Raw genomic sequence first — 72,089 nt, 5'->3', positions numbered from 1 at the left:
CTGGGTTGCTGGTACAGTAAAGCATTGTGCTAATGGTGTTGTACACTCTTTACTCTGTCAGCTTCATGTGAGCAAGGAATTGCGTTGCACCCTGGTGCATCTGAAAACTAACTGACCTCAATAATCTGTTGTCAGTGTTTATGGTCTGTCTCTGCCCCTGGGCCAGTTACCAGTTGCTACACGCACTTCATGCTTCATCTAATGGACATTTCGCAGCACAAATTATATTCTCTAGTATCGGCTCGGGCTGACTTTAATCCACTTTCATGCTGTGTTCCCTACGCAACTCCCTTGTCCATTTGTCCCTCCCATCCCTCCCCACTGATCTCCCTCCTGGCACTTATCCGTGTAAGCGGAACAAGTGCTACACGTGCCCTTACACTTCCTCCCTTACCACCATTCAGGGCCCCAAACAGTCCTTCCAGGTGAGGCAACACTTCACCTGTGAGTCGACTGGGGTGATATACTGCATCCAGTGCTCCCGATGTGGCCTTTTATATATTGGCGAGACCTGACGCAGACTGGGAGACCGCTTTGCTGAACATCTACGCTCTGTCCGCCAGAGAAAGCAGGATCTCCCAGTGGCCACACATTTTAATTCCACATCCCATTCCCATTCTGATATGTCTATCCATGGCCTCCTCTACTGTAAAGATGAAGCCACACTCAGGTTGGAGGAACAACACCTTATATTCCGTCTGGGTAGCCTCCAACCTGATGGCATGAACATTGACTTCTCTAACTTCCGCTAAGGTCCCACCTCCCCCTCGTACCCCATCTGTTACTTATTTTATGCACACATTCTTTCTCTCACTCTCCTTTTTCTCCCTCTGTCCCTCTGAATGTACCTCTTGCCCATCCTCTGGGTCCTCCCCCCCCTTGTCTTTCTTCCCGGACCTCCTGTCCCATGATCCTCTCGTATCCCTTTTGCCAATCACCTGTCCAGCTCTTGGCTCCATCCCTCCCCATCCTGTCTTCTCCTATCATTTTGGATCTCCCCCTCCCCCTTTCAAATCCCTCACTCACTCTTCCTTCAGTTAGTCCTGACGAAGGGTCTCGGCCTGAAACGTCGACTGCACCTCTTCCTACAGATGCTGCCTGGCCTGCTGCGTTCACCAGCAACTTTGATGTGTGTTGCTTGAATTTCTAGCATCTGCTGAATTCCTGTTGTTTTCATGCTGTGTTCGTTTGGGGTTTTGATTGAACCTGTCAGTCACAGAAAGCTTGAAAACTGGCTCAGAGCTGCCCCCTCCTGGCAGAATGAGGTCAAATTCGGCAAACACGAGGAAGTGTAAGAGCATGCGTAGCACTTGTTCTGCTTACAAGGATAAGTGCCAGGAGGGAGATCGGTGGGGAGGGATGGGGGGGAATGAATGGACAAGGGAGTCGTGTAGGGAGTGATCCCTATGGAAAGCAGAGGGGGGGAGGGAAAGATGTGCTTAGTGGAGGGATCCCGTTGGAGGTGGCGGAAGTTACGGAGAATAATATGTTGGACCCGGAGGGTGGTGGGGTGGTAGGTGAGGACCAGGGGAACCCTATTCCTAATGGGGTGACGGAAGGATGGAGTGAGAGCAGATGTGTGTGAAATGAGAGAGATGCGTTTGAGAGCAGAGTTGATGGTGGAGGAAGGGAAGCCCCTTTCTTTAAAAAAGGAGGACATCTCCCTCATCCTGGAATGAAAAGCCTCATCCTGAGAGCAGATGCGGCGGAGACGGAGGAATTGCGAGAAGGGGATGGCATTTTGGTGCTGGTTTAACACTGCAGAATCAGAATGGGGTTCGATATCACTGACCAAGATAACATGAAGTTTGTTATTTTGCGGGAGCAGTGCAGTGCAAAGATATAAAAATTACTAAAAATTACAAACATAAGTAAGAAGTGCAATAAAACAGAAATGTCAAAGTAGTTTATTTAGTGGGCTCATGCCCCATTCAAAAATTTGGTGGCGGGTAGGGAAGAAGTTGTTCCTCAAACATTGAGTGTGGGTCATCAAGGTCCTGTATCTCCTCACTGATGGTACTAAATAGAAGAGGGCACGTCCTGGATCCTGGAGTGAGGGTCCTTAAAGATGGATATCACCTTCCTGAGGAACTGGCATTTGAAGATGCCCTCGGCGGTGGGGGAGGGGGGTGGTTGTACCTATAATGGAACTGTGTCTACAACTCTCTGCAGCTTCTTGTGACCCTGTGTATTAAGACTTCCAGGCAGCGGTGAACCATTCAGAACGCTCTTCAATGTACTTCTGTAAAAATATGTAAGTCTTGGGTGACAAGCCAAGTCTGTCCCTGGTTTGCTGTCACGTGGCTCTGCTGATCGGATCATCACTTGAGCACTAGTGGCAGGACCTGAATTTGGGAATAGACTTATCTACCAGTTTTAGTGTAAGTCAGAAGTTAGGATCCATTGGATCACTAAGAAATTCCAATCCTCTCAGTCCAAGCACAAAACTTGTCTGCAGTTGATAACACTGGACAACAAAGATTTTGCTTCCTGAATACTTTTGGGTGTATCTTACAGATTTTGGGCTGTTGATCGTGAAAATCACCATGATGTCTCCCCTCCCATGCACCTTTTTTTTAAATTACCTGTATTTGTTATTTCAATTCATAATTCAAGTCAATTAAAATGTTAGACACGAGAGGCCCTGCAGATGCTGGAAATCTAGAGTGATACACACAATGTGCTGGAGGAGCTCAGAAGCTCAGGGAGCATCTATGAATGGGGATAAATAATCAACATTTCAGACCAAGGCCCCTCCCCTCATTATGAGCTTTCTTTTTTTTTTGTAATTTATTTTTTATTGAATTTCATCATCAAACAAACATTTCCATAAGGTGTATTTCAGATACTGTACATATATATCATATAATCATATTTGTCACAAATCTCCACATAATATTTATCTGAGGTATACGCTTATAGAAAGGAGAGGAAAGAAAGAACAATTGAAAGAAGAAAACTATGTGCGGAGTAGGGAGTGATCTTTTAAAACAGCATATTCATTGACTGTGAGAATAAAATCAGGCCTATAAGATGTTATGTAGTTAAACCATTTTTTCCAGTATGAATAAAATTGTTCCAACTTATAATTAACAGATGTTGTTATCTTCTCCATTTTGTAAATGTCCATTGTAATCTCCATCCATACATTTAAAGTTGGGTCTCCTGAGAGAACCATTTCCTGGTAAGGGTCTCATTATGAGCTTTCATCAACTAAAATGTTGCCCACAGCGTAAGCTGATGTTTTCTACCTTGTCCAGGCATACCTGGGCTTGCTTAGGCAGGGCAGATGCTACACAGCAGGACAGGATTTAGAAAGGCTCTAAATTTCAAATTTTGAGACAGATGTTTCCCAGAATAACTGATGGCAAGATTACGGAAGGCATTTTTGTTGGTCCACTAATCAAACAGGTCATCAAAGACAGGCAATTTGAAGATCTTCTAGTGGGACCGGAGAAAATCCCATGGAAGGCATTTAAGGATGTTGTTGTAAACTTTCTTGGTAACTACAGAGTACCAAACTACATGCAGCCGGTTTGACAACATGCTTCAAGCATACAAGGTCATGGAGTACAACATGTCACTAAAGATTCATTTTCTGTATTCTTCCCTGCAAATCTTAGCACTGCCAGTGACAAACATGGTGAAAGGTTCCACCAGGACATTACAGTCTTGGAGAAACGGTATCAGGGCAACTAGAATCCATCAATGCTGGCTGATTATTGTTGGACACTTAAGTGAGAAGCCTCAGACACTGAGTTCAAATGAAAATGATCAACAAAACATTTTTAGCTTTGTTTGAAATATTACAAAGCATCAGTACTGCTAAGCAATTAAATCCATAACATTCAATAAAAGTTAATTTCTTGTGCTCCAAATTCCTACATGATAGAAATAGTCTGAAATTATACTTATGTTTAGCTTCAAGCAGCTTATCATAAAAAAATCTGGGGAAGCAACATTTTTGAAAAGTGTAATAGGTACGGTTTATTTTAACCTTTGTGTGACCAGAGTAGAGAGTTAAAACCTGTACATTGCTATAGCTTCCCTTCCAACATCTCTTTCTCACACCTACAAAAGAATTCCAAAATATGATTTACTTTAATAAAATCATGTCAATGAGACTAAATTGTATTTTTACTTTCCAAAATGATTAGCTATTTGCTCTTGGCTGTAGTACCTTGCCAATAATACCTGGCCTGTAGTTCCCTCTGCCTACTGCCTTCCCCTTCACTGAGTAGAGACATGCTGTGTTTTCCAGTCCACAGATACCTCCTGGAGTTTGCTGAGTTATGAACAATTTCAACCAGTGAGTCCACTACATCTTCCTTCAAAGCCTAGGATGCAATCAACCGATCCCAGAGATTGATCTGTTTCTAACCCCACGTGTTTCTTTAATAAATATCCCTTCTGACTGAGACTTACATATTCTTCCTTGTTAGTTGAAATTAGCCAATCTCTTACATTAGAGATTTTAACAGCATCTTCCACAGTGAAGACTGATCCAAAAAAATTACCAAATCAACCACTTTCTTTGTTCCTGTTTTTAACTGACCAAAGCTCAAAGTAAGTGTATTATTAAAGTACATACATGTCACCATGTACAACCCTGAGATTCATTTTCTTCCGGGCATACTCAATATATCTATAGAATAATAACCACAATAGAATCAATGAAAGACCACACCAATGTGGGCATTCCAACAGTGTGCAAAAGACAGCAAACTGTGCAAATACAAAAATAAATAAATAGAGAGATAAATCGAGAACATGAGATAAAGAGTCTTTGAAAGTGAGTTCATAGGTTGTGGGAACATTTCAGTGATGGGGCAAATGAAGTTGAGCAAAGTTATCCCGTTGGTTCAGGAGCCTGATAGCTGAGGGGTGATAACTGTTCCTGAACCTGGTGGTGAGGGTCCTGAGGTTCCTGCACCTTCTTCCTGATGGCAGCAGCAAGAAGAGAGCCTGATGTGGGTGGTGGGGATACCTGATGATGGATGCTGCATCACTTTCTGGACATGCCATACCTGTCTTAGCCGTCTTCCTCTTGTTTACATAGCCAGAGAAACTTTTTGCTTTGTTATTTCATACATGATTTCTCTCAAAATCACTTTTCTCCTTTCCTTTGAGATTTTGATATTTCACTGTTGGATCCATCCTATTCCTCTGGTCTACCCCAGTCCTTGCCATGTTCTTTGGATCCATCCCAGTCCTCATGTCTACTACCAGTCCTTGTCATGTTGTTTGGATCCATTCCAATCCTCATGTCTACCCCAGTCCTTGCCACATTTGGATCCTTCTTGGTCCTCTGGTCTACCACCAGTCCTTGCCATGTTGTTTGGATCCTTTCTGGTCCTTCTGGTTGACCGCTAGCTCCTGCCACATTGCTTACTAAAAGACGTTAATTTGTCATCTTTGACCTGCTTTATTAAACTCAGCTGCTGAGCACCTTCACTCTGTCGCCCACAGAAGGCAGCATTTCCCAGTGGCCGTACATTTCAAAGATGGGCAAGTGACGTTGTCCCCTTTGGGTCTCGGGCCTGATGGGTGAAGGGTAATAACTGTTACTCTGCCTGGTGGTGTGAGTCTTAAGGCTCTTGTACCTTCTTCCTGAGAGCAAGAATAGAGCAAGTGGGGGTGGTGGGGGGGTGGTGATAGAAATAGGGAACAATCTAGTTGTCATCTACCAAATTTTATACATTCTCAGAATCAGATTCACGTTTATAATCACTGGCTTAGATTCTATGAAGTTTGTTGCTCTGTGACAGCAGTATAGAACAAGACATAAAATTACTACAAATTAAAGGTTCATTTATTATCAATCTATACTACTCTGCAATTCTTCTCTGGGTAACCATGAAACCAAGAAAAGAAAGACAGCATAATCTTCAACCCCAAAAATCCCCCCTCCCCGCACAAAAAAAGAACAAAAAACAGAACAGCCACATTGACCCCTAAATCCCCCTCTCTACACAAAAAAAAACACGGGAGAGATCGGGGAAGAACAGAATATAAAAAATTATAAGACTGAAGAAAAGTCCATTTTCAAAACACAGAAAAGCTGAGTAACATTCTCTTTATTTTTTATATTTTATTTATTTATTTAAATCTTACATCCATCCCACTACATGACGGAGTAAAAATGTTTGCGTTAGGACTCTGTCGCAACGTGCAGACATGTGAATTTATAAGTCTAATGGCTTCTAGAAAAGAGCTGTCCCACAGCTTGTTGGTCCTGGCTTTAATGCTGTGGTACCGTTTGCCAGGCAGAAGCAGCTGAACCAGTCTATATTTGGGGTGGCTGGTGTCCCCAATGATCTTCCAGGCCTTCCTTCTGCACCTGCTGCTGTAAATGTCCTCAATGGAGGGAAGTTCACAAGCACAGACGCGCTGGGCAGTCCGTACCACTCTCTGCGGTCCCCAGCCATCAAGGTTGGTGCAATTCCCGTACCAGGCGGTGATACAACCAATGGTGCCCCTGTAGAAGGTCTTGAGCATTTGGGGGCTCATGCCAAACTTATTCAGTCGTCTGAGGTGGAAGAGACGCTGTTGTGTCTTTTTTTTGCCACAAGGCCGTTGTGTACAGTCCAGGTGAGATCATCGGTGGTGTGTACACCGAGGAACTTGAACTTTCACAGCACAGTGGCAGGCCCCCCGCCCCCGCTCCCGCTCCCGTAGCAGGGCGATCAAAAGGCGGGCAGCAGGTGCTCACTTTCAGCACTCGCCTCGATGTCGCAACCCCCTCGTTGCTTTAATCAGCGCACAATGCAAGCTTTAATCCACGAAGTGGGGTCAAATATCAGCTTGCGCATGCCCGCCACGAGGTTCGCGCACGCTGCCTCTAAATCATGGAATCCTCTTGGCCACTGCAGAGCACCGGAACACACAAACGATCGCCAAACAGCAAATCAAAGTCGCAGAATAAAAATAACAAAATAATAAAAAATGCAACAGAGGAACGCTGAGGTAAGTCGCTCAGAATTACGCATGTAGGAATGTGCTAGAGTCTTTACTGACATACCAAATCTCCTCAAGTTCCTAATTAAGTATAACCGCTGGAGTGCCTCCTTTACAACTGTTCAGGTTCAAGTTTAATTGTCATCCAACCATACATGACTACAGCCAAGTTTTTTTTTAAGCATGTCATACCAGACATTCAGCCATTCTTGTCTGGCACGTGGTGTCAGGATTAACTGGGTCACATTATGAACGTTCCTGACTCGATCCTTGTATTTTTTTACGAGGCCAAGTGGCTAGCTCGACACTCAACCCAGCACGGATGGAAAGCGTGCTCGGGGTGGCCCGACCTGGATTCGAACTCAAGAACCTTCGCTCCGGAGTCCGGCGCTGATCTCACTGCGCCACCAGCCGGCCGTACAGCCAAGTGTGACAGTGTTACTCCAGGGCCAAGGTACAAAACACGGTACAACATTCACACACAGCACAAGGCACATATAGCACATATAAGGTAGCAGTAAAATACAGTCTCACACTCACTAAGGCTCTGAGTGCATGGACAATACAGCTTGCATTCTGCCAAGCGAACACCGGGGGGCAGCACCGACTCCGGGATGGACACCGTGCCAAAACCACCTCCAGCACTCCGGAGGTGCGCCGGACTTCGCTGCCTCCCCCGGACAGCTGCAAACAGGTGACTTGAGGCCTTGTCCTCGCCATGACCGAGGCCACGCAGCACTCAAGCCGTTCGCCAATAAACCAATGAACTGGACTGGCACCATTCCACACCACCAATGTCCAACGGGCTCTTGCGAGCACAAGAAAAGCTGCTAAGATGATTACCCGCTGTTAGACTGCGCCCTTCCTTCACGCACCGACGCCTCTCTGTCGTAGGCATCATCGCAGCCTGCACCGTCTAGCTTCTTCAAGTTTCTCCACCAACTCGCTGATGGGGCAGACCTGCAGTACTTTAAGTTCCTAGTGTCCAGCAGGGTCTTGCGATTCTTAAACAAAATACATTTAAAAAGGACGATAACACCTTTGGTTGACCCCGCAGAAGTCGCCGCGTCCAAGCGCGCCACCATCTTACCACGAGCAAGGTGCATGTGTTGGGACCAGCTTATGTTCATGATGTAGAGAAGCGGGTTGCCAGGTTTGCCTGTGATGTGGAATTCGACAGAGAACATATTGTAGAGGGGATATCGAGTCTCTGCAGAAGGACAAGTTGGGTGACCAGATGAAAGTTTAGCAGATGGAGATGAATGTGTAGAAAGAATTGGCTTCCTGAACTTGCTGGTGACTTTCACTTATCAGAACCCTAAAAGAGGGAAATTTGTAAATTCAAACTTGTTAGTTAATTTGACAACTTAACTAATTGACTGCAGCCATTAAAAAGATATTGATCCCCTAGGATGGGGATATATTCTGGCCCCTGAGGCAGGGACAGTTAAATCCTGTTGGGCCCTGGTGAGCTTTCTAACTAAAACAGGTTTGGGAGACAGGACCTGACCAGTGTCCAGGCTTCCTTCATTCTCCATGATGGTAGACGGCGGTAATGCACCTTCCTGACGGGTGCAAGCCACCAGCAGCACAAAAGAAGAAGGACAGGGATCTGCTTTCCCTGTATGGGGGTTCGCTGTGTAGGGTCCCCCGCGTTTAAGTATTTGGAGCTATGGCTGACGTGGAGAACACATATGAAGGTGGGGGGGGGGCGTGAGGGGTAAGCTTTTTACTCAGAGAATGGTGGATACCTGGAATGCGCAGCCTGGTATGGTGTTAGAGGCAGATACATAAGAGATGTTTGGGTAGGATATAAGGAAGATGGAGGGATATGGACATGGTGAAGGTAGGAGAGATTAGTGTTTGGGTGTTTTTGATTTGCTTTTTAGCTGGTTCAGCACAATGTTGTGGGCCGAATGGCCTGTTTCTCTGCTGTATATAAAGTTATTGAAGGATAAATGTAGGCAGGTCACTAACTTTGAGTTGTGCGGCTGGGTAGGACTGGGGCACTTCTAGGGGTGTTCTATTCACAATTTATCGCACTTTAATACTCTCTTGTCTGGATTACAGTTGTATGATTTATGGGGAGGCACCACTTTCAGTTTTATATGGGTTTAGATGTCCCACAGGCCAGGGAACTTAGAATCTGTGGTGGAGCATTCTGGACCACACCAAGGGGCATTGGGGGTTAAACTCGGCAAGTTGTTTCTTGACCTGTGAGTGAAAAATTGAGTTTTGCCCACTGGACTTCCTGGGCAGGGTGGGAGAGCGTCCCACTTGACGTGTTCAGTTTTAATACATTGTCGGGAAGATACCAGCAGTGTTGGTAAGTGTTCTGGGCGGATAATTAGAGAATATGTGTGGGAGTATGGCACTTGGGGATTTGCAGATTAGCCCTACTGTGGCCTGGCCAGGAGTTCTGCAGTGGAAATTTCCAGATGTAGGAATAGATTTGAGATTACTGGAGGATAGACAGGGTGTTGTGGGTGGTGAGAGGGTGTCTGGTCAATTACAGCAGCAGTTATTTTTCCCTTTTGCCATCTTTACAGACCCAGTTAGTAACCAGGTGGGCTCAGGGATGTTTATCCCCTGGTTTATTATTGAGGCGGGGAAAAGGCTGACAGATGGGTTGTCTGTCTGTACAGCGGAATTTACGGCTCCTATCATTAGTTTGCAATGGGTGGAACAAGTTAAGCCAAACAGAGTCGTGATCTGCTCGACTCTGCCTCAGTACTGCAGAGTTTGGAATCAAAGTGTTCAAGGAGACCTGATCTATTAATAGACATGTATCATGATCTAGTTGTGCTGGCGAGTGTGGGAATAGTCGTTCAGTTTTCTTGAGTACCAGCACATGTGGGTGTATTGGGCAAGGAAAGGGCAGATGTTATAACAAAGCAGGCACTGACTAAGTCAGAGGTGGATATTATAGTTAATATGTGAAAGTGTGAAGCCAAATCCTGTAGTAAGTTGGCTGGGATTGGGAAATGGCAGAAACTGTGGGATAGGAGTGGGACAGGGAGGTGTTATTACCGTTTGTTTCCATCAGTCCAGGAGAGGCACTTTTTCAGAGGGAATAGGAGGGAAGATGTGTGGTTGGCGAGACTGGCGGGTTTGCAGTCCACTCTGGGCACCTGTTGCCATTAATGGGAACGGCTAGTGTGATTTCTGTAAGGTCCCAGAGACGGTGGAACATGCAAGTATGCTGTGCCTTAGACATTCGTTGGAATGTGGGAAGCTTCCAGGCACTTATTTGGTAGATCTGGGGTGTCTAGTTTGCCGCTTATTCCGGCACCTGAGGCCGGGGCAGTTAAATCCTGCAGGACACTGATGAACTTTTTAATCAGTACAGGTTTGGGAGGCGGGATCTGATCCCCGTCACGGCTTCCTTCATACTCCGTGACACTAGGTGCTGGTCATGCACCTTCCTGATAGGCGCAAGTCAGCGTTAGAGCAGAAGAAGAGTGGATGGGAATCCAAAACTAGAGGGGATATGTAAAAGTTCAGAGGGAAGAAATTGAAGAGACCCGAGGGGTAACTTCTTCAGAGAGGAGTGAGCTGCCAGAGGAAGTGGCTGAGCAGCTTTTAGGGGCCATTTGGATAGGTATGTGGTGAGGAGGGTTACGGCTGAACACAGGCAACTGGGATTGGCCGGAGGAATGTTGTGATCTCCACCACAGACAGGTGAGAGTGCTGAACTATCAGAGATTGGAGACTATGAAGATCCCCAGGGGGTAGGTGTGTAGCAGACATGTGACATGGGTGGGAGATGCTGTGGAAGGGAAGGGCAGGCCTGGTGGGGACAGGTTTGCAGAGGACGTGATTGGGTCGCGTGCGTGGAGAAGGGAAGACAAGTGTGGGATGGGGAAAGGAGGAGTGAAGCAGGTAAAAGCAACAGGGTTGGACGGACATGTAAGGTGAGGGATGGAGCAGAGGATTTAGTGGTGATAGAGGAAGTGGGAGATGACAAAGGAGGAGAGGGGTTGAGTGGTGGAGGGTGTGGAATGAAGTAGAGGAGGGCTGGAGGGGAGGTGTGGGGCCAAGGGGAGAGGGTTGCAGGAGGCGGCGTCGGGGAGGTGTTGTGGGGTGAAAGAGAAGAGAGTGTGGATTGCAGGGGAGTGGTGAAGGAGGAAGGGGATGGGGTGATGTGGAGAGGAGGCTGTGGGAGGGATAAGAGGGGAGGAGAGTGGAGAAGTGGAGGGATGGAACGGGTAGGAGAGTGGGAGAGGTACAGGAGGCGTGGAGTGTGGAAAGGTAGAGAGGAGGGTGTGGGGGAGGTGTAAAATGGGAAGGATGGTGTAGGAGGGGAGGGGAGTGATGGAGAGGAGGTGTGAGACGGCAGGAGGGTGGTGGGTGTAGGAGGAGGGGAGGAAGGTGTAAGAAGGGTAGAGCGGAGGGTGCAGGACGGACGGAGGTGGGGGATTTGAGAAGGACAGGAGGGAACAGCGGTAACTTCCGCCAGTCTATCCCCCGCGGCCCCGGGTTTCCATGGCAGCCGCAGTGTTTCTGTTTTGAAAGTGCGTCACAGCCACGAGCCGCCGCAGGACTGTTACCCTGCGTCATCGTGCGTCTGACGTCACTGGGCTGCGCGACTGTCTCAAATTTTTGAATGGGAGCGAGAGAGGGCGGAGTTCCGAGGGAAACAGGTGCGTGTTGGGTGCGGACGGGGACAGGTGAGTGTGAGTCTGTGGGGTCTGGTGAACAGATGTTGTAGGGCAGGTGAGAGTGTGTCTGCAGGGGGGAGGTCAAGCAGATTATATAGTTCAGGTGAGTGAGTGTAGGGGGAGGTCGAGCAGATGTAGGACAGCTGAGTGTGTGGCTGTGGGGTGTAGTGAGTGATGAAAAAGGGACAGGTGAGTGCGCGAAGGGGGTGGGTAGGTGTTAGAGGACAGGTGAGTGTGGGTTTGGACAGGTGAGTCCGGGCAGGTGTGACGGCAGTGCAGACAAAGGACCCATGCGAGGAGAGCAGAGTTCGGACAGGAGGGGCTGGTGGCCCTGACCTGTCTCCTTACACTTCAGGTACCACATCTGGGCACCACAGCTCACAGTTCAAAGTAAATTTACTATCAAAGTACATCTATGTCACCAGATACAACGCTGAGATTAATTTTTCTGTGGGCATACTCAGCAAATCTATAGAATAGTAACTATAACAGGATCAGTGAAAGATCAACCAGAGTGCAGAAGACAACACACCATGCAAATATAAATATAAATAGCAATGTATAATAAGAACGAGGTTCGTTCAAAGTAAATTTATTATCAAAGTGTGTGTATATATATATATATATATATATACAACCCTGAGATCCATTTCCTTGTGGGCATAGTCAATAAATCCATCATAGAATAATAATCCTAATAGAAACAATGAAAAATTGCACCTGTCACAATGAATCAATGGAACAGCACCGAGCTCACACACAGATGTGATGGGCAGATCTCTGCCAGTGAGGTGTCGCCAGACAGGAAGTAGGTAGGGATTGGGGTGACAGTGGGTAGGAATTGGGGTGACCAGGGTAAATGTTATTGCACTGTTAGGACGGTAGTTAATCACAGGTAGCTTCAGTCTTTGCACTTGTTTGGGGACATTGCCCAATGGGAGTAAGGGAACACTGTTGCTGGAACTCCCACGGTTATACAGCTCTGGAGATGCTCTGAGGAGGATCTGCGGAAGGAACCATGTGGGGAGTGGTGGGAGTTTGTCATGGCTCACAGAAAGGGTACTGAATGGTAGATCGACAGACCAAGTCCCCTGTCTCAGCAACTGGGCATGCAGTGAATTTTTTTTTTTTTAAAAACTGCAGATGCTGGAAACCTGAGGAAAAAACAGAGAATATTGGGAACACTTTGCAGGTCAAGCAGCATCTGTGGAGGGAGAGACAGTCAGCAAAATCAGTTCTCTTTGTCAGAACATTGAAGGAATTTCGGGCCAGTGGTTGAGCCACTGCCTCTGAGCACCAATGACTGGGTTCGATTCTCGTCTCTGGTGATGTCAAAGTTCAAAGTACCTTTATTATCACAGTATGTATGGAGTGTATGCGATTCATCTTCCAACCGACAGCCACAAAACAAGGAAAACCCTGGAACCTTTCCAAAGCAAAACATCAAACTCCTCCCCAACCCTATGCATAAAAAAAAACAAATCGAGCAAGCAGCAAGAAAGAGTGAAAAACACAGAATATAAAACACACAATTGAAACAGTCCAGGCATATTCAGTTCAGCTCAAGTTCAGTTCAATCCAGTGCTACATCACTCATGTCTCGGTGGAGTTTGCACCTTCTCCCTCCTTTGCTATCCTCCCTCATCCCACAGACATACGGGTTGGTAGGCTATTTGCCCCGCTGTAAACTGCCCACAGTTTAGCCGAAATCCAGGATGGTTGGGAATGTGGGTGAATAAATAAGGAGATGAGTGTAAATGGGTGGAACTCGATGGGCCGAAGGGCCTGTTTGTGTGCTTGTGTTTCTTTGATTTTTGATTCTATGTTTTTCTGATTTACTTACGATCAAGCGGTGTTTTAATTGTCCTCACTATTTATACCAAACAATATTGACATGCAAAATGAAACACCTAACCGAATAAAGGATGGCCTAGAGCCTTAAATCTGTCCTTCCTTCCCACAGATTGTCTTCTGTGAGCTCAGGTTCGGTAATCTCACTGATCCAGGTGGATGTTAAATGGTGAGTTCATAAGAAAGAGTGCCAGTTCTGTTCAAGTTGAAGTTTAATTGTCATTCAACCGTACATATGAATACAGCCAAACAAAACAGCATTCCTCCAGGGCCTGAAGAAGAATCTCACCCCGAAATGTCAACTGTTCACTCTTAGCCATAGATGCTGCCTGACCTGCTGAGTTCCTCCAGCATTTTGTGTGTGGTGCCAAGGTGCAAGACACAGTACCAACAGTCACAGACAGCGCAAGGCACACATAGCATAAATACTATTGCACACAAGAAAATAAGTCCCTGTTCCTCCCCAAGGTTCATGTATATATCCTGGTTAGCAACCTGCACGCAGGGGTAGCAGTCTTTCTAGGATGGAAGTGAGATCTCTTCGTGATTAGTGTCAACAGCAAGGCAGATGTAAACTCTGATAGCTACAGCACTCTCTTTCACTTCCAACCGTACCACCTCCTCTCCGAGAAGGGCATGACTGCAGGCAGCTTAGTTATGGGCTGATTCTAAATATAGACTTGATCTAGATTCCTGTCAACCACAGGGAGTTCAAGCTTGATTTAAATATCTTGTTGTTCTGCTGGAGCTTCTATCTCACATTACATGTCAATAGTTTGGGTGATGATATTGGTGCCTTTGTGGCCAAGTTTGCAGATGGTACAAAGATAGGTGGAGGGGCAGGTAGTATTGAGTTGAGAAAGCAGGGAGTTTGCAAAAGGACTCAGGCAGATCAGGAGAATGGGCAAAGAAGTGGCAGATGGAATACAGTGTCAGGAAGTGTATGGTGATGCACTTTGTTCAAAGGAATAAAGAGAAGATTATTTCGTAAATGGGGAGCAAATCTAGAAGTCTGGGCAAGTGATCATAAAATGATCAATTTGAGAAGGAGAAGCTAAAGTCAGATGTATCAGTATTACAGTGGAGTAAAAGAAATCACAGAGGCACGAGAGAGGAGGTGGTCAGAGTTGATTGGAAAAGAACACTGGCAAGGATGACGGCAGAGCAGCAATGGCTGGAATTTCTGGAAGCAATTCCGTAGGAACGGGATATATACATCCCAAAGTGGAGGAAGTATTCTAAAGGAAAGATGACACAACCATGGCTAACAAGAGAAGGCAAAGCCAACATAAAAGCCAAAGAGGGGGCATATAATAGAGCAAAATTTTGTGGGTAGAGGATTAGGAAGCTTTTAAAAACCAACAGAAGGCAACTAAAACAGTTATTAAGAAGGTAAAAATGGAATACAAAAGTAAGCTAGCCAATGATATTAAAGGGGATACCAAAAGTTTCTTCTGATACATAAAGTGTAAAAGAGAGGGGAGAGTGGATATTGGACCGCTAGAAAATGATGCTGGAAAGGTAGTAATGGGGGTCAATGAAATATCAGACCAACTGAATAAATATTTTGCATTAATCTTCATGGTGGAAGTTCCAGGTGTCAGGAGGCATGAAGTGTGTGAAGTTACCATAACTAGACAGAAGGTTCTTCGGAAACTGAAAGGTCTGAAGGTAGATGGTCACCTGGACCAGATGGTGTACACCCAGAGTTCTGAATGAGGTGGCTGAAGAGATCATCGAGGCATTAGTAATGATCTTTCAGGAATCACTAGATTGTGGAATGCTGCCAGAAGACTGGAAAATTGCAAATGTCACTCCACTCTTCAAGAAAGGAGAGAGACAGAAGGAAGAAATTATGGGCCAGTTTGTCTGACCTCAGTTGGTGGGAAGATGTTGGAGTCAATTATTAAGGATGGGGTCTCAGGGTACTTGGAAGGTTGTAGTCAGCATGGTTTCCTCAAGGGAAAATCTTCCCTGACAAATCTGTTGGAATTCTTTGAAGAAATAACAAGCAGGATAGATGAAGGAAAATTGATTGATGTTGTGTACACGGAATTTCAAAAGGCCTTTGATAAGGCGCAACACAAGCTATGAGCCGATGGTATTACAGAGAAGATTCTAGCATAGACAAAGCTGTGGCTGATTGGCAGGAGGCAAAGAGTGGGAATAAAGGGAGCCTTTTCTGACTGGCTGCCAGTGACTAGGGTGTTCCACAGGGGTCTGTGATAGGACCTATTCTTTTTGTGCTACATGTTAATGATTTGGATGATGGAATTGATGGCTTTGTTGCAAAATTTGCAGATGATATGAAGATAGGTGGAGGGACAGATAGTTTGGAGGAAGTAGAGAGGCTACAGAAGGACTTAGACAGATGGGCAAAGAAGTGGCTGGTGGAATAGAGTGTCGGCAAGTGTATGGTCATGCACTTCGGTGGAAGAAAAAGGGTTAACAATTTTGTAAATAGAGAGAAAATACAATGTAAGGGGGTTTCGATTTTTATGTTACTGCGGAGGCTGATTAAAATGGCGTCTTTGTTACGTTAATCTGGGGAATGCGGCTTTGTTGTGTTAAACGCTGAGAAAGTTTGCGCTAACAGCTTGTTGTGGTTTAGAGGGTGATAAAAAATACGTTATTAACCAATTGGGATAGTTGTTATGATTTTGGTGTATTTGAAGATACTGTTTGCGAGGGGGTTTTGGGGGCAGAAGGCGGGAGAGCGAGACAGAGGATGGACGAGGTGGTGTGAGCCCGCTAACGGGGTCGGACCCCGAGCGGGATGTTCGGCGAGGAGACGGAGACGGAGATGGACTCGTATGGAGCATCTGGTCGGCCACCGTTGTTGGTCCCAGGCGGCCGATCGAGGTGGTCCGAGGGGTCACAGGGTGAAGAAGAAGGTCCTTGAGCTCCAACTGTTTTGTGCACAAAGAGCTTGAACTTTGATAAGTGTGGCGCCTTTTATTTTCCTTTTATATTTTATTCTCTTTTAATTATATAGTTCCAGTAATATCTTTAAACTGTAAATCATTTAATCGTATCTGGTGTATTGTCTGTTATGTGGGCGGGGTGGGGTACATCACACAGCATCCACACAAACTAATTACCCAGTTTGGCGGGGCCGAGGCTGTTTCCCTGGACGACAGCGAGCCGAGCGACCCTGAGGGTGGCCGGGGGGGCTACAACAAAAATCTGAGATACAAAGGGATTTGGGAATCCTTGTGCAGGATTCCCTAAAGGTTAAATTGCAATTTGAGTCTGTGGTGAGGAAGGCAAATGCAATGTTGGCATTCATTTCAAGAGGACTAGAATGTAAAAACAAGGGTGTAATGTTGAAACATTATAAAGCACTGGTGAGACTCACTTGGAGTATTGTGAGCAGGTTTGAGCCCCTTATCTTAGAAAGGATGTGCTGAATCTGGAGAGGGTTCAAACGAGGTTCATGAAAATGATTCCAGGATTAAATGGCTTGTTATATGAAGAGTGTTTGATGGCTCTGGGCCTGTATTCACTGGAAGTCAGAAGAATAGGGGAGACCTCATTGAAACCTATCAAATGGTGACAGGCCTTGATAGAGTGGATGTGGAGAGGATGTTTCCTACACTGGGGGAGTCTAGGACCAGAGGGCACAGATAGAGTGGACGTGGAGAGGATGTTTCCTATACTGGGGGAGTCTAGGACCAGAGGACACAGATAGAGTGGACGTGGAGAGGATATTTCCTATAGTGGGGGAGTCTAGGACCAGAGGACACAGATAGAGTGGACGTGGAGAGGATGTTTCCTACACTAGGGGAGTCTAGGACCAGAGGACACAGATAGAGTGGATGTGGAGAGGATGTTTCCTACAGTGGGGGAGTCTAGGACCAGAGGACACAGATAGAGTGGATGTGGAGAGGATGTTTGCTATAGTGGGGGAGTCTAGGACTGAGCTTCAAAGTAGAAGCACGTCCATTTAAAACAGAGATGAGGAGGAATTTCTTCAGCCAGAAGGTGCTGAGTCTGTGGAATTCACTGCCACAGACGGATGTGGAGATCAATTCATTGAGTATATTTAGAACAGAGGTTGATAAGGCCGTCAAAAGTTATGGGGAGAAGGCAGGAGAATGGGGTTGAGAGGGATAGTAAATCAGACATGATGGAATGGTGGAACAGTCACGATGGGCCAAGTGGCCCCATTCTGCTTGTAAACTTATGGTCTTGTCTACAACAGTAAAGGGAAGATCTGTTGTCCAACATACCACGACATCTGTACAGATGGCATGCAACACAAAGTTTTCACTATTCATCAGCATCATAGCGTATGGGTGGATAAAAGGGCCTATAGCATTCTCATCTTCACTGGTCAAGGTATTGAGTTCAAAGGTCAGGAAGTGATCTTACAACTTTACAACACTTTTAGCTAGGCTGCACCTGGAGTATTGCATTCAATTCTGGTCGCCCCATTATAGGAAGGGCGTCGAGGCTTTGGAGAGTGTGCAGAAGAGGTTTACCAGGATGCTGTCTGGTTCAGAGGACACGTGCTATAATGAGAGGGTGGACAAACCTGGGTTGTTTTCTCTGGAGCAGCGGAGGCTGAGTGGAGATCTGATAGAGGTTTAGAAGTTCAAAGTAAGTTTATTATCAGAGTATGTATATGTTACCATCTAATACCCTGAGGTGGCAGGTGATAATTTCAAAGGAGATGTGAGGGGCAAGTTTGCTTTAGAGTGGTGGGTGCCTGGAATGCACTCACTGTGGTGGTGGTGGTTGTGGCAAAACCATTTGGGACTTTTAAGAAACAGTTGTTTTTCATCTGGTTGTATGCATGTAGTCAGACGGCAACAGACTTGAACTTGCTAAATCTGATTGTGATAAAGCAATTTGGAACACCACCATTGATTATGTATGTTCTGCCTTTATTGGTCTCCCCAAATCCTATCACCTCAAACTTATCAGGATCAAATTCCATCTGCCATTGCCCTAACTGATCAGTGTTACCCGGTGGGCCGAGATTTTCACTACCAACAGCAGTCTTAATTTTTGATTTGGGACGCTGCCTGTGGAGAGCTGGTCCAGCCATAATGCTGCACACTTGTCTAAGTTGGGACCTTTTGCCCAATTTGAGATTTAACTTGGAATGCAAAAAAAAACTACGCCCCATAGTGTCATTTGGGCTTTTGCTAATCGCATGATCGGCGAGCTGTGAAGTCAGGGTTGCTATGGCAATCATTGGCTGTTAAAATTGCACAGAAGTACTTCAGAATCAGGTTTAATGTCACTGTCATGTGTCGTGAAATTTGTTGTTTTGGAGCAGCAGTGTATTGCAATGCATCATAGATAAAATAGTGAGGTTGTGTTCATGGGTTCACTGTCCATTTGCAATAAGGAAAAATTCCCATTTTATTTAATACAGAGGTTCTCTGTTAACCTCAGTAACAATGTTGGGTTACAGATGTAGATGGAGTCAGAATCAGAATCATGTTTAATATCACCAGCATATGTCATGAAATGTGTTGTTTTGTGGCATAAGTACAATGCAATAATGCAATGCATAATAATAAAAAACTTCAAGTTATTTTATATGTAAAATCATTAAATTAAATAAGTAGTCCAAAAGTAGAAATCGAACAGTAGTGAGGTGGTGTTCATGGGTTCAATGTCCATTCAGAAATCTGATGGCAGAGGGGACAGGCTGTTCCTGAATCACTGACTGTGTGCCTGAGCACTAGTGGGAAGTCTCTGCAATCTGGGTGCCTGCTGTTCAGAGGAAGCAGGAACCTACTGATAATCCTCAAGCTGGCATGCTCACTGATCTCCCCACCCTGTCAGAGAGTATTGCATTGCTATTTTGCTTTAAACGTTAACTATTGAAATGATTCTAAACATCACGATGGGAAACATTTCATCGCTTTGATTTCAGCCATTAATGGACAAAAGACAATCTCAGGGTCTGTGTTGGGAGAACATGGTGATAAAACTTAACTCTTTAGGCACTAAGTGGGATTGGAAATTATTCTGTTTCTTGATACTGAGGTACCATTAAGTCAAGTCAAGTCGAACTTATTGTCATTTAACTCTATGCATGTATACTGTCAAACGAGACAATGTTTCTGCAACCAGGGCCTAAAATACAGTAGTACACATAACACACAATAACTTGGAAAGGTAAATCTATAAATGAATTACACATAGATAAACAAAGTAAAGTGCATAAATTAAATATTGTATGGTACAGTACAAATTGTCTGGTGACTCTTCAAATATGATGTAGCAGGGAGCTCGGAAGCCTTATGGCCTGAGAGAAGTAGCTGTTTCCCATCCTGACTGTTTTTGTCGTTATGCATTGGGATCTCCTGCCTGATGGTAGAATGTCAAAGACGATGCTGGATGGATGGGTGGGATCCTTAAATAATGCTAAGGGCCCCACATAATTCAAAAGGGCAAAGAATGCAGGACTGAAGGTGCTGTATTTAAATGTTCTCAGCATTCGGAATAAGGTGGACAAACTCATGGCACAATTAGAGATTGGTTGGTATGACGTTGTGGGCATCACTGAGTCGTGGCTGAAAGAAGGCCGTAGTTGGCAGCTTAATATCAAAGGGCATACTTTGTATCAAAAGGACAGGGAAGAAGGTATAGGCGGTGGTGTGGCTCTGTTAGTAAGAGATGGAATTACATCCTTAGAAAGATGTGACATAGGGTCAGAGAATATTGAATCGTTGTGGGTGGAGTTAAGAAACTAACAGTAAAAAAACATGGGAATCATATATGTAGGCCTCCAAATAGTAGCTAAGATATGGGGTTGAGATTATAAAAGGAGCTGGAAAGGGCATGTGATAAGGGTATTGACATAATTGTAATGGGGTACTTCAACTTCCAAGGGTATTGGGAAAATCAGGTTGGTGTCGGATCGCAAGAGAGGGAATTTGTTGAATGTCTGCAAGATGACTTTTTAGAACTGCTTGTGCTTGAGCCTACTCAGGGAAAGGGAATCTTGGATTGGGTGTTGTGTAATAACCGTGATCTTATTAGGGAGCTCAATGTAAAGAAACCTTTAGGAGACAGTGATCGTAATATGGTTGAGTTCAAACTGCAGTTTGAGAGGGAGAAGCATAAGTCAGTTATATCACTATCGCAGTGGAATAAAGGGAATTACAGAGGCATGAGAGAGGAGCTTGCCCTGATGGATTGGAGGAGGATACTGGCAGAGTTGATAGCAGAGCAGAGATGTCTGAAGTTTTTGGGAATAGTTCACAAGGTGCAGGATAGGTGTGTCCCATAGAAGAAGGAGTTCTCAAATGGCAGGGGTAGGCAGCCGTGGCTGACAAGGGAAGTTAAGGACTGCATAAAAGCCAAGGAAAGGGAATATAAGGTAGCAAAAGTGAGTGGGATGTTGGATGATTGGGAAACTTTGAAAATCCAACAAAAGGCAACTTAAAAAAGCTATAAGAAGGGAAAAGATGAAATATGAGGGCAAATTAGTCAACTATATAAAGCAGGATACTAAAAGTTTTTTCAGTTATATAAAGAGTAAAAGGGAGGTGAGAGTTGATATTGGACCACCGGAAAATTATGCTGGTGAGTAGTAATGGGGGACAAAGAAATGGCAGATGAACTTAATGGGTACTTTTGCATCAGTCTTCACTGTGGAAGACACTAGCAGTGTGCCAGAGGTTCAGAAGTGTCAGGGAGCAGGAGTGAGTGCCATTGCTTTACAAAGGAAAAAGTGCTAGGCAAACTCAAAGGTGGATATGTCACCTGGACCAGATGGACTACATCCCAGAGTCCTGAGAGAGGTTGCTGAAGAGAAAACAGATGCATTAGTCAATCTTTCAAGAATCACTTGATTCTGACATGGTCTCAGAGGACTGGAAAAATGCAGATGTCTCTCCACTCTTTAAGAAGGGAGGAAGGCAAAAGAGAGGAAATTATAGGCTATTTAGCCTAACTTCAGTGGTTGGGAAAGTGTTGGAGTCTATTATCAAGGATGAGGCTTTGAGACTAATGATAAAATAAGTCAAAATCAGCATGGCTTCTGTAAAGGAAAGAGAATATAAGGTACACTTTGGAAGGACAAACTCCAAGGCAGAGTACAAAGTAAATGGCAAGATACTTGGTAGTGTGGAGGAGCAGAGGGATCTGGGGGTACATGTCCACAGATCCCTGAAAGTTGCCTCACAAGTCGATAGGGTAATCAAGAAAGCTTATTGAGTGTTAGCTTTCATAAGTCGAGGGATAGAGTTTTAAGAGTCGTGAGTTAATGATGCAGCTCTATAAAACTCTGGTTAGGCCACACTTGGAGTACTGTGTCCAGTTCTGATCACCACACTATAGGAAGGTTGTGGAAGCATTGGAAAGGGTACAGAGGAGATTTACCAGGATGCTACCTGGTTTAGAGAGTATGGATTATGATCAGAGATTAAGGGAGCTAGGGCTTTACTCTTTGGAGAGAGGAGGATGAGAGGACACATGATAGAGGTGTACAACATAATAAGAGGAATAGATAGAGTGGATAGCCAGCGCCTCTTCCCCAGGGCACCACTGCTCAATACAAGAGGACATGGCTTTAAGGTAAGGGGTGGGAAGTTCAAGGGGGATATGAGAGGAAGGTTTTTTACTCAGAGAGTGGTTGGTGCGTGGAATGCACTGCCTGAGTCAGTGGTGGAAGCAGATACACTAGTGAAATTTAAGAGACTACTAGACAGGTATATGGAGGAATTTAAGGTGGGGGTTTATATGGGAGGCAGGGTTTGAGGGTCGGCACAACACTGTGGGCCAAAGGGCCTGTACTGTGCTGTGCAATGCTATGTTCTATGTAAAGGGAAATCTTGCTTGACAAATCTGTTAGAGTTCTTCGAGGGCTTAACAAGTAGGGTGGACAAAGGAGAGGCAGTGGATGTCATTTATTTAGATTTTCAGAAGGCATCTGATCACAAGGCAAGACAAAGGAGCAGGAGTAGGCCATTCGGCCCATCGAGTCTTCTCCTATCCTCTGATAAGGTGTCACACATGAGGCTGCTTAACAAGATAAAATCCTGTGGCGTTACAGGAAAGATACTGACATGGAAGGGGAATGGCTGACAGGCAGGAGGCAGCGAGTGGGAATAAAAGAGGCTTTTTCTGGTTGGCCGCCAGTGACCAGTGGTGTTCCTCAGGGGTCAGTACGGGGACCACTGCTTTTCACATTGTTTGTCATTGATTTAGATAATGGAATTCATGGCTTTGTGGCAAAGTTTGTGGATGATACAAAGAAAGGTGGAGGGGTAGGTAGTGCTGAGGAAGCAATGCGATTGCAGCAGGACTTAGACAAATTAGAAGAATGGGCAAAAATGTGGCAGATGGAATACACTGTTGAGAAATGTGTGATAATGCATTTTGGTAAAAGGAACAATAGTGCAGAATATTATCTAAATGGGAAGAAGTTTCAAACATCAGAAGTGCTGAGGGAGTTTGGAGTCCTTGTGCAAGATTACCGGAAGGTTAATTTACAGGTTGAGTCTGTGGTAAAGAAGGCAAATGCAATGTTGGCATTTATATCAAGGGGAATAGAATATAAAAGCAATGAGATAATGCTGAAGCTGTATAAGACACTAATCAGGCCGCACAAAGGATTGTCAACAGTTTTGGGCCCCATATCTCAAAAAGGATGTATTATTATTGAAGAGTCCAGAGGAGGTTCACAAGGATGATTCCGGGAGTGAAGGGGTTAACATATGAGGAGCGTTTGGCAGTCTTGGGCCTGTACTCACTGGAATTTGGAAGAATCTCATTGAAGCCTACGGAATGTTGAAAGGACTAAATAGGGTGGATGTGGAGAGGATGTTTCCTACGGTGGGGGTATCCAGAATTAGAGGGCACAGCCTCAAAATTGAGGAGCGACCTTTTAGAACAGAGGTGAGGAGGAAATGTTTTAGCCAGTGAGTAGTGAATCTGTGGAATGCTCTGCCACAGGCTGTGGTGAAGGCCAAGTCCATGGATATGTTTAAGGCGGAAGTGGATCATTTCCTGATCGTCAGAGCATCAAAGGATATGGCGAGAAGGCAGGTATATGGGGTTGAGTGGGATCCAGGTTCAACTGTGATGGGATGGCAGAACAGACTCAATGGGCTGAATGGCCTAATTCTTCTCCTAAGTCTTATGGTACACAGCACTGCTGATAAATGTCCCTGATGGATGGTAGGGAGACCCCTATGATCCTCTAGGGTGTATGAAATAGTCCTGTTTGTAAGGTGTGGGGTGCCCGAGAGGGGGAGAGGATGAGCACCCCAGTCGGATGGACATAATGGCATCAGACCCAGGTAATGAACAAACGACGATGAGGAAGCAGTGTGCATGTGGCAAAAACTGCAAGAACGTTCGTGGCTTGAAGATCCACCAAGCGAGGATGAAGTGTTTGGTGGGAGCAGGAGCAGCACAACGCACAGGTGTCCAACCTGGTGAGACAAAGGAGGGGCCAGGCCCAGAGTCACCCCATGGTGCCCGGAACCTCCAAGTGTTGCAAACTAATCCCTCTAACATCAAGTCTAACAGAAGGCGGATCAAATAGCCTGCAGCTATCATGACTTCACTGTGGAAGCAGTTTGATGAAGATGTTAACCAAATTCTGGAGGCAACGGCGAAGGGAGGAGTTGATAGGAAGCTGCAAGCCATGACAACAATTATGGAGAGTGAGGTGTCTCCCAGTGGAGGTTGGTTGTAGGGGATTCGTAGCCCGTTCCTTAGCTAGAGCCTTCAGCATTTTGGGCATCGAGGGAGAGAGGAAGAGGAGAGCCATCCGCAGTACCACCGATGCGGCAGAGAGGACCTCAAGATGGCTGTGGCTCAAAAGAGGGGAGCCATGGAGTCATAAGTAGCTAGCCATCTGGACACAAGCTGGGGTCTGATCAGCCCCGGCTGGGTCACCTGGAGGAGGTTGTATGATGTTGAAAGACCCGAAACACCCGATGATTCCAGGAACATCACTGAAGATGTGTCCAGAGGCATCAGTAGATGTATGTACACAGTGTGTGTGGAGTCAGACAGAATTCTCCCACTGCAGAATATGACACGACCCCTTCTTAGTACAGTTCATTACCTCCTTAAAAATTCAATCAGATAGATTCTGATTTATTTATCACACATGCATTGAAACATACAGTGAAATGTGTCAGTCGTGTTAACAGCCAACACACCCAAGGAAGCGTTGGGGGCAGCCTGCGAGTGTTGCCACATATTCCAGTGCCATAGTGTTCAACACAACAACACACAAGGTTGGTTAGACAGGGCCAACCCCCTAGCAAAGCCAGGGACTTAATAAGCCCCTGTCTTTACAAGTGTAGACTAATTGTGTTTGTTTATTTCCTCAAAGCTAGAGTGTCTGTAGTCACTGAGTGAGGCTCACTGATGGGGAGAGTGCGTGTGAGTGTGTGTGTGTGTCTGTGTGTAGACACTGGGGAATTGGTCACTGGTCAGGGAGTGTGTGTGTGTGAGAGTGTGTGTGTGTGTGTGTGTGTGTGTGTGAGAGAGTGTGTGTGTGTGTGCGCGCGCGCGCAGACACTGGGAAATCGGTCACTGGTCAGGGTTTGTGGGTGTGTGGTCACTGGAGAATTGGTGACCGATCTGGAAAATCTGCGGTGACTGGGGAATTGTCTATTGTTACAGTCTGTGGATTATTCTAATTCAGACTGACTCCCAAGAGGGTTTTAAGAATTAATGTTTCATTATTTTCCACCACCAATATTTGTCATGTGTTTGGTGAACAAAGTTCAACCCTGCCTTCTAATCGTTGAATTTGTTTTGACTGTGGAAACAGATTCTTTCTATGCCAGCCCTGCAGCTGGTAACAATAAATTCTGTCCATGAAGTAATTTCAGATACACAGCTCTGGAAATGGCACAGTGCCTTCCAGTGTCTACGCAGTTTTAATTGATTTTGGGGATTTAGTTTTCTTCAGCAGCCTCTGTCTTGACAAGTGAGGTATTTTCAAACACTGGGATGAGAGGATAATTAGTGTAGAGCATTTCCTTTGGAGAGAGAGTCAAGTACCAGAGGGCACAGCCTCTAAATAGAAAGATTTCCCTTTAGACGGAGATGAGGAGGAACTTCTTGAGCTAGAAAGTGGTGAATCTGTGGATTTCGTTGCCACAGACAGCTGTTGAGGCCAGGTCACTGGGTGCATTTAAGTTGAATGTTGATTAGCCATAGAACATACAGAAAATCTACAGCACATTACAGGCCCTTCGGCCCACAGTTTTGTGCCGACCATGTAACCTACTCTAGAAACTGCCTGGAATTTCCCTAGCGCAGAGCCCTCTATTTTTCTAAGCTCCATGTCCCTACCTAAGAAGGTCTTAAAGGACCCTATTGTATCCAAATTTGTATAATATCCCTATTGTAGCTGAGCGTGAGAGCTTATGGAAAGAAGGCAGTGGAATGGGATTGAGAGGGAAATGGATTGGCCATGATGAAATGGTGGGGCAGACTGGTGGGGATGAGTCGAATGGCTTGATTCTGCTCCTATCGTACAGTCTTATGGTCTTACTTTGCCGGCAAAGACATGTGACCAACTGACCTCCGAACCGGTCTGCCTCTGGACTGTGGGGGGAAACCCATGGTCACAGGAAGGAACGTACAAGCCTGCCTACAGAGGATGCCAGACTGAACCCTACACTCGCGTACCTCGAGCTGTAGTAGTGTCACGCTAACCGCTACACTACCATGGCACCCCACTTCCCTTTTAAATCCTCCCGGGAGGGGGGAGAAGATGGCGGTGCGACGGCAGCACGCGCGGCCACTTCGGTGATGAATATCTGTTATCTGTCAAGTAGGGGACCGTGCACAATCCTGATTTGATGGAGACAGACGTGAGTGCATAGCGGAACATCTGGAAAACTTCTGAAATGACTGCTTTGCTATCACTGCTATTGTGTGGTAACCGGAATCTCCGGAGCTGAAGGCCCTGAAATCCTCGGCTTTGCGTGTTTCAGCGGCCGGGGAGAGGTCGAAGGCGCTCGGGAGGCTGTATCGGAGATGCTGGTCAGAAACTCACGAGTTTTCGGACGGATGGACTCAGTGTCAGCTGTGGTCGGCTGCTTCCAAGGCATCGGCAAGTTGACAGCGCCTGGAGGTTTATGGCAGGGAGTTTCTCCCTTTTGCCGCCTGCTATTGGGGACTCGGGAGTCAATCGACTCGGGGACTTTGAGACTTTTTTTACTGTGCCCATGGTCTGTTCTTTATCAAATTATGGTATTGCTTTGCACTGCTGTAACTATATGTTATAATTATGTGGTTCTGTCAGTGTTAGTCTTTGGTCTGTCCTGTTTCTGTCCTGTTTTCTGTGATATCACTCTGGAGAAACATTGTATCATTTCTTAATGCATGTATGCATTTCTAAATGACAATAAAAGAGGACTGAGTGTTCTCATAATCTAAGAAAAAATGTCCTCCTCTCACCCTAAAGCCATGTCCCCTAGCTTTGGACTCGACTTCCTGGGGTAGTTGCTCATATTATACACCTGTTCTAATTTGAAACACCAATAAAAACCAGCCTTCATTCAGAATCACTGACTTGTATGATGTGAAATTTATCGTTTTCTGGTAGCAGGAGAGAGCAATCACGTAATTACTGTAAATTATAAAATAAATAAATGAAAGGAATGATGAGTTGGTGTTCATGGACTGTTCGGCAAGGGAGGAAGCTGTTCCTGTTCCTCCTGTGTTCCGCCTCCACTCATGAATGAAGACCCAGCCTGGCCAACCTTCCCCCATAACTTTCTGTACTCTTTCCAATGTAATCACATCTTTCAAGTTTAATTGTCGTTCAACCATACCAGAATCAGAATCAGATTTAATATCACTGGCATGTCGTGAAATTTGTTAAATTTACAGCAGCAATACAATGCAATACATGAGAAATAAATATAGAGAAAAAAACTGTTACTTTATGTATATATGTGTGTGTGTGTGTGTGTGTGTGTGTGTGTCTATTACATTGGAGTTAAAATAGGTAATGCAAGATAACAAAAATAAACACATTAGTGAGGTAATGTTCATGGGTTCAATGTCCATTCAGGAATCTGATGGCAGAGGGGAAGAAGCTGTTCCTGAATCACTGACTGTTTGTCTTCAGGCTCCTGTTCCTCCTTCCGATGGTAACAGTGAGAAGAGGGCCTGTCCTGGGTGGTGGGGATGCCGCCATCCTAAGGCACTGCTCCTTGAAGATGTCTTGGATAACACAGAGGCTAGTAGCCATGATAGAGCTGACTAATTCTACATAAATACCCAGGAATAGAGCCAGATGAAAAAGCAGGGTGCAGAACACAGTACAACAGTTACACACAGCACAAGGCCCATAAAACACATATAAAATGGAGTAAACATACAGTCACACAAAAATGTATATAATCTAGCCCAGGTCTTGTAGATTGATAATGTTGTCAGCAAGAACAAGCTCGCAGTCATCCACCGAGCAAACACTGGAGGGCAGCACCAATGGGAGGGGCCAGACCCCTTCCCAGCATACACATCATGCCAACGGATGACTCTGCGGCATGAAGGGCCCACACCCAACGCCACACAGCGCCTCCGCCATCAGTCATGCCAACAAACCAGTGGACAGGACTTGCAGTGTTCTACATATCCAACAGGTCTATCAGAGGGATAGGAAGGTAGGCAGAGGGGATGGTGTGGCTCTACTGGTACAGTATCAAATCAGTAGAAAGATGTGACATAGGATCGGCAGATGTTGAATCCTTGTGGGTTGAGTTAAGAAACTGCAAGGGTAAAATGACCCTGATGGCAGTTATATACAGGCCTCCCAACAGTGGCTGGGAGTTGGACCACAGATTACAACAGGAAATAGAAAAGGCGAGTCAAAAGGGCAATGTTATGGTGGCCATGGGAGATTTTAACATGCAGGTCGATTGGGAAAATCAGATTGGTAATGGATCTCAAAAGAGTGAGTTTGTTGAATGTCCAAGAGATAGCTTTTTAGAGTGGTTTGTAGTTGAGCCTACTAGGGGATCAGCTATACTGGATTGGGGTGTTATGTAATGAACCGGAAGCGATTAGGGAGCTTAAGGTAAAAGAACACTTAGGAGGCAGTGATCACAATATGATTGTATTCAACTTTAAATTTGATAGGGAAAAAGTAAAGTCTGATATAACAGTATTTCAGTGGAGTAAGGGAAATTGCAGTGGTATGAGAGAGGAGTTATCCTAAGAACTACTCAAATGGTAAAATAGTACAACCATGGCTGACAAGGGAAGTCAAAGCTATTGTAAAAGCAAAACAAAGGGCAAACAATAAAGCAATCATTAGTGAGAAGCTAGAGGATTAGGAAGTTTTTGAAAACCTACAGAGAGCAACTAAAAAAGATCATTAGAAGGGAAAAGATTAAATATGAAAGCAAGCTAACAAGTAATATCAAAGCGGATAGTAAAAGTTTTTTGAAGTATGTTAAAAATAAAAGAGAAATGAGAATGGATATAGGACTGCTAGAAAATGAGGCAGGAGGAATAATAATGAGGGACAAGGAGATGGCTGATGAACTAAATGTGTATTTTGAGTCCATCTTCACTGAGGAAGACACTAGCAGTAAGCCTGATGTTGTCGTGTGTGAAGGAAGAGAAGTGGGTGCAGATACTGTTATAAGAGAGAAGGTGCTCAAAAGGCTGAAAGACCTGAAGGTACATAAGTGACCTGCACCAGAGGAATTGCACCCTAGGGTTCTGAAAGGCGTAGCTTTAGAGATTATGATGGCTTTAGAAATGACCTTTCAAAAATCATTGGACTCTGGCATGGTGCCAGGTGACTGGAAAATTGCAAATGTCACACCACTTTTTAAGAAAGGAGGAAGGCAGCAAAAAGGAAATTATAGACCAGATAGCCTGACCTTAGTGGTCGGGAAGATGTTGGAGTCAGTTGTTAAGGATGAGGTGATGGAGTACTTGGTGACACAGGACAAGATAATACAAAGTCAGCATGGTTTCCTTCAGGGAAAATCCTGCCTGACGAACCTTTTAGAATTCCTTGAGGAGATTATAAGTAGGATAGATAAAGGGGATGTAGTGGATGTTGTATATCTAGACTTTCAGAAGACCTTTGACAAGGTGCCACACATCATAAACATCGATTTTTAACATCGTAAACTAGCGAGCTGTTTGTTATGTCTCCCCCTCGCTGTGAAACGGAGACATCTCTTTCTCCCTTATTAGGGAGAGAGAGAACCTGTGGTATGTTGAATATCGGGTGAGTGCGTGGTCTTTGGAGTACTGCAAGTCTGTGGCTTTCCTGTTGCTTTGCTCACGCTTGAGTGCTCGGTGACGGTGCTGATGCTTTTCTTTGCCGGCGGGGGGAGGGGGGATTGTGCTCCCTGCCGCTTGCGCATGGGAGGGAGGGGAGCTGGGAGGGACTTTGGGGTTCTAACATTTAACTGTCATTCTTTCTTTGGGGCACTCCTCTGTTTTTGTGGATGGCTGTGAAGAAAAATTCAGGATGTATATTCTATACATTTCTCTGACATTAAATTTAGCTTTGGAACCTTTGAAACATGAGGCTGCTTACCAAGTTAAGAGCCCACAGTATTACAGGAAAGTTTAGAGCACTGGCTGATAGGTAGAATGCTAACATGGCATTTGCCTTCCTCACCACTGACTCAACCTGCGGGTTAACCTTCAGGGTGTTCTGCACAAGGACTCCCAAGTCCCTCTGCATCTCAGATTCCTGGATTAGGTATCAATTCCTGGATTCAGATTCCATGATAGAAAGAGGCAATAGAAGGATTCTTTTCTGGTTGGCTGCCAGTGACTAGTGGTGTTCCGTAGGGGTCGGTGTTGGGACCACTTCTTTTTAAGCTGTATATAAATGATTCAGATGATGGAATAGATGGCTTTGTTGCCAAGTTTGCAGATGATACGAAGATTGGTGGTGGGGCAGGTAGTGTTGAGGAAACAGGTAAGATGCAAAGCACTTACACAGATTAGGAGAATGGGAAAGAAAGTGGCAAATGAAATACAATGTTGGAAAATGCACAGTCGTGCACTTTGGTACTAGAAATAAATGTGCGGACTATTTTCTAAACAGGGAGAAAATCCAGGAATCTGAGATGCAGAGGGACTTGGGAATCCTTGTGCAGAACACCCTGAAGGTTAACTTGCAGGTTGAGTCGGTGGTGAGGAAGGCAGATGCCATGTTAGCATTCATTTCAAGAGGTCTAGAATACAAGAGCAAGGATGTAATGCTGAGGCTTTATAAGGCACTGGTGAGGCCTCACCTTGAGTATTGTGAATAATTTTGGGCCCCTCATCCTAGAAAATATGTGTTGTCATTGGAGAGGGTCCAGAGGAGGTTCACAAGGATGATTCCAGGAATGAAAGAGTTATCATATGAGGAACATTTGATGGCTTTGGGTCTGTACTTGCTGGAATTCAGAAGGATGAGAGAGGATCTCGTTGAAACCTCTCGAATGTTGAAAGGCCTGGACAGAGTAGATGTGGAAAGGATGTTTCCCATGATGGGACAGTCTAGAACAAGAGGGCACAGCCTCAGGGTAGAGGGGTGCCCTTTCAAAACAGAGATGCGGAGAAATACCTTTAGCCAAAGGGTGGTGAAGTTGTGGAATTTCTTGCCACAAGCAGCTGTGGAGGTCAGGTTGTTGGGTGTATTTAAGGCAGAGATTGATAGGTTCTTGATTGGACATGGCATCAAAGGTTATGGGCAGAAGGCCAGGAACTGGGGTTGAGGAGGAGATAGAAAAAAAGGATCAGCCACGATTGAATGGCCGCGCAGACTCGATGGGCCAAATGGCCTAGTTCTGCTCCTATGTATTATGGTCTTATGAGCAGAATAAAATAATCGAAGACAATCACTGGCATCGCTTATTAGACTGCACGCAGACTTCAACAGGTGGCAACATAGTCCAGCTCCTCCACTATCGATCAACTCGTTGATGGGGTAGACTTGCAGCACTCGATGCTCCTCATACCCAGCAGGGTCTTACAATCGTTTAAAAAAAACAAAAAGGATGAACAATTACAAGCTGACCAAAACAGTACAAGTGTGACCTCACCAGCTTCTTGTACAGCTTCAACATGCCCATCTACTATACTCAGTTTCAAAGTTCAAAGTACAAATATGTCACCACAGATAACCCTGAGATTCATTTTCTTGTGGACATACTCAATAAATCCATAATAGAATATTAACCACAACAGAATCCATGAAAGACCACTCCAACTTGGGCATTCAACCCAGAGTGCAAAGGACAGAGACTCTGCAAATACAAAAAGAAAGAAATAATAATAATAAATAAATAAGTATTAAGAACTTGAGATGAAGGGACCTTGAAAGTGAGTCCATTGGTTATGGGAACAGTTCAGTGACAGGGCAAGTAAAGTTGAGTGAAGTTCTCCCCTGTGATTCCAGAGCCTGATGGTTGGGGGTTAATAACCGTTCCTGAATCTGATGGTGTGAGTCCTGGGCTCCTGTATCTTCTTCCTGATGGCAGCAGCGAGAAGAGAGAATGCCCTCGGTGGTGGAGCGGGACGGGTCCCCGATGCTTTCCTGCGACAGTGTTCTGTGCAGGTGTGCTTAGTGGTGGAAAGGGCCTTACCTGAGATGGACTGGGCCATATCCACTGCTTTTTATTGCTGAATCCCACCAAGCTGGACACCAACCCCAGCAGCAGTGGGCACCACACTTTCTCCAGGGCTCACCACCGGCTCCAGAGCTCAGGTGGTGCCTGGTCCCAAGCCCAGGTTGCAGCTTGACACCACATCTTAGCTTAAAGTCATGGAGTAGCGCAACACGGAGACAGCCCCTTCAGTCCTACTGGTCTATGCTGACCAGGGTGCCCTATAGCCTGAGTCTGACAGATCCTTCTGGACCTTTTCTATCCATGCATTTGTCCAGATGTCCACAACTCATCTAACTTTGGATTCGCAAACACGAGGAAATCTGCAGATGCTGGAATTTCAAGCAACACGCATAAAAGTTGCTGGTGAACGCAGCAGGTCAGGCGGCATCTCTAGGAAGAGGTACAGTCGACGTTTTGGGCCGAGACCCTTCGTCAGGACTAACTGAAGGAAGAGCTAGTAAGAGAGTTGAAAGTGTGAGGGGGAGGGGGAGATCCGAAATGATAGGAGAAGACAGGAGGGGGAGGGATGGAGCCAAGAGATGGACAGGTGATTGGCAAAAGACATGGATGGGAGGGGTATGGAGGCTATGGTCCCGATGCAGGTCAATGGGAGTAGGCAGTTTAAGTAAGTTTGGCACGGACTAGATGGGCTGAAGGGCCTGCTTCTGTGCTGTACTTTTCTATGATTCTATCTCAGATCAGATGTCTGTGCACTTAACCAAATGCCTTTTAAATGTTGTTAATGTACTTGTCTCAAGCACATCTCCAGATTCTCATCACCCTCTGGGTCAAGACATTGCCCCATTACATCCTATTTAGATCTTTCCCCTCTCATCTTAAACCCTGTACCCGACAACACTGTTCGGACAACTGCTTAACATTACCAAAGCAAAGGTTACAACCACATTAACTGGGCATTTGCATGAGTTTGTAATCATTATTTTTTTTGTGTTCAGGAGGCATCTGAACTCATGAAATCCAAAGGTCGTTTAATTTATTGCTAAAATTCATTCAGTTTTTAATTGCCAGGATAAGCTCATTTTCCCCATCATTTAGTGTTGGGATTCTTAATCTCCACCCACACTGTGCGGCCTGGTTCAACACCTCCCTTCTCTTTCCAGTCCTGTCAAGTACCTCACTAATCTGTTCTCCATGGTCAATCCAATCTTTGCTTAAATCTGCACATTCAGTGGTGCAGACTACAAACTTAATCTTGTATCTGGTGTTTCAGGTCATTGTGTTTACCTGATTCTGTTGATCTCTGCCCTGACTCTTCAGAATTTTAAACACACCTGTTAAATCATCCTTCCTTTGCTGTGCTCCACTAAACCCAGAGACCGCTCCTCTTAAGCATGCTTTCTGTTGCTTGGTCTTGAGGGTACTGTCACTATAGATGCTGAGAACACGGATGTGGTGAGAACCTACAAGTACCTGGGGGTGCGCATGGATGACAGACTTGAGTGGAGCACCAACACAGAGGCTGTGTACAAGAAGGGACAGAGGCACCTCTCCTTCACATGTTCTACCAGTCTGTTGTCACCAGTACAATCTTCTATGCGGTGGTGTGCTGGGGCAATGGCATCAACACGGGTGATACCAACAGGTTCAATAAACTGATTAGAAAGGCTGGCTCTGTTATAGGAGTCAAACTGGGCACACTAGAGACCGTGGTAGAACAAAGGACCTTATGGAAAATCCTGGCAATTCTGGACAATGTTTCTCACCCCCTGCATGCCACCTTGGCTGAACAGGGGAGCACTTTTAGTGATAGATAAAATGACTGCGCTGCTCCAAAGAGCGATATATGAGGTCATTCTTACCCTCGGCCATCAGGCTCTATAATGGTCAACCTATAGCCGGGGAAGTGATCTTGTAATCCTTGACTTGTAAATCTTGTACATCTTATTTTTAATGTAACTTATTTTTATCCTTTCTTACTTCTCTTCTAATATTTGTATATCTGTCCACTTGCAATGCTACTGTGTCGCTGTAATTTCCTTTAGGATCAATGAAGTATCTATCTATCTTGTTGCAGAAAACACCTCATGATTCTGTGATGCATGCTTTCCTGCACACTTTTCATACAAGGGGAATTCTCAAAGTGTGTAGTGTGGACAAGACCTCCACCATCAATGTCATGGGACCATCAGCATCAACCAGAAACCAAACTACTTTATACTTTATTGTTGCCAAACAGTTAGTATTAGAACGTACAATTATCACAGCGATATTTGATTCTGTGCTTCACACTCCCTGGATTACAAATATTAAATATTAAAATTATTTAAAATAGTAAAAATTAGTAAATATTAATAATTTAAATTATAAATCATAAATAGAAAAATAGAAAGTAAGGTAGTGCAAAAAAAACCGGAGGCAGGTCCGGATATTTGGAGGGTGTGGCCCAGATCTGGGTCAGGATCCGTTCAGCGGTCTTGTAAAAGCAGCTTGGATGCTGGCTGCCCAGCAGTGAGTGACTCTTCTCCCAATGCTCAGATCTTTCTATCGTCTACTAAGCGCAAGTTATGAGCATGATGGAACTCTCCATCATGTGGCTTAAAAGGCGTTGGTCAGACTGCGCTTTGACCATTGTGGGCAGTCTTGAGCCGAGCCCCTTTCAAAACAAGGATGTGCTGGAGTTGGAGAGGGTCCAGAGGAGATTCACGAGAATGATCCTGGCAATGAAAAGGTTAATGTATGAGGAGCATTTGAGGATGAAGAATGAGGGGGAATCTCATTGAAACCTGTCAAATATCGGAAGACCCAGAAAGAGTGGATGTGGAGAAGATGTTTCCAAGAGTGAGGGAGTTTCAGAGGCACAGCCACAGAGTACAAAGATGTCTCTTCAGCACAGAAATGAGGAGGAATTTCTTTAGCTAGAGGGTGGTGAATTGGTGGAAATCATTGCCACATTTGGCTGTGGAGGCCGTCATTGGGTATATTTAAAGCTGAGGTTGACACAGAATCAGAATCAGGTTTGTTATCAGCGGCATGTGACGTGAAATTTGTTAACTTAGCAGCAGCAGTTCAATGCAATTCGTGATCTAGCGGAGGAAAAAAATTAATAAATAAAATAAAACATAATAATAAATAAGTAAATCAATTACATATATTGAATAAATTTTTTTAAAACATGCAAAAACAGAAATACTGTATATTAAAAAAAAGTAAGGTAGTGTCCAAAGGTTCAACGTCCATTTAGGAATCGGACGGCAGAGGGGAAGAAGCTGTTTTGAATCGCTGAGTGTGTGCCTTCAGGCTTCTGTCATAGTCATATCATACTTTATTGATCCCGAGGGAAATTGGTTTTCCTTACAGTTGCACCATAAATAATTAAATAGTAATAAAACCATAATAGTTAAATAGTAATATGTAAATTATGCCAGGAAATAAGTCCAGGACCAGCCTATTGGCTAAGGGTGTCTGACCCTCCAAGGGACGAGTTATAAAGTTTGATGGCCACAGGCAGGAATGACTTCCTATGACGCTCTGTGTTGCATCTCGGTGGAATGAGTCTCTGGCTGAATGTACTCCTGTGCCCAACCAGTCCATTATATAGTGGATGGGAGACATTGTCCAAGATGGCATGCAACTTGGATAACATCCTCTTTTCAGACACCACCATCAGAGAGTCCAGTTCCATCCCCACAACCTCACTGGCCTTACGAATGAGTTTGTTGATTCTGTTGGTGTCTGCTACCCTCAGCCTGCTGCCCCAGCAAACATGATAACACTGGCCACCACAGACTCATAAAACATCCTCAGCATCGTACAACAGATGTTAAAGGACCTCAGTCTCCTCAGGAAATACAGACGGCTGTGATCCTTCTTGTAGACAGCCTCAGTGTTCTTTGATCAGTCCAGTTTATTGTCAATTTGTATCCCCAGGTATTTGTAATCCTCCACCATGTCCACACTGACCCCCTGGATGGAAACAGGGGTGACCGGAACCTTAGCTCTCCTCAGGTCTACCACCAGCTCCTTAGTCTTATTCACATCAAGCTGCAGATAATTCTGCTCACACCATGTGACAAAGTTTCCTACCGTAGCCGTGTACTCAGCCTCATCTCCCTTGCTGATGCATCCAACTATGGCAGAGTCATCAGAAAACTTCAGAAGATGACAAGACTCTGTGCAGTAGCTGAAGTAGTTCTGTACCTCCTACCTGATGGTAACAGTGAGAAAAGGGCATGCCCTGAGTGCTGGAGGTCTTTAATAATGGACGCTGCCTTTCTGAGACACCGCTCACTAAAGGTGTCCTGGGTACTTTATAGACTAGTGCGCAAGATGGAGCTGACTAGATTTACAACCTTCTGCAGCTTCTGGTGGTCCTGTGCAGTAGCCCCTTCATACCAGACAGTGATGCAGCCTGTCAGAATGCTCTCCACGGTACATCTATAGAAGTTTTTGGGTGTATTTGTTGACATGCCAAATCTCTTCAAACTCCTAATAAAGTATGGCCACTATCTTGCCTTCTTTTTAACTACATCGATATGTTGGGACCAGGTTAGACCTTCAGAGATCTTGATACCCAGGAACTTGAAGCTGCTCACTCTCTCCACTTAAGATCCCTCCATGAGGATTGGTGTGTGTTCCTTCATCTTACCGTTCCTGAAGTCCACAATCATCTCTTTCGTCTTACTGACGTTGAGTACCAGGTTGTTGCTGCGGCACCATTCCACTAGTTGGCATATCTCACTCCTGTACAACCTCTCGTCACCACCTGAGATTCTAACAACAATGCTTGTATTGTCAGCAAATTTATAGATGGTATTTGAGCTATGATGAGCCACATTGTCGTGGGTATAGAGAGAGTAGAGCAGTGGGCTAAGCACACACCCCTGAGGTGAGCCAGTGTTGATCTTCAGCGAGGAGGATATGTTATCACCAATCTGCACAGACTGTGGTCTTCCGGTTAGGAAGTCGAGGATCCAATTGCAGAGGGAGGTACAGAGGCCCAGGTTCTGCAACTTCTCAATCAGGATTGTGGGAATGATGGTATTGACGATCTTGATGAGTTGGGGTATCAAAGGTTACAGTGAGAAGGCAGGCACATGAGATAATAAATCAGCCAAGGCGGAACAGTAGAACAGGCTCGATGGGCTGAATGGACTAATTCGGCTCCGAAGTCCAATGGTCTCCAGTTCTCGATAGAGTAAAATTTCAGCAGTTCTCAAGAAGCTCAACATCAAACCAGAATGCAAGTTTCCTGCCATATCACCCATTAATCTATCAATCACTTAACTACACCCAGCACCCCATCATTCACCCCCTACACCCACCACCCCATCATTCACCCCTTACACCCACCACTCCATCATTCACCCCTACACCCACCAGCCCATCATTAACCCCAACACACACCACCCCATCATTCACCCCCTACACCCACCACCCCATCATTCACCCCCTACACCCAACCAGCACCCCATCATTCACCCCCTATACCAGAAACCCATGGCTGCAATGTGCACCATCTGCTGTATGCCGTGTATCTACAATCGGTCATTAAAACTGTCCAGCTCTTCACCAGCACCACCTTCCTGCCATTGACGAGATACCTACAGAAAGATGCCTGAGCGCACTCCCCTCTGCTTGTCACACCCCCATCAGGGAGGAGGTTATGTAGCATCCATGCCACACTCAAAAACAGTGCGTTTTCCCAAGCGGTTAGGCTGATCAACACCACCACCCATTAACCTATCCCACCAACTGATATGGGTCACTTAGCCTTACTTTTTGTGTGTACAATCAGTTTGTATATGACAGTTACTTTTATTACATTAGTTTAGACTATGAGGACACGCAGTCCTCTTTTATTGTCATTTGGTAATGCATGCTTTAAGAAATGATACAATATTTTTCCAGAATGATATCACAGAAACACATAACAAACCGACTGAAAAACTGAAAAAAACACATAATTATAACGTATACTTACAACAGTGCAAAGCAATACCGTAATTTGATAAAGAACAGACCATGGCACGTTAAAAAGTCTCGGTGAACTTCCAGTGCTGCAAACTTGCCAATGCAGCATCCTGGAGGCATCTGAAAGCTCCGAGCCTCCGGCCAGCTCTCCGACAGTCAGCACCGAGCACCATCTCTGTTGAGCGCTTCGACCCCGGCCCCGGCAACAGGCAATAGGCAAAGCCGAGGATTTGGGCCTTCCCCTCCGGAGATTCTCGATCGCACAGTAGCAGCGATCTAGGCATTTCAGAAGTTTCTCCAAATGTTCCTCTGTGCTTCTCACGTCTGTCTCCATCAAATCAGGATTGTGCACGGCCCCCAGTTAACACATACGATATCATTCGGAACGGCCGTGCACCGTTATGTTGTGATTTCTAAGATTGCTTTCATATTTTTTATGCACTGCTGTCACACACCAGACCACTCCAAACCCACCGATAGAGATAAGGTTAACAGCCACCGGAATGCCACCACTTATCCCATTAACCCTTCCCAACTCTATTGGTGCACCATGGAAAGCATTCTGAATGGATGGATCATGGCTTGATATGGCAGCTGCTCTGCACGTGACCACGATAAACTGGAGAGAATTGCAAACGCCACTCAGCACAGTACAGGAGCCAGCCTACCCTCCTTCTCGCTGGCTCAGCAAGCAAGGCGGTGTAATCAAAGACCCCATCCACCCCAGCCATTCCTTTTTGTCCCCTCTCCCATTGCACAGAAGGTAGAAACGACTGAAAAAACCTCGCTCAAGGACAGCTTCTATCCCGCAGTTAGCAGACTTTTGAACAGACCCCCCCAACAATAAAATGGACGCTTGACCTCACAATCTACCTCGTTTCTGTCTTGTACTTTATCATTTACCTGCACTGCACTCCCTCTGCAGCTGTTGCACTTTATTCTGCTGTTTATTGTTGCTCCTTTCCCTTGTTCTACCTCAATGCACTGTGTGGTGGTTTGATCTGGATGATCAGTATAAAAGACAAGCTTTTCTCGGTACATGTGTCATTGATAAACCAAAGTACGCAGGGGCCCCTCCCAGTCATACCTACTGTCTATAAGTATCTCATCGTTCCTTTGTCGTGACTCAGTCCGGATCAAGGGTTCCCATGAACCTGGGTTCATGGAGGTTTGGGAGCCCATGGTCTTGATCTTGGAACACCCTCACCACCAGTACCGTGAGAGCAGCTTCTCCAGAAGGACTGCCGTGATTCAAGGATCAGCTCATCCTCTCCTCGAGGGCTGTTACTACTGACTTTCCCAGCTGTCCCCGTACACAAGAGAGAGTCTGAGAACAATGGAGCACCAAAATAGGACCTTCAATCAATGCAGCACACACAAAATGCTGGAGGAACTCAGCAAGTCAGACAGAAAACATGGAAATGAATAAACAATCAACATTTTGGGCCAAGACCCTTCATCAGGACTGGAAAGGAAGGGGGAAGGCAATGGAATAAAAAGGTGAGGTGGGGCAAGGAGACTAGCTGGAAGGTGATAGGTGAAGCCAGGTGGGTGGGAAAGGTAAAGGGTTGGAGAAGAAGGAATCTGACAGGAGAGGAGAGTGGACCGTGGGAGAAAGGGAAGGAGGAGGGATAACAGGGGGAGGTGATAGACACGTGAGTGGAAGAGGCCAGAGGGGAGAAGAGGGAAGGGGAGGAGAAAAGAAAGTAAAAATGACTGGATATTGCAGAAATTGATGTTCATGCCATCAGGTTGGAGGCTACCCAGCCAAAGTATGAAGTGTTCCTCCTCCAACCTGAGAATGGCTTCATCATGGCAGAAGAGGAGGCTGTGTATCGACGTGTTGGAACAGGAATAGGGATGGGAATTAAAATGGTTTACCACTGGGAAATTCTGCTTTTGGTGGATGGAGCAGAGGCGTTCAAAGAAGCAATCGTCCAGATAGATGTCGGATCTCACCAATGTAGAGGAGGCCGTAATGGGAACACCAGATACAATAGACGACCCCAACAGATTTGCAGGTGAAGTGCTGCCACACTCGGAAGGACTGTTTAAGGCTCTGAGTGGAAGTGAGGTTGAAGGTGAAAGACCAGATGTAGCTTTTCTGAAGCATTTTTGGCCCCTTGACCAATCAAGTTCACACCACATTTTGCCCATCTACATTAGATTTGCTCACCTTAGGTTTCATAATGAACTTGATCATAATTGCCTGTTTTCCGACCTTAGCTTCTTGCTCTATGTTGAGTGAGTTTCTTCCATGCAATCATATCCCCTTAGCTACTTTAAACTTTTCAAAGGCTATAAATGCGTGGTGGTGTGGAGATACATCTCTACCAAAGGAGGTGTAAAGCACAGGTCACCCTTGGACAAGGTGTAGCACCTGCTCAGCCCCCGATCAGGGTCATGTGAAGTCATGGGAGCAGGTGGTGGATGGTCGTATGAGCAGCTGGTGCATATCACAAGTCCTGGTTATGTGACCACCGACGCCAGGCAGACAATCTCTGAAGAGTATTGATAATGGCTGGGGGCACCTGTCTTGTAAAGACACTGCCCAGAAGAAGGCAATGGCAAACCACTTTTGTAGAAAATTTTGCCAAGAATAGTCAAGGTCATGGAAAGACCATGATCGCCCATGTCATACAACACGGCACATAATAAACGAACAGAGGCCATAAAACTTCAATCCAAAATGCACCACAACTGCAGTATTCCCGTGAATGCCAGCTTGTGTTTTTAGGCAAGGACTAATTTCAAAGTAAATTTATTATCGAAGTACTTATATGTCACTATACTGTGTACTGTCACTGTAAATCACTATATGATTCACAGTAGAATGAAGAAATATGACAGAATCAATGAAAATCTACACACAAAGAGTGACAAACAACCAATGTGCAAAGGAAGACAGACTGTATAAATAAAAAATAATAATAATAAATACATACTTACTTTAGCCCTTCACCAGCAGCAGCTCACCAGATTCCTGAGCCAGTTTTTCAAGTAATCCGCAGGTGTAACCAATCTTTGAAGCTCCTTCCTCTCCCAGGGATGAGGACCGATGTTTCTGTAACACTGGCGTTTTACGGGGTGGGGTTGCTCACCCCGTGCTCGCCCTTCCTTTCACAGCCGGGCTTGGGACAGTCCATGGCGGAGTTCATAAATAGATAACACTGAGAACACGAGTTGTAGAGTCCTTGAAAGTGAGTCCATAGGTTGTGTGGAATCAGTTCAGACGAGGTGAGTGAAGCTATCCACAATGGTTCTGAAACCTGATGCTTGTAAGGTAAGAACTCTTCCTGAACCCGGCGGAGTGGGACCTAAAGCTCCTGCACGTCCTTCCCAAAGGCAGCAGCAAGAAGAACCTGGCCTGGATGGCGAGGAGTCCTTGATGATGGATGCTGCTTTCTGGTGGCAGTGCTCGATAGTGGGGTGAGCTTTGCCTGTGACGACTGGGCTAAGTGCGTTCACTGTTACAGGCTGAGCGAGGGAACAAGGAGGACTTGGACCTGTGTCAGACTGTGACTTTATGTTGATGCTGTTGTTTGATTGAAGTGGGAGAGTGGCTCTGTATTCAAATAGTTCTGTGTCACACTCAGATGAATTCTGTGTTTAAGGGTGGACAACAGGTGGAATGCCTGGTCATGCAGAGGGGGTACATGAAGTTGGAATTCTAATACTGTACATGATAGGATGGGTAAGCTGAACCTGAGCTGCTGGAACTTTGTGCAGTTCACAATCACCAGTGCTATCAGAATCAGCTTTACTATCTCCGACACGTCATGAAGTTTGTAGTTTTCCAGCAGCACTACGCTGCAATACATAAATTACAGTAAGTCACAGTTTTATTGCTGTGCAATGCCCCCCATACTGGCTGCATCACTGTCCTTTATGGGGGGGCAGTGCACAGGATCAAAGGTAAGCTGCAGAAAGCTGTGAACTCAGTCAGCTTCATCATGGGCACCAGCCTCCCCAGCAACGAGAACATCTTCAAGGAGCGATGCCTCAGAAAGATGGCATCCATCATTAAGCATGTCCATTCCAGCACCCATTTCTGGAATGGACATTGAACCCATGAACACTGCCTCACTACTTTTTTGCAATGCAACAGTAGAGGACACAATGAGGCCACACTCAAGTTGGAGGAGCAACACCTTTTATTCCCTCTGGGTAACCTCCAACCTGATGGCATGAGCATTGATTTCTCGAACTTCCAGTAATGGCCCTCGCCTCTCATTCACCAGTCTCCATCCCTTTTTCCTTCTCTCACCTTATGTCCTTGCCTGCCCATCGCCTCCCTCTGGTACCCCTTCTTTCTTCCATGGCCTTTTCTGCCCTCTCCTATCAGACTCTCCCTTCACCAACCCTATATGTCTTTCACCAATTGACTTTCCAGCTCTTTACTTCACCCCTCCCCCTCCCGGTTCCACCTATCATCTTGTGTTCCTCCCTCCCTCCCCCCCCCCCACCTTTTAACTCTACTCCTCGTCTTTTTTTTTTCTCCAGTCCTGCTGAAGGGTCTCGACCCGAAGCGTCGACTGTACTCTTTTCCATAGATGCTGCCTGGCCTGCTGAGTTCCTCCAGCATTTTGTGTGCGCTTCATGATTCATTGAGTGTGTGTCTTCAGGTTCCTGTACCTCCTCATTGAGGGTAGTACTGAGAGGAGGGCATGTCCTGGATGGTGAGGGTCCGCAGCGATGGATGACACATTCTTAAGGAACCCTTTTGAAGATGTCCTTGATGGCAGGAAGGGTTGTGCTCACGATGGTGCTGGCCGAGTCCAGAATACTGAGCAACCATCTGCGATCCTGTGCATTGGAGCCCCATCACGGTCCGTTGTGGAGGCTCCCATGAGCAGAAATGTCCCATTAGATGGATGTGTTTAAGGTGTTTTGAAAGAATGAAGTTATAGCCTCTGTATTTTCGGGTATGGTTGGAAGCACCTGCAGTAACCTTGGACAGACTACTTAACAATCTCAACAGATCTGCCACAGTTGAGTGCACTTTTGAGCAACCAAATCGTGATGAACTCTGTCCCAGTCAGTTCTGTAGCTTGCACTAACTCCACCCAATGTTCATTCTTTCTGGTGGAATAATTCACAGGTGCTGCAGGTGTGCGTGAAAGTTTAACTAAAAGATGTGGAACTCACTGTTGGCTCTCCTGTCGAAGAAATGGAGAGCCTCGTTATCTACTGCGCACTGCAAATGAGCTTCTAGCTTCTTCCCCCTTCCTTGCAAGGAGGAAATGGAGGGAGATGAAGGGTCTCCGGCTGAAATGTCAACTGCGTATTCCTCTCCATAGATGCTGCCTGACGTGCTGAGTTCATCTGGAATTTTGTGTGTAAAAGAGAAGTTCCTGCAATATAAGCAACACATATGAAATGCTGGAGGAGAAGGCAGTGGACAATGGAAGAAAGGGAAAGAGGATGGGGCACCAGAGGGGAATGTTGCAGAGAAGAGAAGGGGTGAGAGGAGAACAGGAATGGGGAATGGAAAAGGGGAGAAGGAGGAGGGTGGAGAAATTACCATAAGTTAGAGAAGTTGGTGTTCGTGCTGTCAGGATGGAGGCTACCCAGATGGAATATGAGGTGTTGCTCCTCCTCTGTGAGTGTAGCCTCATCATGCCAGTAGAGGAGGCCATAGACCGACGTGTTACATGGCACTATTGCAGCTTGGAGCATTGGAGCTCGGCGTATAGTTCCAGCTCGTCAGTAAGGGGTTTGTATATTCTCCCCATGGCTTTCCTTTGGGTGCTCTGGCTTCTTCCCTTAGTCCAACGATACAGCTGGTCATTGCAAGTTGTCTTGTGACTAGGCTAGGGTTAAATAGGTGACATGCTGGGCTCAGCTCATTGGGCCGTGGGGGTGGGGGGTGGGGGGAAGCCTGTTCTGCTCCATATCTCTAAATAAATAAAATGACTTGGAATGGGAATGGGAAGTTGAATTGAAGTGGATGGTCACTGGGAAATCCCACCTGGTGGATCTGAATGTTTAATTCTTAGATTAGACTGTTTAATTGATATTTTCTTCTCAGTTTAACAATTAATTATCTGCTTGTATTTAGGTAATTCTTATATGCATATAATAGTTTAATATGCCCCTTACTGGTTATATTGGGTATACTGGTATAATTCTGGAAGCTTCTCTCAGTAGGGCATTGATTGAATAACTGTTTTCTCATTGGTTAACACTTATCTGCAAATTTGAATGGACTTTTTCTTATCTATGGGTATAAAAATAGCTGCTCTATGCTGGGCACCATCTTAGTTCCATTGTCTTTTTCTTTGTTTGGCAGATCTTTATTACTGTTCATTTCACTTTTCCTTTGTTCTATCAACGCTAAATAAAACGGTCATGGGGCAACAGGTTTTGCGCCTCTTTCCTGACTTCCGAAAGAACCTTGGATTAGAAACATCAGAATCCAACACCATTTACAGGAGATGTTGCAAAGCTGCTCGATGAAGCTGTTCCTTCATCTATGTCGGATCTCACCGATGTAGAGGAGGCCACACCTGGAGCACTGGATACGGTCGACGAACCTGACCAGACTCGCAGGTGAAGTGTCGGCTCACCTGGATGGACTGTTTGGGGTCCTGAGTGATGTTGGAGGAGCAGGTGTTTCACCTTGTGAAATCATCCATTGTGTAGTCCACTCTGTCAAGTGTAGGAAGTTTTGTTAAAGGACCAAGGAGAAAGTGCACACAGCATTCTCGATATGTTCATCTCCAGAGACATCAGTAAGAAATTTGTGTGTTTCAATTTATGTAGTTATTCTGATTTTGGATCAACAGGGCTATTAATGCGTAAGAAAAGTAAGTTGAGTCATAGACACTACGGCCCTTCTAGTGTGCTGAAGTGTTATTCTGCCCAGTCACATCGACCCATATAGGGACCATAGCCCTCCATATCCCTCCCATTCATGTACTTATCCAAACTTCTCTTAAATATTGAAATTGAACCCACATCCGCCATAACCTCTGGCAGCTCATTGCACACTCCTACCACCCTCTGAGTGAAGCTGTTTCCCACTCCTCCACCCAGGTTCCCCCTGAATATTTCATCTTTCACCCTTAACCTATGACCTCTAGTTCTAGTCTTGCCCAACCTCACTGGGAAAAGCCAGCTTGCATTTACCCTCTCTATAACCTTCATGATTTTGTATGCCTCCATCAAATCTCCCCTCAATCTCCTTTGCCCCAGAGAATAAAGTCCGAAGCTAGACCAAGGTGGTTCGTGTTGCAGATAAACAGTTTCAAGAGAGGATGTGGGTGAGTGGTCATGTCACCCAGGAGAGCCTCTCCACAGACTCTGGACGCGAGGTGGGGTTCTTTATTCGTGAAACTGTTTATTTGTGCTGAACGTTCTCTTTCCTCGTCATCCAGATACTAACGCATGAAAACTATTTTTGAAATGGGCAAGGAACCAAAATGTATTCTGAAAAGTTGTTTGCGATTATCAGCGTTTCCTGCTGAAGTTGGAAGGTCAGCATATGAAGGGTTAATGGTGTATTGCGGTATTGTTTTGGAAACTGCTTAGGGTGGATATCTCGCAAGGGCAGAAAGAGCGATGCGCAGAGAAACTGTGCTGGCATTCTAGTAACCAGAGTCTGCTGCCAACTGGTAGGAGTTGAGAGAACTGAAGTTCCACAGTTTGACACAAGGAGCAGCCAAGAGAAATTCTTGCTGCGTCACAGAGCTCAGCCGATAGGTCTGTACGAGTCAGCACCACTGCATCAGGAGGGTATAGGCAGAGACACAAATAGACAGAAAAACCCAGCAAAGGGTAGTGTTTACGCCGGAGACTGGGGAGAAAGCAGCGGTGAGAGCGGATCTGTGTTTCCGAATGAGGAGCAAGACTGTCGGTGTCTGCAGTGATTATGTAAGGCAGCACACCAGTGAATCTCTCTCATTTGTGTCAGAGGCGAGGAAAAGTGGAGTAGGCTGAAAGAGTTAATGTGAATGGTTTCTGGAATATTCGAGGCGAGGCGATTCGGGCAGAGGAGCAGAGGCTGCGCGAAGGAAGGAGGGGTCGGGCAGCTACAGCCGAGCCCTGAGTCATCGAGCTGTGGACGACTGTGACCCCAACGCAACAGCACACCGGACACCCCGGTCCCATGCAGCCCATCGTATACAGCTTCCCATGGAACCTCTCCCGGATCTGACTTTCTGGTATGATTTCTCTTTAATCAAAATTGTTTTATTTTTAAAGAGGGGATTGTTGAGATCTGCTGCTCCAGTACCTGCTGGAAAACGAGAGCGTAGTGACCGTCACTGCTGCACTGCGCAACGGTGCGCCGGAGCACATTGGCTAGCGCTGGTCCTGGCCCGCGTGGAGGTTTATTACAGACCGGGCAGCCCTGCTCTCTCAGTACACCACAAGAGTAAATGTCACCAAGCCTGGCGTTGGAAAGTTGTTTACCTTGTTCTCTCTGCGTCTCAGCCTTGGCACGAAGCCAGCTCACTTGTGATAGACTGTCTTACTGCACTGCGTCATCATGTACATAGCCAGCTCCTGCTTCCATTGGCTGTGGCTGGGCTCTCTGCACAAGCTCTCCTGTGACTGGCTGACAGGCTGGCTGTGTGCTCAGGTCCTGAACTGATTGGCTGAGCCAGTTATTATCTGCTGCGCTATTGGCTCAGGTGTTTCAGCTTTTCCGTCATTGGCTGGGTGGCCAAATTACCTGGTTAAATTAGCGTGGGCAGTCTGGACAGGAAGCATGTCTTATTCACGTGTCTCGTGTATTTACACTGCACTGTTCAGTAACACACAGCTAGAAATCAAAGCTTTCTGAATGTGTCACATGATTTTCTCTTTTTTAAATCTCTGAACATTCTGACCGCAATCTTTAAATCTGTCACGGATTGAATGAGAGGAGATTTACATTCCCTGTTTCATACGTCTCCAGCTTCCTTAACCATTTCAGTAGATTTATCTAAAGAAAACACACTCTCTCATTTTTTTTTAAGTTTGCTTAATGTTAGAAATCCCTTAATATTCTAAGCTGAGTGTGTAGACACAAGAGATGCTGGAAATCCAGAGCAATACACACAATATGCTGGAGGAACTCAGCAGGTCAGGCAGCATCTATGGAACTAAATAAACAGTTGTCATTTTGGGCTGAGACCCTCCATCGGGACTCTTCATAAAACTTGATGATGAATCTTGACCTGAAGCATCAAGTCATTATTCATCTCAACAGATGCTGCCTGACCTGCTGAGTTCCTCCAGCATTTTGCGTGTGTTTACAAATATAATGTGACTAGATAGAATTGACTTGGAACCTGGTTATGCCTCATTTGTGGATAGCTCAGTATTTATTTTCAGTTCAGCATTTTTATTCTCTGCAGCACACATAAAACGCTGGAGGAACTCAGCAGGTCAGGCAGCATCTGTGGAAATGAGTCAACAGTCGATGTTTCGGGCCGAGACGCTTCTCCAGCACTGATGGTGTCTGAGATTGGGAGCATATAAGCTGCCTTTCCCTGCCGTACGACACCCAAAACAAGTGAAGCTGCCGGCTCGCATCATGGCCGAGATTTAGGGTGTGTTTCTATTTGGACATTTATGTGAGTTTAAATATTATGAGGGTGCAGCCAACAGAAAATACTGAGCGTGCAGTAAATGCGTTGGTACGGTGCTGCAGTTTTGACATCACAATGCACCAGTGCCCAGTGCGTACCTGCATTCTGTGCTGTGCGGAACCAGAGACACTCGCCGCTGCCCGGCTGTAACCCTGTCCACTCTTACAGATGGGCCTGGTGTAGAGCAGGAGATGGGCGGAAGAGTGTACAGGGTCTGGCGTCTCTATCACTCCCACCTTCCTCCCTCCTCACACACTGATCTTGCTAGTTTACTACCTGACGAGGAAGCCCTCATTTCTTGCCAGTCCATGGAACTGGAAGATAATCAGTGCCCAAGTACAGAACCCGCAAGTGGGGAGGGGTGGTGGTGTCCGTGTGACATTATTAGACTATTGTAGGGAGGTCAGACGCCAAACCACCCTCCAACTTTCCTCTCCTCCACGCACTCCCAGGGTCAGCCAGGAGTGCTCTCCACAACCTTCCTTTGGTGGCAGCTATACCAGACTCCCGCAGGGTGGGCAGGGCTATTGGAGGGGTCAGCGTGTCGGGCGCAAGGTGGGGAGTAGTGATGGTGTGGGGGGATCTCTGTGTCTTGGTGCAAAAGGAATGGTATGCATGGGTCAGTGGGTTGGTGCTCCCTACACCAACACGTGTCCCATGCCCATATCCCTCAACTGACATGTTCACTGATCCCATGTCCCTGCACCAACATGACTCCCACCCCTCGGACAGCGACTACACGTTCCTGCACCAACATGTCTCCCGCCCTTCGGTCAGCGATCACACATTCCTGCACCAATATATCTCCTGCCCCTCGGTCAGCGACTACACGTTCCTGCACCAACATGTCTCCTGCCCCTCGGTCAGCGACCACACGTTCCTGCACCAATATGGCTCCCGCCCCTCGGTCAGCGACCACACGTCCCTGCACCAACATGGCCCCGTGGTGTTCTCCCTCAGTTTTCCCCTGTCCTGGTGAGACTGTCCCTGAGTACTCAGTCTGATACAGGCTAGTGTCCCTGCCTCCCACAACCTGCCCCGTACACCAGCGAGTATCGATGACCATCCGATGACTAACTGATGATCACCCAGTAACTAAATAGTGACAACTGATGATCAACTGGTGACAACCAGTAACAAACCGATGACCAACTAGTAGCCAACGGATGACTAACTGGTGACCAAACAGTGACCAACGGATTATTAACTGGAGACCAACCACTAGCAAGTCAGTGACAACCTAGTAAACAGATGACTAACTGGTGACCAACTAGTTATCTGGTGACCAACCAGTAACCAACTAGTGAATGACCAACTGAGAACCAAACACTAACCAACCAATGACCAACAGATTACCAACCGATACCAATCCTCCCCACAGGGTATCTATCACCCAGGGTTGACTTCCTGCCTCGGGCCAATAATCAAGGAGAGCTGTGGCCCCTCGGTGGGGAGAGGGAGGCCACCCTGCCTTTATCTCCCGTGTGGCCCACTGCGTGTCCACCTTTTGCTGGTGCTGATCCCATCCTCCCTCAACCCACCACTGGCTCAGTCCCACCGTAGCATTAGGGGGGCTTTGAGTGTGACCGCTTGGTGGCTGTCTTCCCCAGTGCTCACCACAGGCTGTCTGAGGCTTGCTTGCTAGATAGCTGGGGTGCAGTGGAGTGATGCATCAATAATTACTGTACTGCTTCCATAGCAACCCATGTGTTAACTCGCACGCAACCACTCCTCCTGAATTATAGAGCAGAAGTGGCTGCGGGGAAGGTAACCGGCATGTGGCCAAGAGCAGAAATCCATTGGGTGTTCCTGCCTCTGCCGGGGCTCTGGTCACACCCCCACCCCAGAGACGGCAGAGATTTAGGCAGCTGCTGACAGACAGAAATGTCTCCATTGTGGCATTTGGGATATTCCATCGTCCATCTTCCCCAGAACAACTGATGGAATTCTACACTGCCATCACAGAGAGAATCCTTACATCAGCCATTACTGTCTGGTTTGGAGCAGCGTCCTTTCACTATAGTGAGCCATCAGGTCGGCAGAAAAGGTCAGTGGCAGGACTACTGTGTGTCCAGGTCAAATCTCACTTGTCAGAAAAACTCGATGTCGACTCTACCACCCGGCAAACTGCCTTTTCCAAAACCTCCCTTCCGCAAAGCACTATCATGCTATTAAAACAAAAAACTTCACACCATCTTAAAGTCTCTTCCTCCAGGCAGTTATTCTGATCAACCATTTTAATTAGCCCTCCTCCACCCCCTCAGTAACTGCAGTGTAAACACCTTAAGCCACTTTTTATAATGTTGTTTCCATTGTAAATACATGTTGGCATTTATGCCCATATTATTCCACATCGCACTTTAACATCTAGCTTTATTCTATATGATTCTTTATAATGGTTGAATGTGGTTGTTCTTTGTTGCATGTTGCACCCTAACCAACACACCACGGCAAATTTCTAATATTTATTTATTTATTGTGATACAGCCTGCTGGCTTTTCTAACCACGCCGCTCAGCAATCCTTGATTTAACCCTAGCCTAATCACAGGACAATTTACAATGACCAATTAACCTAATTGCAGGTATGTCTTTGGACTGTAGGAGGAAACTGGAGCACCTGGAGGAAACCCTCACAGTCATGGGGAGAACCTACCATCACTGGCAGCCCATTCCACTCACTCACCGCTCTCTGCATAAAAAAAGCTTACCACTGACATCTCCTCTGTTCCTACTTCCAAGCACCTTAAAACTGTGCCCTCTCGTGCTAGCCATTTCAGCCCTGGGAAACAGCCTCTGACTATCCACACGATCAATGCCTCTCATCATTTTATACACCTCTATCAGGTCACCTCTCATCCTCCGTCGCTCCAAGGAAAAAAGGCCAAGTTCACCCCAGAACTGAGCACGGTACTCCAAGTGTGGTCTCACCATGGTCCTATATAGCTGCAACATTACCTCTCGGCTCCTAAACTCAATCCCACGATTGATGAAGACCATTGCGGTGGAGGCGGATACGATAAGGTCTTTTAAGAGACTCCAAGACAGGTACATGGAGCTCAGAAAAATAGAGGGCTATGGGTAACCGTAGGTAATTTCTAAGGTAAGGACATGTTCGGCACAGCTTTGTGGGCAGAAGGGCCTGTATTGTGCTGTAGGTTTTCTATGTTTCTATGTAACCTACAAGCTCCTTACAGAGAGCAGTGAGATTTGAATCCAGGCTGACTGTTCTGTAATGCGTTGTGCTCACCACTACACTACCGTGCTGCCTTATCGTACTAAGGAATCATTCAGTAGTCTTATAACAGTGGAGTAGAGGCTGTCCCTGAACCTGGTGGTACGTGCTCTGATCAATATCTGTCTTCGCAAATGAAGATTCATCCTGTCCCTCCAATACCACTGTTGTTAGACTCACTGATTTGTACTTCCCTTGACTCATCAGGTCCAAGGGATTTATACACTTTGTGCTAAGCAGATGCTACTGTGCCGTCCCATATATGTAAATATGTACGGTGGACAAAGTTGATCCTTAAAGTCTCAGTGAACCGAGGCCCTGTCTACTCAGACCATGGCACCAAATGTCCTGGCCTTCCTCCCTCTGCCCTCAGGCCCCCTTTAAACCAGGAGAAGAGGTGACCCCAACAAGGCCCGGTGGCTGTTGGACGCGGAGTAAAGACTGAAAGTGGAGCTGGACAGGTTTTTGGACATTGACGATTGCCCAAGACTGCGGCCAAGGTGCTCCATCGGATTCTTGATTGCTCTTCACTCTCAAATTAGGCGGCTAGAATCAGAATCAGGGTTTATTTTCACTGTCGTTTTCGACGTGAAAATGACTGCTCCCCAGCAACGCCTCTACTGCTTCAAGAGGCTAAAGGAACTTTGCATGTCCCCGTGGAACCTCACCAATTTTTATCGATCCAACATATAAAGCCTTCTGTCTGGATGGTATCGTAGTGGTACCCATAACTCTTTACAGTGCCAGCGACCGGGGTTCAATTTGCACCCCTGTCTGTATGTTCTTCTCGTGACCATGTGGGTTTCCTCCTGGTGCTCTGGTTTCCTCCCACATTCCTAAAGGCATACCACTTGGTAGGTTAATTGATTATGTGGGTACATTTGGGTGACATGGTCTCATTGGACCAGAAGGGCCTCTTACTGCGCAGTATCTCGAAGTCAGGGGTTCCCACCCTGGGGTCCGCAGTTAATGGTAGAGGTCCATGGTGTAGAAAAATTTGTGGACCCCTGCTCTAAGTAAGTAAGTAAATAAATAAAATGGCTTGGCACAGCAACTGCTCTGCTTGTGACTGCAGGAAACTGCCGAGAGTTATGGACACTGCACAACAGATCACGGAAATCAGCCTCCCCTCCATGGACTCTGTCTGCACTCTCTAAACACAAAATAATCTGCAGATGCTGGGATCAAAGCAACAGTCACAGCACGCTGGAGGAACTCAGCAGGTCGGGCAGCATCCATGGAAACGATGAGTCGACGTTTTGTGCCCGAACCCTTCATCAGGACTGAAGAAAGAAGAGGGGGAAGGATTTGAAGAAACCTACCTACAAGCATTCATTGCTGCCCAACCTGCTGAGTTCTTCCAGTGTGCTGTGAGTCTGCACTCTCACTGCCTCAGTAAAGCAGCCAGTGTAACCAAAGACCCCACCCATCCCAGACGTTCTCTCTCCTCACTCTCCCATCGAGCAGCAGATAAAAAAAGCCCGAAGCATGTACCACCTGGCTCAAGGACACAGCCCTTTCCCCATTGCTATGAGACCATTGAATCGTTGCCTAGCACAATAAGTCAGACTATTGACCTCACAATCTACTTCATTGTGATCTTACATCTTATTGTCTACCTATGCTGCACATTCTCTGTCGCTGTTACACTTTATTCTGCATTCTGTTATTGTTTCACCTTATTCTTCCTCAATACGTGGTGGGATGGAGATACGTCTCTACCAAAGGAGCTGTAAGGTGCTCCTTCCCTCCGCTAGCCTGCAGGTCACCCTTGGGCAAGGTGTAGGACCTGTTTAGCCCCCGATCAGGGTCATGTGAAGCCACAGGATCAGGTGGTGGATGGTCGTATGAGCAGCTGGTAAGTCCTGGTTATGTGACCACTGACGCCAGGCAGACAATCTCTGAAGAGTATTGATAATGGCTGGGCTCACCCATCTTGTAAAGACACTGCCCAGAAGGCAGCAATGGCAAACCACTTCTGTAGGAATGTTTGCCAAACCAATCATGTTCATGAGACCATGATTGCCCATGTCATATGACACGCATGCAACGATGAAGATGACCTCAATGAACCATGTAACAATCTGATCTGTATGAACAGTATGCAAGTCAAGCTTTTGACTGTATATTTGGTTAATAAGCCTGTAAGACACAGGAGCAGAATTAGGCCATTTGGCCCATTGAGTCTGCTCCATCACTTCATCATGGCTGATCGATTTTCACTCTCAGCCCCAGTCTCCTGCCTTCTCCCCATGTCCCTTCATACCCTGACCAGTCAAGAATCTATCATCCTCTGCCTTAAATATACTCAATAACTTGGCCTCCACGGCCGCCTGTGGCAACGAGTTCCACAGATTCACCACTCTCTGGCTGAAGAAATTCCTCCACACCTCCATTCTAAATGAAAGTCCCTCTATTCTGAGGCTGTACCCTCTGGTCTTAGACTCCCCACCACAGGAAACATCCTTTCCACAATGTGACAATAGTAAACCAGAAAGCAAGGCATGAAAATAACACATTTTACCTCTTAAAACAGTGATAATAAGTCTGATGCTGATTCCAGCATCTGCGGAATCTCTTGTGCTTACGAGTCCGATTCTAGTTGCCTCGACTGATAAAGGAATAAGGATGTAAAATCTTCGCCACTCTGTTTCTGTCAATAGCACAGCATGACAGCCGGAAGATTTTGATAATGTGCTTAAGGATTCCGAAGAAACCACTGAGCAAAGGGGTCAGCTGGAAGACGACACGTAAGCAGTGAGTGAGATGTAGAGTTCACTGCCCACCACTTCCCTGACACAAATTACCAATTCATCTTGTACAGATCTGAGAAGCTAAATGGGTCTCTGGTCACAGAATAGTCAAAAGCTAGTTTGTGGAAGTTCACTTGCAGCAGCCAGTTAATATTGTGGCAGTTTCAGTTAAGATCACACAACAACAGATTAGAAGTTGGCAGTAGCTGAGCTAAGTGCGCTTTCATTTATTTAATTTGGACCGATGAATTTAGTCTGTATTGTTATCAGCTGATACAAGATGCATACCTTTTGTATTACTCATTTGTTCCCTTTCGAAGCTGCCACAGTATCTTCAGGGTCACAGTTTCAAGGGTGCCTTGATCTTGGCTGACTGAAATCCCAGGCAACATCTGGGCCAAAGTCACTGCCCTTATCTTAAGTTTTGTTTTTAAAGCCAAATTCTAAATATTTTTCGTCTTTCTCGACACCAAGTGGATGATAGAAAGATGGAGAGCTATGTGGGAGAAAAGGGTTAGCTTGATCATAGGGTAGGTTAAGATGTCAGCACAGCATTGCGCACCTAAGGAACTGTACTGTGCTGTACTCTTCCATGTTCTTAAAAACATTTTGTTTTTGAAAGAAATGAGAGACAATGAAATGCTTTCATGAAAAGTTACTGCATCCTTAAACTGTATTATCAGCAAATTAAACAAACTTGTGGCTATTTTTCCTTATTTATACTCGATACACTCCATCATCTCTCTGCTTTACAACAGTGTGCTACATTTGTCACCCACTTCACAAGCTTATACGGCTGTATCAGTGCTGTAAATGTAAATCTTCGTCTTTAAATTGCAGAATGGAACTTTTCCAAGTTCAAAGTAAATTTATTATCAAAGTACCTATATGTCACCGTATACAAAATTTCTACAGATGAGAGCATTCTAACTGCATCCTCGTCTGGTATATGGGAGGGGGTAGGGAGAGCTATTGAAATAAGCTGCAGAGTAGTTGTAAACTTAGTCAGCTCCATCATGGGTACTGGCATCCGTAGTATCCAGGACATCTTCAAGGAGTGATGCCTCAAAAAGGTGGCATCCATCATTAAGGACTCCCATCACCCAGGTCATGCCATGTTCTCATTGCTACCATCAGGAGAGAGGTACAAGAGGCTGAAGGCAGACACTCAGTGATTCAGGAGCAGCTTCTTTCTCTCTGCCATCCAATTTCTGAGAGGACATTGACCCCATGAACATTACCTCACTACTTTTTTATTTCTGTTGTTGCACTACTTATTTAATTTAACTATTTCATATACAGTACAAATACATCTTTACTGTAATTCACAGTTTTTCTCTATTATTATGTGTTGCAATGTTCTGCTGCCACCTAGTTAACAAATTTCATGACTTATGCCTGTGATATTAAACCGATTCTGAGATTTGTTTTATAACTATATAACCATATAACAATTACAGCACCGAAACAGGCCATCTTGGCCCTTCTAGTCTTACCCTATCCTATTCCCACCGACCTGCACTCAGCCCATAACCCACCATTCCTTCCTGTCCATATAGCTGTCCAATTTAACCTTAAACGACAACATCGAACCTGCCTCAACCACTTCTGCTGGAAGCTCGTTCCACACAACTACCACTCTCTGAGTAAAGAAGTTCCCCCTCATGATACCCCTAAACTTTTGCCCTTTAACTCTCAACTCATGTCCTCTTGTTTAAATCTCCCCCACTTTCAATGGAAAAAGCCTATCCACGTCAACTCTACCTATCCCCCTCATAATTTTAAATACCTCTATCAAGTCCCCCCTCAACCTTCTACGCTCCAAAGAATAAAGACCCAACTTGTTCAACCTTTCTCTGTAACTTAGGTGATAAAACCCAGGTAACATTCCAGTAAATCTTCTCTGTACTCTCTCTATTTTGTTGACAACTTTCCTATAATTTGGTGACCAAAGTTGTACACAATGCTCCAAATTTGGCCTCACCAGTGCCTTGTACAATTACAACATTACATCCCAACTCCTATACTCAATGCTCTGATTTATAAAGGCCAGCATACCAAAAGCTTTCTTCACCTCCCTATCCACATGAGATTCCACCTTCAGGGAACTATGCACCATTATTCCTAGATCCCTCTGTTCTACTGCATTCTTCAATGTCCTACCATTTACCATGTATGTCCTATTTTGATTAGTCCTACCAAAATGTAGCACCTCACATTTATCAGCATTAAACTCCATCTGCCATCTTTCAGCCCACTCTTCTAACTGGCCTAAATCTCACTGCAAGCTTTGGAAACCTACTTCAATATCTACAACTCCACCTATCTTATCTGCATACTTACTCATCCAATTTAGCACCCCATCATCCAGATCATTAATGTATATGGACCCAATACAGATCCCTGAGGCACATCACTAGTCACTGGCCTCCAATCTGACAAACAGTTATCCACCACTATTCTCTGGCGTTTCCCATCCAGCCACTGCTGAATCCATTTTACTACTTCAATATTAATACCTAACGATTGAACCTTCCTAACTAACCTTCCGTGTGGAACCTTGTCAAAGGCCTTACTGAAGTCCATATAGACAACATCCACCACTTTACCCTCGTCAACTCTCCTAGTAACCTCTTCAAAAAATTCAATAAGATTTGTCAAATATGACCTTCCACGCACAAATCCATGTTGACTGTTCCTAATCAGACCCTGACTATCCAGATAATTATATATACCATCTCTTAAGAATACTTCCCATCAATTTACCCACCACTGACGTCAAACTCACAGGCCGATAATTGCTAGGTTAACTCTTAGAACCCTTTTTAAACAATGGAACAACATGAGCAATACGCCAATCCTCTGGCACCACTCCCATTTCTAATGACATTTGAAATATTTCTGTCAGAGCCCCTGCTATTTCCACACTAACTTCCTGTAACGTCCTAGGGAATATCCTGTCAGGACCTGGAGACTTATCCACTTTTATATTCCTTAAAAGGGCCAGTACTTCCTCTTCTTTAATCATCATAGAACCCATAACTTCCCTACCTGTTTCCCCTATCTTACACAATTAAATATCTTTCTCCTTAGTGAATACCGAAGAAAAGAAATTGTTCAGAATCTCCCCCATCTCTTTTGGCTCCTCACATTGCTGTCCACTCTGATTCTCTAAGGGACCTATTTTATCCCTCACTATCCTTTTGCTATTACTATAACTGTAGAAGCCCTTGGGATATATTTTCACCTTACTTGCCAAAGCAACCTCATATCTTCTTTTAGCTTTTCTAATTTCTTTCTTAAGATTCTTTTTACATTCTTTACATTCCTCGAGCACCTCATTTACTCCATGCTGCCTATATTTATTGTAAATCTCTCTCTTTTTCCGAACCAAGTTTCCAATATCCCTTGAAACCCATGGCTCTCTCAAACTTTTAACCTTTCCTTTCAACCTACAGGAACATAAGGATTCTGCACCCTCAAAATTTCACCTTTAATTGACCTTCATTTCTCTATTACATTCTTCCCATAAAACAAATTGTCCCAATCCACTCCTTCTAAATCCTTTCGCATCTCCTCAAAGTTAGCCTTTCTCCAATCAAAAATCTCAACCCCGAGTCCAGACCTATCCTTCTCCATAATTATATTGAAACTAATAGCATTGTGATCACTGGACCCGAAGTGCTCCCCAACACAAACCTCCGTCACCTGACCTATCTCATTCCCTAACAGGAGATCCAACACTGCCCCTTCTTTAGTTGGTACCTCTATGTATTGCTGCAAAAAACTATCCTGCACACATTTTACAAACTCCAAACCATCCAGCCCTTTTACAGTATGGGCTTCCAAGTCTATGTGTGGAAGATTAAAATCTCCCACAATCACAACTTTGTGCTTACTACAAATATCTGCTAACTCCTTACAAATTTGGTCCTCCAATTCTCGCTCCCCATTTGGTGGTCTATAATACACCCCCATACATGTTACTACACCTTTCCCATTCCTCAATTCCACCCAAAAAGCCGCCCTAGATGAGCCCTCTAATCTATCCTTCCAGAGCACCACTGTAATATTTTCTCTGACAAGCAATGCAACACCTCCCCCTCTTGTCCCTCTGATTCTATCGCACCTGAAGCAATTAAATCCAGGAATATTTAGTTGCCAATCACACCCCTCCTGTAACCATGTTTCACTAATAGCTACCACATCATACTTCCAGGTATCAATCCGTGCTTTAAGCTCATCCACCTTTCTTATAATGGTCCTAGCATTAAAGTAAATGCATTGAAGAAATTTTCCACCTCTTACTCTCTGTTTATCACTAACGGTGCAAACAACTTTACTATTTTCTTTATCTTCCTTCTTCCCTACATCTGTTCCTACACTCTGTTTCCCCTCCCCCTTGTATCTAGTTAAATCCACCAGAGCCTCTCTAGCAAACCTACCTGCAAGAATATTTGTCCCCCTCCAGTTCAGATGTAAACCGTCCCACCGGAACAGGTCCCATCTTCCCTGGAAAATTGCCCAATTATCTATAAATCTGTACCCCTCCCTCCTGCACCATGTCTTCTGCCACGTGTTGATCTGCGCTATCTTACTATTTCTAAACCCGCCTGCACGTGGCACTGGTAGCAATCCTGAGATTGCTATCCTGGAGGTCCTGTCCTTTAACTCGGCGCCTAACTCCCTAAACTCACCTTTCAGGACCTCTTCACTCCTCCTACCTACGTCATTGGTCCCTACATGGACCATGACATCCAGCTGCTCACCCTCCCTCTTGAGAATACTGAGAACTCGACCCGAGATATCGCAGACCTTGGCATCAGGGAGGCAACAGACCATCTGGGATTCTCGATCTCTTCCACAGAACCTCTTATCTGTCCCCCTAACTATCGAATCTTGCGGACATCCACAGGAAAACAAAGAAGTACAATAGAATCAATGAAAAACGACACACAAAGACTGACAAACAACCGTTATGCAAAAGAACACAAGTTGTAGAGTCCTTGAAAGTGAGTCTGTAGGTTGTGAAATCAGTTCCAAATTAAGGTGAGCGAAGTTATCCACACTGGTTCAGGAGCCTGATGGCTGAAGGGTAATGACTGTTCCTGAACTATCATCATTCTCTGCAGAAAAACTGACGCCTTACATCTCTGTTGAAATTAACCCTCTCACCTTAAACGCATCAAGATGCTCTCTAGTAGTGGACTTTTCAACCCTGGGAAAAAGATACTGTCTGTCTACTCTATCTCTGCCTCTCAAAATCTTATAAACCTCTATCAGATCGGCGTCAGCCTCCACCGCTCCGGAGAATACAACCCAAGTTTGTCCAACCTCTTGTTATAGCGATGCCCTCTAATCCAGACAATGTTCTGCTAACACGAGGAAATCTGCAGATGCTGGAAATTCAAGCAACGCACACAAAATGTTGGTAGAATGCAGCAGGCCAGGTAGTGTCTATAGGAAGAGGTGCAGTTGACGAAGGGTCTCGGCCCAAAACGTTGACTGTACCTCTTCCTATAGATGCTACCTGGCCTGCTGCATTCCACCAATGTTCTGCTAAACCTCTTCTGCAGCCTTTCCAATGCCTCCACATCCTCACATTCATATTAAACATCTCCTAAAAGTCCCCGGTGGATCTGCCTCTACCACCACCCATTCCTGGCACCTACCATTCATGCGTAAAAAAAATCGCCCCCTCGACTCCTTTGAAATTACCGCCACTGGCTTTAAATGCATGCCCTGGGGATAACCTGGAATTTAAACCCATCAAATGGGTACAGTAGTTCAAAGAAATCGTCTCCTTCTCAAGGGCAGTAAGGGCTGTCCTTGTTAGCAACATCTGATCCTGAAAATTCTTTATTTATATTTATTGTGATTCATGGCAGAATCAGCCCTTCAAGCCACACCATCCAGCAATCCCCTCACAGTTCCTTGCTGTATCTTAATGACCCAACCACCAGGGGACAGTGAAGGCTGAAGAGGTACACATGAGTGGAGAAAGCAGATGGCAGACGTGTCCAAAACTGGACAGTGTGCATTTGAGCCATGAAACAGGAGGATTAGACGAAGAACATTTTCACTGGGGGGGGGGGGGGAGAGGGTTGGAATCTGGAGAGCAGACTGTGTGAGGGGGTGGTGGAGGCAGTGTCTCACAACATTCCACATGAACATTGACGCGACGACTTCTTGAGGTGTGAGAGGCAATGGATCACATTGTGAAAAGCACAGATGGGTACGATAGTTATGCCGATCTTTGGTGATCTGATGTGTTGGGTGTTACGGTGGGTGCAGTGAACCGTCAGAGCAAGTGGTTGAGTAAGGTACGATAAAGATGTTTAAAAGACAGTTGGACAGGTACATGGAGAAGAAAGGCATAGAGTAGGGGTTCCCAACCTTTCTTATGCCATGGACCCTTACCATTAACCAAGGGGTCCATCGACCCCACTTAGGAACTCCTGGGAGAGAGGGTCATAGGCCAAATACTGCCTGGATTATGAGCTATGAGCAGAGGTTGGACAAACGTGGGTTGCTTTCCAAGGACTAGCTTGGGTGGGCATTTGGTCAACCTGGACCAACACGTCTTTCTTTGTCCTCATTACTCCTCATGCCTGGTCATAAAAACAATCAAAGGACCAGTAGTGACTCAGGGAGTGAGATGGGATGCCGGCAATTTTATCTGGATGGAAAATCGTACATTTCCTCTGTACGTCATTGTTATGATTGACTGCCTCTCTATTGGATGTTGAAGGGTAAAAATTATCTCTATCTGTCACACGTACGTCGAAACTTGCAGTGAGCTGCATCGTTTGCGTCAAATCGAAACGGCAAGGATTGTGCTGGCAGTAGCCGGCAGGTGTAGCTATGCCTCCAGCACCAACATAACGTGCCCACAACGACTACGTCATTGGGATGTGGAAGGAAACCGGAGCACCCAGAGGAAACCCACATGGTCACAGGGAGAAGACAGTCAGTGGAGGGAATTGGACCCCGATCTCACAGCCAGTGCTGTAAGACGTTCTCTAACCACTACACGACCATGATGCTCTCTCTGTGAACTTGGCTCTGAAGACAAATCCTGAACGCTGGCCGTGTGGGAACTTGGCCTGGAGCTGTTGGTAGAACAGCGAACCCTCAACCAATATTGAATCCCTAACACCCGACACACGTACTTAGAATTGCCAAATCCAGGGCCAGCAACTCCGGATGCGGCCTATCCTGAGGTTGGAGGTGGGTGGAAGGGGCCTGTCCTGGGGTTGGAGGCCTCTCTGTGTGTGCGCGAGTAGGTGAGTGGGAGGGAGGGACATGTCTGTGTGTGTGTGAGAGAGAGGGTGGGTGGTTGGAAGCGACCTGTGGGTGGGTGGGTGGGACCTGTCTTTGTCTGTGAGGGGCCTGTTCTGGGGTTGGAGGCCTGTCTGTCTGTGTGAGTGGGGTAGGCCTAGTGTGGGCATGTGGCCAAGTGGTCAAGGCATTCGACTAGCCACCTGAAGGTCGTGAGTTTGAGCCCCAGCCGAGGCAGCATATACTGTGTCCTTGAACAAGGCACTTAACCACACAGTGCTCTGCAACGACACTGGTGCCAAGCTGTGTGGGCCCTTACCCTTCCCTTAGACAACATTGGTGTCATGGAGAGGGGAGACTTGCAGCATGGGCAACTGCTGGTCTTCCATACAACCTTGCCCAGGCCTGCGCCCTGGAGAGTGAAGACTTTCCAGGCGCAGATCCATGGTCTCGCAAGACTAACAGGGTAGGTCTGTCCCGGGGTTGGAGTCCTGTCTCTGTGTGTGAGGGGGAGGAAAAGGGCTTATTTTGTTTTTGTTGTTGCTGTTTCGTTGTTCTGCTGAGCCGTGTGAGCGTGCTGTGTTGGCACTGGATTGTACTGGTGGCACTTGTAGGCTGTCCCAGCACGTCTTCAGGTTGTGTTGGTTGTTAATGCAAGCAGTGTTTCACTGTAAGTTTTAATGTACAATGTTCTATTTTGTAACTCCAAAATATTAAAACATTGGAAGGAAAACAAGGGGAATGTGAGTCTAACCTCGTTTTTTTCTTACTCTAAGCAAGGTGCGCACGTATAACATGGTGGCATAATGGTGTAGGCCATTTACATACTTTTACATTCAACGGGCAGTGCATCAACAAAAAGATGCTGAGTCAAACAATATATTTTCAATATTGCTGAAATATTAAACACACAACATACTTGTAATGAATAAATGGATCTGAATCAGAATCTGACCTTATTGGAAGAATGCTAAATAGTGTAGTTCACACAGACAGGTTTAACAAAAAGCAGTCTGTTTTATTAAACTTGAATGAACTTAAACCATTATCTATAAAGTATGCAAACTATTTGCTTATTATTTTGTTTATTTGGGTGGCTACAGCGCGTTGTACAAGATGTTGGCAAGGTCACACTTGGAGCATTGTGTTCAGTTTTGGTCATGCTGCTGCAGGAAAAATGGTATTAAACCGGAATGAGTACACAATAGAATTTTCCAGAACTTGAGGGACTGAGTGACAGGGAGAAGTTGGACAGGATAGGGCTTATTCCCCAGTGCAGGGGACTAAGAGGTGAATAAAATCATGAGGGGCATAGATGGGGTGAACATACTCCATTTTTTTCCCCCAGTTTAAGATGATAAGGGAAAGGTTTAATAGGAATTTGAGGGGCTATTTTTGAAGACAAAGGGAGGTATCTATGTGAAATCAGCTGCCAAGTCAGGTACATTAGGAAGTTTTAAAAGATAGGTGGACAGGTACACAGAATGAAAAGGTTTAGATGGTTATGGGCTAGTACTGACAAACTGGATAATTGGACTAGTATTGTTGGTCATCTTGGTTAGACCAGTTGAGCTGAACAGCCTGATGTTGTGTTATGTGACTCTATAACAGAGAACACGGAACAGTACAGCACAGTGCACACCCTTCAGCCCACTATGTTGTGCCTACTCCAAGATCAACCTAACCCTTCCCTCCTACATAGCCCTGCATTTTTCTACCACCCATATGCTGTCTAAGAGTCTCTTAAATGTCCCTATTGTATCTCCCTCTACCACCACCCCCAGCGGTTTTCCACGCACCCACCACTACTTGTGACTTGTGTCAAAAACCTACTTCTGACATCCCCTGGCAGGGAGGAGATACAGCTTTACAAAAGGAGGCGTAAGGCGCTATTTCCCCCCCACCCCCGCTAACCTGCAGGTTACCTTTGGGCAAGGTGTAGCATTGTTTAGCCCCCGATCAGGGTCATGTGAAGCCATGGGGGCAGGTGGTGGATGGTCGTACGAGCAGCCAGTGCAGATCACAAGTCCTGGTTATGTAACCACTGACGCCAGACAGACAATCTCTGAAGAGTATTGATAATGGCTGGGGTCACCTGTCTTGTAAAGACACTGCCCGGAAGAAGGCAGTGGCACTGACAACACTAGAGGACAGGATCGAGCCCAGGTTCCTGGTGTTTTGTAGCAGGTTCTCTACCCACTGTACCCAGTGGGGCTCCCCTTACCTCCGTTCACCCACCTGTCCGTCATCACCTTGATCGTGGTCTCCCCCTGTCTATACACGCGCGCGCGCACACACACATACACACACATACACACACACACACACGCACACACCTAATCTGTTGGGGCTTGGCATGAATGTATCTGACACAAACATTTCCAAGGCTCACCATCCTCATATCCGTGGTGAATGAGCATAGTCCCATAGACATAGATTTCATCATCACTCGCGGCTGTGGAGGCCAAGTCATTGGCTACCATTAAAGTGGAGGCTGATAGGTTCTTGATTAGTCAGGGTCTGTACTGTTGGTTGAGAGGAATGGAGTTGTTGACACTATGGTTTTCTTTTCTTCCATTTTTACATTGTTAAAATTGCCCAAGTCTTTTTAGTTTAGTTGATTAATTCTGTTTAGATTAGTTTTTTTTGGGGGGGAGGTTTTTTTTTCTTTTTTTTTCTTTTTTTCACGAGTTTTCTCTAGTTGCTTTCTTTCTGTCCTGTATTATTCTTTGGTATCCTACATGATTGGGAGTTTTGTCAATTAATACTATTTGGTTTTATAATTACTCATCTTAAGTATAACAATGTATTCCCAACAATTTTGTATTATTGCTATGTTATGTTTATATTTTATGAAACTAATAAGAAGGTTGAAAAAGAAAGAAAGATTAGTCAGGGTATCAATGGTTACAGGGAAAAGACAAGAGAATGGGTTTGAAAGGAATAGTAAATCAGCCATGATGGGATGGCGGAGCAGACTTGATGGGCCAAATGGCCCAATTATGTTTCTATATCTTATAGTACTATTGTGGTCTCTGACAGCACCTGGAGACCCAGCCTGTCCTGGAGTTGGAGGGCAGCCTGTGTACGTGAGCAGGTGGGAGGGAAGGGGCTGGTTCTGCTGCTGCTGTGCTCTGTGTTGTTCTGCCGAGCATTGTGGGTATGCTACGTTGGTGCTGAATGTGTTGGCACGCTTGTGGGCTGCCCCCAGCGCGCCCCTAGGTTGCATTAGTTGCTAACGCAAAAGGTGCATTTCACTATATGTTTCGATGTATGTGTGACAAATAAAGCTGAATCTGAACCAGGAAAGTTGGGAATTTCCTGTCAGACCTCCCAACTACTTCCAACATTTTCTATTTTATTTCAGCTCATTGGTCTTTGCAGTTTTTTCTTAGATTTATACTTTATACTTTGTCACCAAACAATTGATACTAGAATGTACTAGAATCACAGCAATATTTGATTCTGCGCTTCCTGCTCCCTGGATTACAAATCGATAGTAAATATTAAAAATTTAAATTATAAATCATAAATAGAAAATAGAAAAATGGAAAGTAAAGTAGTGCAGAAAAACTGACAGGCAGGTCCGGACATTTGGAGGGTACGGCCCAGATCCGGGTCAGGATCCGTTCAGCAGTCTTAACACAGTTGGAAAGAAGCTGTTCCCAAATCTGGCCGTATGAGTCTTCAAGCTCCTGAGCCTTCTCCCGGAGGGAAGAGGGACGAAAAGTGTGTTCGCTGGGAAGAGGGACGAAAGGTGTGTTGGCTGGGTGGGTCGTGTCCTTGATTATTTTGGCAGCACTGCTCCGACAGCGTGCGGTGTAAAGTGAGTCCAAGGACAGATTTCCAATTATTCTAACTTTACTATCAATAACCATTAACTATTATTCAAACTCTTGTTCCCCCTTGCTTAAGGCATTTTCACTATGTTCCTGATTGCAATTTATTGAGCTGGTGGATTATAAGTTCTGCTTCAATTATTTCAGTTAACAATAACACACGAGGTAAATAAATCCACATGTATTTGTTCGCACAAGTGTGATGGACAACCCAACATCTTCTCAAAGACCATGAGACTGCGTAAAGATTCAACGTAGTTACACTGGGATGTCTGATAAAGTAGAATATCTCCTATCGATAAAAAAGAGAAATGTTATTCCCAATTAAAATAATCTCTTAATCAGAAAGAACATGTGAAAAGTATGATATATTTTCCCAGTAGCTGGTCATAAATAAACGCCTGCTGGCCACAGAAATGTTTGGATTCTTTACAGAAAATCAAATAAAACACCGCCAATGCTGGAAATCTAAAATAAAATCAGAGAGTGATGGTAACACTCAGCAGGTGAGGTCACACCTGCGAGAAGAGGAACAGTTAATATTTTAGGTTGGAGATGCTACATTAAAGCTGAGAAGGAGACAGAAGAACGTGAACGGAGGGTGGAGGAGGGGGTGTCTCTGATGGGGCAAATCCAGTTGACCATGGGAATCGGTGTGAATCACAGTGATGTCAGTGAATGAGCGGGCAGTTAGAGAAGGAGAGCGTAGACAAGGGGATGTAGGAGTTGCAAAATAAAGAGTAGGAAGAGGTGCCCGGCAGGTCAGGCTCATCATGTCCTCCCAGAGAGAGAGAAGCAAAGGAAATGAGGAGGAACCAAGCTGAGCCAATATCACCAACAGAAATCCCATCAGCTGGACTTGTAGAGTACAAAAAAAGGGAATGAGAGAGGACCGAGCTGAGCCAGTATCACTGACAGGCAATCAATACTGACAGAAATTCTGTCGCCTGGACTTGTAGACTTCAGTATCCAGCCCTAAAGCTGAGGTGCATTTCCTCGAGTTTGTGTTGGACCTCACTGTGACAGGGCAGGAGGTCACAGGTCAGAGTGGAGATGGGATGGGGGTATTAATGTGCCAGGGACTGGAGGCTCAGGGTCACCCCTGAGGACTAAACACGGTGACCCTGGGCTACTGGTTAGTCGGTTTTAAGGGAACTTGGCCATGAGTTTCCGGGCACGCTGGGAGGCATTATCCACTGAGCCAGTGTCAGGTTGTCGGTAAGCACCGGGACACCAGGTTAGCGTAGTGATCAGTGTGTCAGAGGTCAGAGTTCAATTCTGGTGTCCACTGTAAGCAAGTTTGTACGTTCCTTCCTGTCTGTGCTGGGTTTCCACAGTCCAGAGACTTACTGGTTAGTAGGTGAATTGGCCATTATAAGTTGTCCCATGTTTAGGTTAGTTATTAGATTGGTAGGTTGCTGGGTGGCATGGCTCGAAAGGCTGGAAGAACCTGTTCCAGGCTGTATCTATAAATAAATAAATAAATCCAAACTACTAGCAGAGCTTCACTGTAGTTCCTATGAAAGGTCATCCATTCAAAATGTTAACACTTGTTTCTCTCTCCACAGGTGCTGCCTGACCTACCAAGAGTTTCAAATGTACCCTGGTTTGTGGTGAGTGAGCGAGTGCACAGCAGAACAAGTCGAGTGTGGATAAACGTCTTATCCACTTTGGGTCAGGAAACAGAAAGGGCAATGGTGACCTGAAGGGTGAAGAGCCGGGTGCGCTGACACCCGAGCTGTCTTTGTACCCCACTCGCTGAAACCAAACCAGCAATCACCTGGGAATGTAAGTTGGCCTTCAGTGGGAGAGTACAAAATAAAGGAGCCTCATTCCAGCTATACTGGGTCTCAGTGTAGTCAGGTCTCTTTAACATGAGGAAGTTGTTTTAGCCATAAAAGAGTACAGCAGGATTCATTTTCACAATTGGACGACTGTTGTGTGTATGGGGAGAGGCTGAGCCGTATCCTCCGGAGTTTAGCAAACAGAAGGAGGGCCCATAGAAAGTTATAGATTTACTACAGGATGCAACAGACTGGATGCGGAGAGAATGTTTCCATTGGGGCATCCAGACGGTAGTGTCACAGCGGCAGCCTCGCACTCAACATCAGTGAGACCAAGGAACTGACTATGGACTTCAGGAAGGGGAAGTCAGAATATGCACTACTCCTCACTGAGGGGTCAGCAGTGGTGACCAGATCCAAGTTACTGGGGGTCAACTTTTCCAAGGGTCTATCCTGGGCCCAACACATTGTTGCAATCCTGAAGAAGGCACACAAGCAGATCTACTTTGTTCAGAGTTTTTCCACAGAAGCGGTTTGCCATTGCCTTTTTCTGGGCAGTGTCTTTACAAGCTGGGTGATCATCAATACCCTTCAGAGATTGTCCGCCTGGTGTCAGTGGTCGCATAACCAGGAATTATGATATGCACCGGCTGCTGATATGACCACCCACCACCTGCTCCCATGGCTTCACATGACCCTGACCGGGGAGGGGGCAACACCTTGCCCAAGGGTGACCTGCATGCTAGCGGAGGGAAGAAGTAATTTACACCTCCTTTGGTAGAGACATATCTCCACTCTGACACCCACTACACTGCTGCTGCAAAACAACAAAATTTATATCATATGAGACACTGATTTTGAAAACTAAGACTCACCATTCCTGGATACAGGGTATTAGGGGAGATTTCTTCACCCAGTGAGGGGTAAACCTGTGGAATTCTCTCCCACAGAAGGCAGTGGATGCCCGGTCACTTTATACATTGAAGAAGGAGGTGGAAGGGTTGAGGGATACGGGTGAAGGTGGGAACCAGGGACAGTGCTAGGTGAGGACAAAGAGACTGCAGATGTTAGAACTTGGAACAAAGGCCAGAACACTGAGAGAACTCTGAGAGAGCTTCTTCCCCTCTGCCGTCTAAGTTGTGAATGGACATTGAACCCATGAACAATACCTTACTAATTTTTATTTCTATTTTTGCAGTACTTATTTTAATTTAACTATTTAACAGACACATATATATACTTACTGTAATTCAGTTTTTCCTCTATATTATCATGTATTTCATTGTACTGCTGCTGTAAAGTTAATGAATTTCACAACACATGCTGGTGATATGGGCTGAGTGCAGGTCGGTGGGAATACGATAGAGTAAGAGTTCAGCACAGAATAGAAGGGCTGAGATGGCCTGGTTCCGTGCTGTAATTGTTATATGGTTATATGAAACCTGATTCTGATTCTGATTCTGAACTCAGTGGGCCAAGCGGCCCATGGACGCAAGGATGTCTGTTGATGTTATTGGTTAAAGCCCTGTATCAGGACTGAGATGGAATAGAAAAGTTTGCCAGTGTACACCTGTTCATTTTGGATGGGATAGAGGTTGGTAGATGCAGATGGGGAGTGCATGGTGGGGGAGAGGGTGTGGACAGGCCTTCTGTTCCTGTTCTCCGTGCCTGATGCACCAACACCTAGAACATTGTCCTCTTGGGAGGCTCAGCAGTCGTCATCCCCCATGGTTCTCCTGCGTTCCTGGTCATTCAATAGGCCCGAATTTCCTGCTGCCATCAACTTGCCCACTCACCACCGATCATGGGACAATTACAGCACAGTAGGGGGCTAATCAGAAGGAACTTGCAGGTGACACAAGGATTGGTGGAGCTGTTGGCATTGTGAAGGGTAGTCTTAGATGCTGTCATGGTGTTGGTGAAATGGGTTGTGAAATAGCAAATGGAGTTTAACCCGAATTGATCAGTGGTGATGCATTTTAGGTATACTGATGAGGCTGGGACATACACCATAAACGTTAGGGTCTTGGGGAAGAATGAGGGACAGGGGAACCATGGTGTACGTGCAACAATCCTTGAATGTGTCAGTGCAGGGAGATAATGTGGTTAAAAAGGCACACAGGATACAGGCCTTTACTAGTCATGGCAGAGAGAGGTTATGCTCCAACTTTATGAAACAAAGTTCATACCTCAGCTCGAGCACTGTGCGTTCTGGTCACCACGCTATAGGAATAATGTGGAACTGCTGGAGAGGAGATTCACCAGGATGTTGCCCGGTATGGAGTGTTTTAGAGTCATAGAGCACTACGGCACTAAAACAGGCCCTTCAGCCCATCTAGTCCATGCCAAACTGTTATTCTACCTTGTCCCATCAACCCACACCTGAATCATAGCCCTCCATTCCCTACCCATCCACGTATTTATCCAAATTTCTCTTCACTGTATCCACCACCTCTGCTGTCAGCTCACTCCACAATCACAGCATCCTCTGACTGCAGTTCCTCCTCATGTTCCCCTTAAATATCTCACCTTTCACCTCAACCTTTCCCTTCTAGTCTCACCCAACCTCAATGGAAAATGCCTGCTTACATTTATCCTTTCTCTATCCCTCATAATTTTGTATACCTCTATCAAATTGCCTCTTAATCTCCTATATTCCAGGTTATAAAGTCCTAACCTATTCAACATTTCCCTATTGTCAAGTTCTGGTGCCCTGGGCCAAATTTTCTCTGTATTCTTTCAATGTCATTGACATCTTTCATCTAGGTAGGTGACCAACACTGCACACAATATTCCAAATTTGGTCTTAAGCAACTTCAACGTAACATCCCAACTTCTGCAATCAATACTTTGATCTATGAAGGCCAATGTGCCGAAAGCTCAAAAGCTCTACCTGAGATGCCACTTTCAAGGAATTATTGCTCTGTATACCAAGAACCCTCTGTTCTACTGATGCTTCATATTTTATAATTCTGCCGGTTTCACATCTCCCCTCTGCCCTCTTCTCCTAAGCAAACCACCTCAGCCTCTCCACCCCTCATCCCAGGCTCTGTTCTGCTGTCCAACAGCAACGTCCAACAGCCCCATTCCCTTCCTGTAAAGAAGTCACCAGAACTGAGCACAATACTCCAAAGCAGAGGATGCTTCAAACTGTGTGGTGGTAAATGGAATTACAGGGGGTAATTCCTGGTTGGAATGGACACTGGGTGTGATTCTATGTTGTATGAATCCTTGAGTTGAACTCAAGTATGTTAAACCTAGAACAGTACAGAATAAGTACAACAAAGGAAAAGTAAATTTGTTATCAAAATACTTACAGTTTATGTCACCATATACTGCCTTGAGATTCATTTTCTTGCAAACATTTACAAGAAAATAAAGAAATACAATAGAATTTATCAAAAACTATACGTAAACAAAACTGACAAACAACCAATGGGCAAATGAAGACAAATTGGGTAAATAAACAATAAATAAGTAATATTGAGAACATGAGTTATCAAGTCCCTGAAATTAAGTCTGTAGTTTTTGGAATCTGTTCAAAGTTCAAATGTTTTGAAGTATATTTATTACCAAAGTATCTATGCAGTATACAACCCTGAGATTCATCTTCCCACAGACAGCCGTGAAACAAAGAAAGCCATGGAATTCATTCAAGGAAAATCATCAACTCACCCTCAACCCTCCACCAGCACCACAACCAACGTGCAGAGTCAACAAAAAAGTACACATGAAAACACAATACCAGAAGAGTCCATATTCAGTTCAGCTCAGTGTTCATTTCCGCCCCAATTCAAAGTCACCCAAAAGTAGCAGCAGAGAAAGAAACCAGGAAAGCAGAATGCAGTGTTGAGGTGAATGAAGTTACATACCATGTAGAATCACACACACACTGGCCCGCTACTCCCTACAATCCAATTTGCCACCACTCAGTCTGAAGCTTCCTCTGCCTTGGAGCATTATGCTCAGTTCTAGTCACCTCTTTACAGGGAAGGAATGAGACTGACCAGAGGAGATTTAACAGAACAGAGCCTGGGATGAGAAACTGCAGTTATGGTTCAGGAGTCTGATGGTTGTAGGGTAATAACTGTTCCTGAACCTGGTGGTGTGGGACCTAAGGCTCCTGTACCTCCTGCTCAATGGTAGTAGCAAGAAGGAGCATGCCCTGGATGGTGGGAGTCCTTGATGATGGATGCTGCTTTCCTGTGGCAGCATTCCTTGTAAAACTTTTAAATAGCATGTCAGATCTACACAAACTTCTAAGAAAGCAGAGGTGTTATCATGCCTTCTTTTTGATATTTCTTTGACCACAATGCCTGCACCGACCATGATGCCAGTCTAATTAATCTAATAAGACTTCTTCAGTCTTATGGTTTTTATATTCTGTATTTTCACCTGTATTTTGTCCGGGAGAAAGAGGAGTTTGGAGGTCGATTTTCTTTTTGCATTGTTTGTTAGACTTTGTCCAGGGAGGGGGATTTGGGGGTCAATGTTCTTGTGTTTTTGTTAGTTTTTTTGTCCAGGGGACAGGGGTTTGGGGGTCAATGTTCTTGTTGTGTTTTTGTGTGGGAGAGGAAGATTTTAGGGTCAATGTTCTTGTGTTTTTGTTAGATTTTGTCCGGGGGAGAGGGGTTTGGGGGGGGTCAATGTTCTTGTTGTGTTTTTGTGTGGGGGAGGAAGATTTTAGGGTTGATGTTCTTGTTGCATTTCGTGCAGTGGGAGGGGGTGGGAGGGAGTTGTGGGGTTGGTGATCGTGTTGCCGTTCCCCTCGTTGTGCAGCGTAGCGGGGAGTTTGCTGTTGTTGCTCTTTGAGCTGACTTCCATCGTTTTTCTTTATTTTGTGGCTATCTGGAGAAGAAGAATCTCAAAGTTGTATATTGCATACATACTTTGATAATAAATGAACTTTTGAACCTCATATCCCTCAGTTCCCTTCCTATTCATGTGTTTGTCTAAATCACTGTTAAGCATTATGATTGAATCTGCTTGCGCTGCGTCCCCATTGCGGCCCATTCAAGGCACCCACCACTCTGTGTAAAATAACTAACACCACACATTCCATTGGAGTTGCCCTCTTCTCACCTTAAACCAATGCCCTGTTGTGTTTGATCACCTGCATGTTGTTAATCTGGCCCCTGAATTATTCACTCGCAGTATCCTTACCCAGCACAGCCCAAGAACTTCTGAAACCATGATGACGTTTGCTGTCTGGCTGCCAAGTTTCTGAGTTGGTGTTGGTGACCTAACAATTTCACGGAAAAGCATCGTGTGTGGCTTCAAAAGATCCTGATGTGGACCAAGTACAGGGTGAAGAACAATCTGTTTTAAAGTTCTCCATATGAAAGCAATCTTTCCAGTTATGCTAATAATAAGTTCAAAGTGAATTTATTATCGAAGTACACACTATATACAAACGTTTGTATGTTACCAGAGTAACACAAACAAAACACTGGGAAACTCAGCAGGACAGGCAGCACCTAGAGAAATTCATAAACAGTCGACATTTCGGCCGAGACACTTCTTCAGGACTGAGAAGGAAGAGGGGAGATGCCAGGATGGCAGGGGGAGGAAGGAGGCTAGCTAGAAGGTGATAGGTGAAGCCAGGTGGGTGGGAAAGGTAAAGAGCAGGAGAAG

General features: G+C 45.5%; 1 long non-coding RNA gene across 2 annotated transcripts; it reads left to right on the top strand.

Moving 5' to 3' along the window:
• The first annotated feature begins 11,567 nt into the window (after positions 1–11,567).
• On the top strand, positions 11,568–70,937 carry LOC140209569 (uncharacterized). Of its 2 annotated transcripts, none has more exons than XR_011889016.1 (3): positions 11,568–11,627; positions 13,582–13,638; positions 66,240–70,937. It is a non-coding gene; the product is annotated as an uncharacterized lncRNA (long non-coding RNA). The 2 variants fall into 2 exon arrangements; XR_011889015.1 differs by lacking the exons at positions 11,568–11,627; positions 13,582–13,638 and adding exons at positions 47,467–47,526; positions 50,168–50,611.
• The last annotated feature ends 1,152 nt before the right edge of the window (positions 70,938–72,089 follow it).

Source organism: Mobula birostris, chromosome 14, assembly GCF_030028105.1.
Source record: "Mobula birostris isolate sMobBir1 chromosome 14, sMobBir1.hap1, whole genome shotgun sequence".
Classification (NCBI taxonomy): domain Eukaryota; kingdom Metazoa; phylum Chordata; class Chondrichthyes; order Myliobatiformes; family Myliobatidae; genus Mobula; species Mobula birostris.
This window is presented reverse-complemented; position numbering and strand designations above follow the sequence as displayed.